Source organism: Capra hircus, chromosome 14 (genome assembly GCF_001704415.2).
Source record: "Capra hircus breed San Clemente chromosome 14, ASM170441v1, whole genome shotgun sequence".
Lineage (NCBI taxonomy): Eukaryota > Metazoa > Chordata > Mammalia > Artiodactyla > Bovidae > Capra > Capra hircus.
In genome coordinates this window covers 43,726,599-43,798,687 of record NC_030821.1, presented here as the reverse complement: position 1 = coordinate 43,798,687, position 72,089 = coordinate 43,726,599, and the positions used below count along the sequence as shown (strand labels likewise).

At 38.0% G+C, this 72,089-nt stretch overlaps 1 protein-coding gene across 2 annotated transcripts; it reads left to right on the top strand.

Annotated features, from left to right (window-relative positions):
• Positions 12,291–63,733, top strand: CRISPLD1 (cysteine rich secretory protein LCCL domain containing 1). 2 transcript variants are annotated; one of them, XM_005689106.2, is made up of 15 exons: positions 12,291–12,706; positions 13,648–13,967; positions 42,510–42,628; positions 42,980–43,112; positions 44,228–44,343; positions 45,122–45,222; positions 47,169–47,309; positions 47,486–47,546; positions 47,651–47,717; positions 47,898–48,028; positions 50,145–50,188; positions 50,283–50,355; positions 54,112–54,187; positions 59,482–59,612; positions 62,625–63,733. In XM_005689106.2, exons 2-15 carry the CDS (start codon positions 13,710–13,712, stop codon positions 62,674–62,676), a joined length of 1,503 nt encoding a protein of 500 aa, XP_005689163.1. In that variant the 5' UTR covers positions 12,291–12,706; positions 13,648–13,709; the 3' UTR covers positions 62,677–63,733. The 2 variants fall into 2 exon arrangements, with proteins under 2 accessions (XP_005689163.1, XP_013824813.1); XM_013969359.1 differs by lacking the exons at positions 12,291–12,706; positions 13,648–13,967; positions 42,510–42,628; positions 44,228–44,343 and having other exon boundaries at positions 43,045–43,112; positions 62,625–63,730.

Here is a 72,089-nt window from a genome sequence, read left to right as displayed (position 1 = left end):
CTGGTTTGATAAAGCAAAGGCAATTTGCTGAACATGTGGGAGCAGTGCTCCATTTTGTTAATAGATGGTCTGTGAGCTGAATTGTTACTAACAGATAAGCTATTAATTTAAAATAGAAATTGAATCTGTCTTATGGGATTTGCAAAAGTAATGGTTTTTCTTGCATATGCCTTTCCAGATGTTCTTCTTATAACTACAGGCGATGTTAATTTTCAAATATTGCAAATGTATAATTAAAGTTGCAGTTTCACCTCACATTTAAAGTATTAAATCTTGAATAAACTTGGAAAGACTCTGCTTTGGCAAAAGGAGAAACGTGTCTTGAATTCTTCTGATTCCTCCTTCAGCCGTCTTGCCTGCCATCTGGAGAACTGCCATTCTTCACCTCTCAAAATATGCACACCTACTTCTTCCCTCCTGGCACAAGCATGACCCTACTTTTCAGAACATAACTTCCTTTATATAATATTGTTGAGGGCAGAAAGCCTTTGTATTTCATTTTCCATTTTCCAAGACCAAGAAACATGCCTTACTTTGGATTTGAGCCTGTATGCTTCCTGTTGTTCATTCTTCATTCAAGTGAATGTACTTTTTTTCCATCATTAGACCCTTCCAAACTCAAGAAGCCCCCTCAGGATTGAACCAATCTTCCAAAGTTGTTTTTCTATCATGTACAAAACCATGATATTTTAAAAATATATAACATTATTATTTCTTAACATATAACATTACCGGGAGTTGACTAAAACAGAAATTTATCTAGCAAATTTTTAAATCAAGAAATTATTTAGAGAAGTGATACAATTCTTCAAAGAAGGAGCAGTCTTTCATTTTAGACAATTGTAGAACATCATGATACAATCTTTCATCCTTGTTTACTTTTTGGTTAGATATGCAGATGCCACTACTTATACGTATTTGCTATTTTATTAAGACTCAGAAGTCAGCATTTTGTCCAGGCTCCCAAAAATGTTCTCAAATATTAAAAGTCACAAATAAGCAAGATTTAGAAACTTCAAAACAAAATGCTTGGCACACATGTTCTCTATTAGTTTGCTACTTCTTAACTCCTGTTCCCTACTTCCAATTTTTGCGTTTTCTAAAGATTCTTTACTTGCACTGAAAAGAGGATGGAGCAGAGGGGTGGGTAGGGGCAGGAGCGGTCCCAGAGAGATGGATATCATGGTAAGCACATCAGCTTTGAGGAAAAGATTTACCATCAAATACTGTGCAGGTCACTTTATCCTGCATATCAGTAATCTGTATTTCACAGCGTTATTATAATGTTGATATATTACATGTAAAAGTATGTATCTGTCAGTCTCTTTCTCTGATAGTTTTGTGAAGCATTCAACAATGAAATCCAGAGGGATATAGAAATACTTATTGGGTGTTCAGGGATCTGACAAGTTGGTTCTGGTCTTGGCTGGCCTCAGCTGAACTAGGCTGGACTCCAGGGTTTAAAATTGCTTCATATCTACCTACAAAAGCAACGGTTACCCAGACATACTCTCCTCATGGAAGAAGGCAGAAACTCCAAGAAGGTGCCTCCAAAAGTCTTAGCTTTTACTCTTATTCTTTTGAGCAAAGCAAGTCTCATGGCCAAGATCAAAGTCAACGGCAAGAGAAAAATTTGTGAGCAAACATAGTTGACGCTTGAACAACTTGGGAGTTAAAGCCCCCCCCAACTTCAGTCCATGCAGTCAAAACTCCTTGTGTAAATTTCCAGTCAGCCCTTCCAGTCCAGATTCAACCCCTCCAATTGGGTGGTACTATAATACTTACTTATTGAAAATTTTCTATGTGTAAGTGGACCCGCACAGCTCAAACTCGTGTTGTTCAGGGTCAACTGTAATTCAATCTAACATTAGCTGGAATATGCGTGGTTTTCAAGGAAAACTTTAAAAAGTAAGAACCCATTTGTATTTTTGCACCTACACTCTAGAAAGTATATATTAAATTTAATTCTGCTTATTATAAGCATCTTTTGAATATAGTTTGCTATGTATTTCTTTTATACAAAAGTGTTTATATTTTAAAGATCCAAATATCTGGATCACCAGGGTAATTAGCCCTTCCATTTTAAGGATAGTGTCTTCTCAAATCTAAAAAGCATGTTCTTACATTTAACCTCGGCTTTTTTTCCATGTTTTAGGGTTTATCTAAGAGTATAGCTAGATCACTTCTATTGCCATTTAGTCACTAAGATGTGTCCAACTCTTTTGCGACCCCAAGAACTGTAGTCCATCAGGCTCCTCTGTCCGTGAAGAATTTCCCAGGCAAGAATACTAGAGGTGGGTTGCCATTTCCTTCTCCAGGGGATCTTCCCAACCCAGGGATTGAAACCCGTGTCTCCTGCATTGGCAGGTGGATTCTTTAACACTGAGCCACCAGGAAAGACCACTTCTATATAAGGACAATTAGAACAATGTCATGAGAGAGTTAGGATTTGAGGTGAAAACTTGGAAGGAAGGGGCAGAAAGATACATGCAGGAATTGAGGATAATATTATAATTTGGGGAAGAATTTGGGTCAAGGGCACAAAGAAAGAAACGTTCAGGAGGCAATGCAATGTCAAGAGTGGATACCTCAGTTAAGCGAACAGCATGAGGCAAGACAGAGCAGAAGGAAAAGGCACCTCCATGAATAATGCAGTTACACGGTATTGAGGTTATGAATGTTTCGGATCTGTTTGTGAAAGCTGTTTATTTAAGTATATTTCCTTTTAAAAGAATTATTGGAGTACAGTTGCTTTCCAATGCTGTGTTAGTTTCTGCTGCCAACAAAGCGAATCAGATATATGTATACATACATTCCCTTTTTTTAATTTCCTCTCCATCTAGGTCACCACAGAGCACTGACTAGTGTTCCCTGTGCTGTATAGTAGGTTCTCATTAGTTATCTTTTTTATAGTATATATATGGGCTTCCCCAGTGACTCAGCAGTAAGGAAGCCACCTGCAATGCAGGAGCTGCAGAAGACTCGGTTTTGATCCCCAGTCCAGAAAGATCTCCTGGAGGAGGACATGGCAACCCACTAGAGTATTCTTGCCTGGAGTATCCCGTGGACATAGGATCCTGGTGGGCTACAGTCCATAGAATCGCAAAGAGTTGGACATGACTAAAGTGACTTAGCACACACAGTATATATATGTCAATCCCAATCTCCCAATGCGTCCCACACCGACCCCCCTTTCCTCCCTTACTGTCCATATGTTTCCTATTTGTCCATGTGATAGGGACAGAGTAAAGGGACAAATAAGTGACTAAATAGTTAGTCTCACTAGGGGGCTGTAAGTAGAGAAAACATGGGAGACCCCTGAAAGTTAATGTTTACTCAAGAAAGCAGGTTTGCTTCACCACAAAACCAAACAGGCATGCTGAGCAACGAACCACGCTACAGAACAAGAGACATGCCCCCCAAAATAAAACAATGGTGACGTGAAACCCGTGTCCTGCCCAGTGAGCTCAGGAAGTTCATGATTCCTAGGACATGTTATCTGCACACACAAAAAACAACCATCTACAGACCTAGCTTGACCACACAGGGACAAGAAAACTCCCCTGCCCAGCCTGGAGGAGGAACAGACGATGGAAGCATGATGTTTACTCAAGAAAACAAAGAAATTCTCCTCCTCCCCACTTTTCCTTTGATTATAAAACTGTAGCCCAGTAAGTTCTTGGGTCATGGCACCCCTCACTCGCCTGCTTATAAGCTTCACAAGCAGCCTCGTCTAATAAATCACTTCTTATCTATCACTTTGTCTCTTGCTGAATTCTTTCCATGCTGAGACAGAAAGGTCTCTGGTACCAGACTCTTTGGAGCCCCAGAAACAACATCCAAATAGTTTCACATGTGCTTCGTTTATTGTTTATAAAGTTATTATTTATAAATTATTTGGTAGTTGTTTCATTTTCTTTTAATTCCAAAGCATTTCTAAAATCTCTGTTAATTCTTATTAACAGAGATTATGTACTTATTATAGGAGAATACCTAGAGGTAACATATAACAGGTAAAAAGCAGTGACTTTTCTTCCATTATTGCAGTGTTTCTCTATAACTTATCTAACTAAAGTTAAATTTTCTTTAATCTCTCTCATTAGCTAGTGAAATAATGTTTAACATTCAATGACTACTTACACATATACATGTATGTATGTAATTTTTGTATTTTATAATTATATAAAAATAATTTAAGTGTAGATGATATAAATTTTCAGGAAAAACATCAGGGATTTTCATTTTTTTCACTTTTGTTAAATGTGCTTCTTTAAAATCACCATTAAAAGTGGGCTGTGAGGCTTTTGTCAACTATTTCTTCATGGGTTAGTTAATGTTGAGGAAGTTTTCATCTTCCTTTTATTAGGATGAAAAGCCTGTCTCTGACATTAATGCTGTAGATGAAAGAGTACATATTTTTCCTTTTATAATGCGTGCCTTTCAACAGCCCCTCCAGGTAAACCTGAAAGGCAACCTCTAACCCAGGCACATTGTGAAGCACTTCTGCAGATCTAGAAAGAAAAGTGATCATCAGAAGATGAAGCTGCAGCCAGAGTTCTCATGTCACCCTGAATGTACTTCAGAGATACTTCTCCAATTTAAAAAGAGTTTAGTTTTACCTACTGGTGGCTCAGCAGTAAAGAATCCACCCACAAACGCAAGAGATGCAAGTTCAGTTCCTAGGTTGGGCGGATCCTCTGGTGATGGAAATGGCAACACATTTCAGTATTCTTGCCTGGGAAACTGCATGGACAGAGGAACCTGGCCATGGGGTCTTAAAAGAGTTGGACACGACTTAGCAACTAGACAACAATTACAACAACTGTTATGGATATTCTGATTTAAAGAAATTAAAATGCAGTGTTTCAACCACGATGGACAGTTAAATCTTTTCGGTTTTGCATCTACAGTTCCTGCTATGATCTGCAAGTTGCAGATGCTAACAATATACAGGTGCCAGACTGTCATAAAGAGGCTGACAGAATATAAGCCATCAACAGATAAAAGTGACAAAGTAGAACATCAATAACGTAGTGCGATGTTCTGAAAAATACTGTTTGACAAATGTTTGACTTCTTTTTTACTTTAGGAAACATCACTTTCCTATGAATTTAAAAATGATAAATTGAAAAGAATAAGTGGTTTAGAAGTGGATTGCATTCTTTTTAAAAAAATGTTCACACAAAAATTTTGTCAATAAATGGTACAGGGCTGTACTCAAACTCTTCCACTGAAAAATGGTTAATGGCAATGGGTCTGGAGATATTGTAGAAAACACTTATGCCATGCCTGGTTTTCATTTTTAAATTAATTTTAATTGCCTGTCTGCTTCTGAGATCATTTATGACATAAATGGCAATTTTTTTTTCAATATTAGGTACTTTCCCTCAAAAGCAAAATTCCTAGGTGAAGTTCATCTCTAGCATGATGTGGAGTTTTGGTTATTTTGTGATTTTTTTTTGCTCCTGTCCACAAGCTTGTACATCTAGGCACATGGGTGCACTTTTCTGGGCAATATGGAATATTCCAAAAGTCCAAACTCAATTGTTCATTTAACATATATTATCATGTTATATGTATATATTATATGTATATGTTAGTATAAGTAATACAAAAGTCAAATAAACATGATCTCTTTTCTCAAGGAGCTTTTAGCATTGTTGGAGAGATAAGGAAATATATGAATAGTTATAATTTATATAATTGAAATTGATAAGATTCAGAGGAAAATAGAAGAGAGAAAATAAGTCTTTGTGGAGAAGAATGATTTGAGTGTGAATTTTCAGAAAAGACTTTAACAAGTGAGAACTATGCCAAGAAACGTACAAAAGCATATACAGAAGTTACTGAACATTTTATTTTTCAAATGCATAGAGGTAGTATTGGTGGTAGTAGATAACTTAAAAATGAATCACTGCATTTAGTGATTGCAGAGCAAACTTGAAATGGATGACAAAAAAATAGATCTGCAAATCTAAAAAGAAGCTTAAAATAATTACTTTCCTAACATCAGGAGACAGATTAAGGACTTTTCAGGTTATGGCATCAACATGGATCTCAGCATTTATATTTCTAAATAATCTGATTAAAGCATCATAACTCTGGATTAAAGAACAACGACATTTATCTATCTCTTAATTCTGAAATTTATATTCTTTCCAGAACAAATTCGTAGAGTTTTATAGTGATGCTTATAAGATATGCAGGCTTTTAATTTAATCACTCAAATATTTCTTTAAAAATTCAATTACTTTCTTGTCATAACATAAAAAGCCATTCCAGATGGAACAAAGATCTGATTGCAAAATGTAAAACAATAAAGCTAGAAGATAACATAGAAGATTTTTCTTTATCATTTTGAGATAAGCAAATATTTATCCTATAGGTCACACATATCACTAACCATAAAGGAAAAGATTGAAAAATTGGACTTCATTAAAATTAGGACATTCTACTTATCAAGAGTGTCCTAATTTTAATGAAGTCCAATTTTTCAATCTTTTCCTTTATGGTTAGTGATATGTGTGACCTATAGGATAAACATTTGCATTCTACTCATCAAGGGTGGAGAAGGCAATGGCAACCCACTCTGGTACTCTTGCCTGGAAGATCCCATGGACGAAGGAGCCTGGTAGGCTGCAATCCATGGAAGGGTAAGAGTCAGTCACGACCGAGTGACTTCACTTTAGGAAATGGCAACCCACTCCTGTGTTCTTGCCTGGAGAATTTCAGGGATGGGGGAGCCTGGTGGGCTGCCATCTATGGGGTCACACAGAGTTGGACACGACTGAAGCAATTTAGCAGCAGTAGCACTCATCAAGAGACATGATTAAGAAAGTGAAAATGCAAAAAGTGAAAGTAATTAGAAAATTAAGATATTTTTAAAAGGAAATACAACAGTTACAAAAGATTGCTACTAATCAATAAGAAAAAGGTATATAATTCAATTTATCTACTCAAGTTTTACATAGGTATATGTTAGTACCCAGAAGTTCTACTCTGAGCTATACAGCCAATAAAAAAAAAGTGTGAATATATGTTCAAAAACGCATGTACAGCAATGTCTTTAGCAGAATTATTTTAATAGTCTAAACTGGACTATTAACATTCAGCAACAGAATGGGTTTAAAAAATGTAGAATGCTCATCAAAAAAAGAAAAAGAACAAAGTGTTGCTACATACAACAAAATGGATAAATCTTGTAGACATACTGAATAAAAGAAAAAAGACACAAAAGAAGCCAGACAATAAAATTGTCTACTATATGATTCCATGCACGTAAAGATGCAAAAAACAGGCAAAACTAATTTTGAATAAGAGATTAGAATATTACTTACCTTTGGAGAGAATGCACCAGGAAAAGGCATTTGAGTGGTTTTCACGTTGTGTGTTCTGTTCAGTCGCTCAGTTGTGTCCGATTCTTTGCGATCCTATGAACTGCAGCATGCCAGGCCTCCCTGTCTATCACCAACTCCTGGAGTCCACCCAAACCCAAGTCCATTGAGTCAGTGAGGCCATCCAACCATCTCATCCTCTGTCATCCCCTTCTCCTCCTGCCCTCAATCTTTCCCAGCATCAGGGTCTTTTCAAATGAGTCTGTAAAATTTCCTTGAGCTGTACACTAAACATTTTTTCACTTCAATGCATGTATGTTACTTTTAAAAACTAAGGTTTAAATAATTATTTTCACATTTGTAGTTAGAGTAGAAAGATGTATATGTAACTTTCTTGAGGTGGAGACAAGTTGCTACTTTGGATAAAAATGGGAACTGTGTCCTAAACAGAACAGGATCCTTTATAAGCTGTGAGATGAAAATCCACTGAGCATTGCCAGAGACATTACAGATTGTTTTCATCATGTTTATGACCAGTTATTTCAATCTTCTACTTAAAAATTAATCTCCTACATGGCACAATACTTTGATTAAAGCCCATGGAGTTTATAAAATAGCAACAATAAATCCTCTACTTTAGTTCTTATAATAACAATAATATTTAACTCTTCTTGAGCACTCTCTATGCATCTGTTTCAAGTGCTTCCATGTATTAATTCATTTTAATATACAAAGTGACAAAGTGAGATAGCTACTGTTATTTCTTCCCTTAAAGGGAAAAGGATCCAGGGCTGGTAGAGGCCAAGTAGCATAAACAAGTTCCAAGGACCCAGTGACACTTCAGGTATCTAATTCAGGTACCTAAATCAGGTATCTTAATTTTAAATTGTGTGTGTGTACGTGTGTGGTAGTTGCTCAGTCATGTCTAACTCTTTGTGACCCCATGGATGTTAGCCTGCCAGGCTCCTCGGTCCATGGAATTCTCCAGGCAAGAATACTGGAGTGGGTAGCCATTTCCTTCTCCAGGGGATCTTCCTGACTCAGGGATTAAATCCAGGTCTCCTGCATTGCAGGCAGATTCTTTACCATTTGAGCCACTAGGGAAGCCAGATTTAAAATTACATGTTTTAAAACATTGACTATATTGATTCCATCTCCCAAAACACACCACAAATTCTATTCCTACATCTCCCCAGCAGAGGATGGACTTACTAACAATATGGTGATGAAACAGCCAGTGTGCCTGTTTGAGATTGAGGTTTGGGGCCATGAAACTATGCAGTGGGTTTAATACCTAGGGATGAACATATACCCAATTTTGAAACATGGGGATAGAAAAGCCATAGACGAATACACTTAAGATAATTCCTAAGTATGCAGGTGAGCAGAACATAATAGCAGCAGCACAGAGAAAAGACAACACTGTCAAAGGAAGGTATCCTCTTCGTAGAAATAGATTTGTTAGAATGCTCTGAGCTGCAAGTAACTGAATTCCCAAGTTGGTGTGGCTTAAACAATACATTTCCTGTCTTGCAGGGTTAGTAAAATGGAGGCTACGTATTCAATGACTGCTCAGTGGCAGGGAGATCAGGCACTGTCTGTCTTTCTGCTCAGCCAAGATGATAAGCCTGTCTTTAGGCTTGTCCCTCTTTGTATGACAACAGGTGCATATTTATATTTCACAAACTCATACATTAGCACCTGAGGGACATTTTCTCTTTTTGTATCTCTTTTTAATTACAAAATAAAACCCTTACCAACCTTTGTCTTCACCCAAGCAGATTTCTTCCTTCCTTTTAGGATCTAGGGTTGTAAGTCATATATAGACTAAGTCAATTACTGGTAGCTAAGTTATGACCAACCTAGACAGCATATTCAAAAGCAGAGACATTACTTTGCCGACTAAGGTCTGTCTAGTCAAGGCTACGGTTTTTCCTGTGGTCATGTATAGATGTGAGAGTTGGACTGTGAAGAAGGCTGAGCGCCGAAGAATTGATGCTGTTGAACTGTGGTGTTGGAGAAGACTCTTGAGAGTCCCTTGGACTGCAAGGAGATCCAACCAGTCCATTCTGAAGGAGATCAACCCTGGGATTTCTTTGGAAGGAATGATGCTCAAGCTGAAACTCCAGTACTTTGGCCACCTCATGCGAAGAGTTGACTCATTGGAAAAGACTCTGATGCTGGGAGGGATTGGGGGCAGGAGGAGAAGGGGACGACCGAGGATGAGATGGCTGGATGGCATCACGGACTCAATGGATGTGAGTCTGAGTGAACTCCAGGAGTTGGTGATGGACAGGGAGGCCTGGCGTGCTGCGATTCATGGGGTTGCAAAGAGTCAGACACGACTGAGCGACTGAACTGAACTGAAGTCAGCTACTGGTAGAGTGTGAGGGTTGCCTTTCACTAGTCAACATTCATCTTCTGAGGATAGTGTGACAGAATGTGAGCAAATGAACACCCCCAGTAAATTGGCAGCTATGGGCTTGGAAGAAAAGGGGTGGAAGGCTGGTTTTGGGTTAGGCGACCACAGTGTCTGCCATGAGAAAGTAGCAACGCTAAAAACAACCGTGGCTTTACAAGTATCAGTCTTAGCCGCAAAGCAAAGTGCACCTTATACATGAATTCTCTGACATTTTCTTTAATCTCCACACGGATTTCCCAACAAAAAATTGAAAAGTGAACAGTATCATTTTAGACTATTCCAGAACATTGTGTTTGATTACTCTTTAAAATGACATTCCCAGCATATACATGAGATATGACATATTATCAGTGTTAATGTTTGATACTGCTAATGTTTAAATCATTCCCTTTATATAAAAATATGACCCACAGGAGCAGATTAGAAGCCAATAGAAGCACTAAGACGAGGAATGCAAACTTTTATTTTTTTGCCTGGAGAAAGTTTGGGAATTAAAATCTTAAAACCAAAGTTAATTTTCTTTAATGTAAGCCTTTAGGTGTGTGATCTGTGTATTTTGTGGAAAGTTTTATGACGGAAACATTCAAGAGTGAATGCATTTAACTTCATTTTTAACATCTTAATTCCGTTTTTCCCAACTTAAATTCTCTTTGAAAATGTTTCAAGTAATGTTATTACTCTTAGCTGTTTTTTATATGATACTCTGTATACTTTTCAACAGGGCTTCCCAGGTGGCTCAAGTGGTAAAGAATCTGCCTGCCAATGCAAGAGACACAGGTTTGATTCCTGTGTAGGGAAGATCTCCTGGAGTAGGAAACGGCAACCTGCTTCAGTATTCTTGCCTGGAAAATTCAATGGAGAGAGGAGCCTGGTGGGCTGCAATCCATGGGGTCGCGAGAGTCAAACACTACTGAGCGACTGGGCACACATACAGACATAATTTCTGGTACATTAAAATTGCAGTATATAAAAGTGTTCTTCATCTGATATGACAAATGAAAATTCTTGTATCACATACTTTGGGGTCTTTCATCAGTATTCAAGAGGGAAAATCAATGTAAAAAGTTATAAATATTTGAAAAGTGCAAGTGTAATAAGTTGCTAAAAATGACACCTTCTATGAAACTGGTTATGTGCATCAATGCTTTTCACCTTCTGTGTTCTTCTGCTAGGCCATATTTCATTTGAGAGGAAGCAAGGTCTCATGTTCACCAGAGGCATAGATTTGAATTTTTTTGGTTTGATGAAGTAATTGCGTGGTGGGATTTGGGAATTACTTTCAGAGTTTTACTTTATTTGATCATATGTTATAGACTGTAGCTCCCCTGGTGGCTTAGGTGGTAAAGAATCTGCACACAACGCGGGAGTGAAGTTGCTCAGTCGTGTCAGAATCTTTGTGACCCCATAGGCTGTAGCCGACCAGGCTCCTCTGTCCACGGAATTCTCCACGCAAAAATAATGGAGTAGGTTGCCATTTCATTCTCTAGGGGATATTCCCAATCCAGGGATTTAACCTGGGTCTCTGGAATTACAGGAAGATTCTTCACCATCTGAGCCAGGAGGAAAGCCCACAGAGGGAAAGTAAAGGTAAATAAATTAAAAAAAAACGCTTAATAAAAAATGTACTTGTAGAAGTAGCACCACATTAATTATGGTGAGCCTTTATGAACTTAAAATTAGTAATTTTCCTACTTCGAATTTTACCATGAACATCTAGGAGACTGACTCTCATTTCACTATCACTTCTAGGTTTGGGTATTGAATTCCTGTCAAGGTAGCTCTGATAAATTGAGGCTACTCTTTGTATCAACTCCAAAAATGTTTACATCATTAGAAGGAAAAAAAAAGGGGGGGCTGCTGTCACTTTAGGAAGCGAATGCAACATATTTTAAGGATGAAGTGGGGCTCTCAACTGTCAGCCAACCCTGAGTCACAGATCATCCGTCACTCTATGAAATCCTTGTCCCATTTGTTCATCATCAATGCTCTAACGCAGAAAAAAAAAAAAAACAACAAAACTTTCTAATTCTAGACAACTGGTCTTGGTAATGGAAGTGATTCCCTGGAGAAAATAAAAGGACAAGACTTCCGTTCCCCTACCCTACGCTCCCCTGCCCCAGTTACCTTTCCCAGTTTCCAAAGTGTTAACCCCACTTCACCGGCTACGCGCGCTCTCTGGGACAGCTCCTTGTTTAGCATCGAATCTGCAAGGAACTAGGAGACGGCTCTCTCGAAAGTTGGCGGAACTGCGAGGGGGCGTTGGGAGTTTGATCCTCCTTGCACATGGCCTCTCACGGGGTCCAGACCTTCCACTCTGGTCCCTGAAGCCAAAGCTACCGCCACAAAGGCGAGGCGTCCTGACGGCGCTGGGCCGGGGGGCGGGGTGCGGGGATGGTGGGTGGTGAGAAGCCGGGCGGCCTCTCCTCGCTCCCGCCGCGGGCACGCGTCCAGGGCTGGGCAGAGGTGGGGGTGGGCGAGCAGGGGCGCTCACGTCACGTGCGCGCGCGCGGGGACCGCAATAAATGCCCCGGCGCTCACGGGAGCGGCGGAAGCGCTCTGCGCCTAGCTCTGCGCGCCGCGGCTGCACCGAGCGGGAGCGCGGGGTCGCCTGCAGCCTTCGCCGCCCAGCCTGACCCGAGTCCCCGCCCCTCTCACTCCTGCAGCTTCTGCTCCGAGACGCTCGGGCGCCCACCCTGCAGAGCTAACCAGGCCGCTGCCGTTCCACCCCAGCCTCGGCCTCCCAACTTCGCCGTGCTTTGCCCAGCTCCGGCTTTCAGGTCCGAGGGGAGCCGCCGAGGCCGAGGATAGCAATCCCACTGCAGGCAGCGCCGGAGGACGTGCGACGCCCGGGTCGTCCCGAACCGGGCCGTCTGTGTGCAGGCTGCAGGCGGCTGGGGAGGCCGGCCGTCTGGTTCGGCTGATCCATCTTAGGGAACTTCACACTGGAGAGGTAAATCGTCAAGCTCCCACCCTCTTCTATCTACTTTTTTCTTCTTAAACTCTACTTAAAAAAAAAAAAAAATCCACTTGCAGAGAACGGTCGATCACGGAGGGGTGGGTGTGTACTCGGAAAGCAGCCACGATGGAGAACTCTGGGCGCTCCTGCTTCTCAGTGAGTTTGTGAGTTTCACCTCCTTTGGTTTGGGTGAACGGTGTGCGCCTGCGGCGTGTGGCCGGAGAGGCTCCGAAACCGCCCGTGGGCTGTTGTCTTCATCGGGTGCGGGCTACAGGTTAGGCACAAGCTTTCTAGGAAATAATGATTTTTTTCTTCTTGACCTGTGCCTGTATGAGAAGATACTTCCCCCAGTGACCTTAACTGTTCACTTGCATTAATTCACTGGTCCCTTTAGAAGTCTCCGTGGGCATATGTATGCGTAAAATTGTGTACTTCTTTAAAGCATTCGCCCTCGATTTCATAGTTTTGTTGACATTCTGAATGTTTGAACCAGAGATGGGGCGGTGAGATAAAATAATACCTTGAAACAGAGAGAGAAACCCGGACCTCTGGATTGCCTGATAAAACATTCTAGGCTAAAGCATTCTAGGATCCTTTGCAGGCTCTGTGCCATAAATAGCCATTGAAAGATTTGTAATTCAGAAATCTCTTTCAAGCTTTAATTCTTCTGGGTTGCTTTTGCCATTTGTTTTTAGCATCATGTACATTATCTTGGAACATGCAGTTCTTTGTTTTGTGGAAAAGGTGCACTGTGAAAAGTCCTCTGGAGTAAAAATGGATTGGAGAAAATTCATTTCAAAATTTATTCCGTTTCCTGGAATTATGTAAACAAATCAAACTGGCTCCATCCCTTTGTGACTGTTGTATCATTTTTATTGTTAGAAAATTAATGTGTGCCAGGATTTTCACCCTAATTGCGCTACATGTCCTTATAGCCAAAAGGAGTGGAAGAGCCGGTGTTGGAGATTTTCCCGGGGAAATCCTGAGAGCATTCATTATGAAGTGTACCGTGCGGGAGTGGTTCAGAGTAACCACAGTGCTCCTCATGGCCCGAGCGATTCCAGCCATGGTGGTTCCTAATGCCACCTTATTGGAAAAACTTTTGGAAAAGTACATGGATGAGGATGGTGTGTGGTGGATAGCCAAGCAAAGAGGGAAAAGGGCCATCACAGACAATGACATGCAGAGTATCTTGGATCTTCATAATAAGTTGCGAAGTCAGGTATATCCTACAGCTTCTAATATGGAGTATATGGTAAGAACATTTTTCAAATGGTATGTACATAGAAATGTTTAATGATGCTTTTAGCTTCTGTGGTTAAAATCCATCCTGCTGGTATTTAATATTTTAACATTTGTCCTGTATAAAACTTTTAAAAAGATTTTCTTCAAGAGTATTTTCTTCTGCATATTCCTTTTTTCATTTTTTAAAGTTTTATTGGACTATAGTTGCTTTATAATGTTGTTAGTTTCTGCTGTATAGCAAAGTGAATCACTTATATATGTAGCTGTTCTTTTTTAGATTCTTTTCTCATATAGGTCATTACAGAGTATTGAGTCAAGTTCTCTGGTACCACTGTTTTTTTATCCATCTTTGATTAAAATCCATCTTTGCAATTTTCCAATCTTGTTACTGCACACAAGCAGTGGTCTAGCCCTGTATATTTGTTTTTTTTGACTATGCCACAAGGCTTATGGGATCTTGGCTCCCTGACCAGGGATTAAACCTAGGCCCTGGACAGAAAAAGCATAGAGTTCTAACCACTGGACCACCAGGGAATTCCCAGGTCCTATATATTCTTCTTGGAGAAGGCAATGGCAACCCACTCCAGTACTCTTGCCTGGAAAATCCCATGGACGGAGGAGCCTGGTAAGCTGCAGTCCGTGGGGTCGCTAAGAGTCGGACACGACTGAGCGACTTCCCTTTCACTTTTCACTTTCATGCACTGGAGAAGGAAATGGCAACCCACTCCAGTGTTCTTGCCTGGAGAATCCCAGGGACGGGGGAGCCTGGTGGGCTGCCGTCTATGGGGTTGCACAGAGTTGGACACGACTGAAGTGACTTAGCAGCAGCAGCAGTGTATATTCTTCTACATATTCTATCAGTGTTCCTTTCATTTTAAGAGCTCTTTAAATTTCAGAGTAAAATAAATACCTTCAGATGTAATGTTCTAACTAAGTCTTTAAATTCTGCTCTTAGGAAAAAGATTCCTGTCCCCAAAATGCTGAGCAGTTGATTTATTTGCTTTTAACTGACTTAGTAGAAAAATTGTTTCCTAATTCCTAATTGATGGAATCTTCTTATGAATGGTGGACCTGAAAAAAATCAAGGATGAATAATTTGAAGACACTTTCCAGATGACTGATGTGTGTGTATACACACACACACACACACATATGTGTATGTAGACAGATAATAGATAGATAGGTATAGGGTCTCCCAGGTGGTGCAGTGGTAAAGAACCCACCTGCTAATGTAGGAAACACAGAGTCACAAGTTTGATCCCTGGGTCGGGAAGATCCCCTGGCTGAGGAAATGGTAACCCACCCCATTATTCTTGCCTGGAAAATCCCATGGACAGAGGAGCCTGGTAGAGCTACACCATGTGGTCACAGAGTCAGATGTGACTGGCATGCACTCATGTTCATAAAGTATATATATATATATAAGTAGTTTCTAATGGGCCATTGTTTCTTAGAAGTATGCAAATGACATGTTGTAAAGTATACATTTCTGTGGTTGTTTTATGTTAAGGAATACTTTGGCAATAACTTTTTACCCTCTGAATTTATTTGTGAACTTCAAAGTGTGAAAATACGTTTGGGTAAAGGATTCAATAAAAATACGTGATATACTTAATAACCTTATATGAATTCTGAGAGTAAATCAGTAAGTTTGAGAAACAAAATTACTTTTTAAAGACTGTTAAATATTACTTTTTCAAGACTGTAACTCATTAATATTAGGATACTTCATACCCTAAATACATAGAAAATTTTTCAAAAATCTTTCTACTTATTAGGAATGCACTAGCAAAGACCAATAATCTTCATTGATGACAGCAAACTTAATGAACATTAATGCTAACATTTCTCCTTTGGACACATTGCAGGGTCCCGTCAATTTTAATATATTCTAGCTTTTCCTTTTTTTTCCACTTACATTAGTTTGGATAGATATTCTCTATTTAAGTAACTTTGATGAAACATAGAAATTCTAAGTTCACATTATATATTACAAAATATTTCCTTATATTATTTTAACTTTTTCTAGAAAAATATTTTACCCTAAAGAATGTAGGTAGTACGCAAGAGAAGTCATCAGAGATAAGGAATCAGTCCCAACCATCAGGCTGTAGGGGTTTAAATTCTGGCACTGATACCCACTTCTGGCTTCTCAAGTGGCTCTAGGAGAAAAGGACCCTCCCCCAAATGTAGAAGATATAAGAGACACGGGTTTGATCCCTGGGTTGGGAAGATCCCCTGGAGAAGGACATGGCAACCCATTCCAGTATTCTTGCCTGGAGAATCCCGTGGACAGAGGAGCCTGGCGGGCTATGGTCCATAGGGTTACACAGAGTCAGACACGACTGAAGCAACTGAGCATGCACGCACGCACCCACTAGCTGTGTGACTTTGGGCAAATCCTAAATTGCCCTCTACTTCAGTTTCCTCGTGTCTAACACGTGCTCTTACCTCAGAGGGGTGTTGTGAGGATTATGTAAGAAATGAGATGGCCTGTGTAAACTTTAGCTTATTATCAACCATGTTGCAATTACAAGGTCCCTGTAAGTATCATTAAGACATAAAACCAATATTATATTTCCTTAATACCATTTAAATAGCCCATCTGAAATTTGTTTGCTCTTTTCAAAATTCTGTGCCATGCATGATATGACATCAGTAATGTCTCCATTTTCTGACTATTTTAAAACGTTTGTTCAAAGTACAGGATTCTCTGACTTCTTCATCTGTGAGCTTTCAAACAGAAAGAGCCAGTTAATTATGGAGTTTTCCCAAGTAGGCCACCCTATGCTTATTCCATGTTGATAGGTACTCAGTTGCATTTTATTCAAAATAAGGAAGAACTTGGGAGTTCAAACCCGCAAAAAGAAATCTGAGAATATTTGTAGGTGTTTTAAGTAATATGGAAGTAATGAAAGAACAGTTCTGTGATTCGTTTTCTATGTCTGACTTCCAAAGAAAATAAGTGCCTATAGTATGATGTCTGGTCTAGAATGTTTATATGCATTTCTTTTCAATTTCATTGCTTTCATTCTATCCTTGAAATGTAGATTCAGAAACCAGCCAAGGTTTATGTTGTGTTGCCCTTAGATACTGTGAACACAAGAACTATGTCTTGGCTAATAACTTGGCTGCAGAGGAGTTTGTTTCCCGATGGTAACACAGGAACACATTTTCTAGAATACACAAAGAAGGGGAAGTCTAAAAGAACGATACTGCTTTATTTGAAACACTGTTGATTTATATTTTATATAGTAATAATGTAAGTACAGATGTTGATCGACCCATGGAAAGAAAATTGGTTCAAATAGTTGACTGAAGTGTATTTTTGAGGGAGAATGGATACATGTACATTATATGACTGAGTCCCTTCACTGTTCACCTGAGCTATCACAGCATTGTTAATTGGCTATGAAGTGAAGTGAAAGTCGCTCAGTCGTGTCTGGCTCTTTGCAACCCCATGGACTGTGCAGTCCATCGAATTCTCCAGGCCAGAATACTGGAGTGGGTAGCCTTTCCGTTCTCCAGGGGATCTTCCCAACCCAGGAATGGAACCCGGGTCTCCCACATTGCTGGTGGATTCTTTACCAACTGAGCTATCGGGGATATCCCAATAAAAAATAAAAAGATTAAAAAAAATTCTTTCAGGGGACTTTCCTGATGGACCAGTGGCTAGGACTTCATGCTTCCAATGCAGGGGCCTGGGTTCAATCTCTGGTCAAGGAACTAGATCCCGCATACCTCAATTAAAGATTCTACATGCTGCAACCAAATAAATATTTTTAAAAAAGTATATTTTGATAAAATGAAAAGCTAAAGAGCCACTTCCTATAGAATCTGCAGTGCCATGTGTTAAGTGCGCCGCTTTTGGCCACTTACACTCCCCTTCTCCAGGAGATCTTCCCGATGCAAGAATGCAGCCTGGGTCTTCTGCGTGGCAGTCAGATGCTTTACCAGCTGAGCTAACACAGAAATCCTATACCCTGTTATACTGCATTGAAAGTTCGAATAGCCAGTTACCTTATGTACATTTGGTGCTTAATTTAGTCTGTTTTTTCTGTTTGAATACTGCAGCGAAGCCACATCCATGTTTATTAACATCATAACCCTGCCCCCGCTCTAAGGCTCATTAATTAATAGGGTTAAAAATGACCTCCAGAAGGTCACGTCTTCACTGGAAGAGCTTATAGGCTGGTTGATAAGAAAGAATAGATACATTTGAACATTTTCAAGTAGGCAGGGACACGAAATTCTTCGTTCACATGTGTGATTGATGCCAGGGGATCACAGAATATTGGAATATTCCTACAGGAGTTAATCAATGGGGAAGATGACGTGTATGTTGCTTCTGGCAGATGGTCAGGACCACAAGCTGTGGCCAAGAGTGAAGGGCATGTCTCAGCTGGAAGAGGAACCAACATGTGGAATCTAAAAAGCAAAGATACAGAGTAGCTTATTTACAAAACAGAAACACACTCAGAGACCTAGAGAATGAACTTACTGGTTGCCAGTGGGGAAGGCTGGTGGGGAGGGATACCTAGGGAGTTTGGGATCACATGTACACCCTGCTATATTTAAAATGGATAACACACAAGGACCTACTGTATAGCATAAGGAACTCTGCTCAGTGTTATGTGGCAGCCTGGATGGAAGGGGAATTTGGGGGGAGAATGGATACATGTATATGTCTGGCTGAGTCCCTATGGGGTCCACTGAAACTATAACAAAATTGTTAATTGGCTGTATTCTAATGAAGTTAAAAAAAAAAAAAAAGAGGAATCGACAAAGTGGAGTGGCTGACTGTTTTTGTAGGAAACCAGAAGCAGAGTAGGTTGATGAAAAGCAAAGCCCTGTGGTAGAATCAGGGAAAGGAGAAATGCATTATTAATTATAGAAACCAGTAACCTAAGCAGAGGGATTACCAGTGTTTAATTCAGGGTACATTGAAAAACTGAAGCTTTTAGGTCATCAAATGAAGCTGTTACTGAAGAGGCCGTGGATATTTGAGAAGGAAACATTGCCTTTAGACCTGTGTTGTCTCTGCTGCTTCCTGGCATGTGAAGTCTGACAGCAATGATTTGGGGCATTGTTTTTGTCATTGGTAGACTTGGTATAGGGATAGCAATTCTATACCAGCCCATGGACTATATATTCCTATGTATATAGATTTAGGAATATATAGCCTATGGGCTGCAGTGAGATAAGAGATTTGATCCTGTTGAGTACACTGTTATTTTTCTTCAAGCCTTTCCTTTTTGTGGGTTTTAGCCCCATCACTTGGTTCTTTTATTTTTATTTTTATTTTTGGTTATTTCTTCATCATGTTGTTGTTCAGTCGCTAAGACATGTCTGACTTTTTGTGACCCTATGGACTGCAGCACAAGAGGCTTCCCTATCCTCCTCTATTTCCTGGAGTTTGCTGAAGTTCATGTCCATTAAGTCGGTGATGCCGCCTAAGCATCTCATCCTCTGCCACCCTCCTCTCCTTTTGCTTTTGGTCTTTTCCAGCATCAGGGTCTTTTCCAAGGGTCTTGCTCATCTCTTCAAACTTTACTTTTGGCCCCCATGGTTTTACTTTTGGTTTTCTCCCTTCCTGGGGAATTTTATCTACTCCTTTGACTTTAAGTACCTTCTGTCTGTTGATGGCTCCGTGGTGACACTCCATCTGACAGTCTTCTTTGAGCATTGTTTTCATGTTTCCTACTGCCCACTGGGTCATCTCTTGAATCTTAAAGTAATATTGTAATATTGCTTCAAGTTTAAGATGTCTAAAAAGAAAATGAGCTGCTTTTGTTCCACTCTTGCCCATGGTCCTCCTTCCCTCCCTGCATTCTTTCTCAGTGAATGTCATAGACATCGGCCACGTCCTGTCCAAACAAAAACAGATCGTCAGGGACATCTTCAACTCTTGCCTTGCTTTCATTCCCTCTGTCCACTTCCATGTAATATGTACACACAAATACAAATACACAGTTACTCGCCAGAGTCTTAGATTCTGTCTTAGAAATGTTTGAATCCATCTCTTCTATTTCATCAAAACCTATGTTCTTTGTCTCCCCAAGATGGGCATCACAGCTTCCCCAGCAGAAGATTATACCATCTAGTCTTAGGTTATTTCTACTTTAATCTACCGTTCTCACTGCAACACAATGTGTCTTTTCCCTCAAACAAATCTCTGGTGCTTACTTAACTGTCCAAAGCTTCTGTTAACTTCTGGCTGCTCACAAGTTAAAGCCCATCTTGAAGAACTTACAGAAGGAGGCAGGTCTAGTCCAGTAAGCCCCATAGCCCTCAATTCCCTTTGCTGCTGTTGTTCAGATTCATGTCCATTGAGTCGGTGCTGCCATCCAACCATTGCGTCTTCTGTCGTCCCCTTCTCCTCCTCCCTGCAATCTTTCCCGGCATCAGGGTCTTTTCCAGTGATTGGGCTCTTTGCCGCAGGTGGCCAGAGTATTGGAGCTTCAGCTTCAGCATCAGTCCTTCCAATGAACATTCAGGGTTGATTTCCTTTAGGATTGACTAGTTTAATCTCCTTGCTGTCCAAGGGACCCTCAAGAGTCTTCTTCAGCACCACAGTTTGAAAGCTCAACTCCCTTGCATATAATTGAATCTGTGTTCACATTAAGCTACTGTTCTTTCTTTTTTATTTATTTAAAATTCATTTGGCTGTGCTGGGTCTTCCTTGCTGTGAGTGTGCTGTGCTTAATTACTCAGTTGTTTCTGACTCTGTGACCCCATGGACTGTAGCCCACCAGGCTCCTCTGTCCATGGGATTCTCCAGGCAAGAAAACTGGAGTGCGTTGCCATGCCCTCCCCCAGGGGATCTTCCCGACCCAGGGATCGAACCCGCATCTCTTACGTCTCCTGCATCAGCAGGTGGATTCTTTACCACTAGCGCCACCTGGGAAGCCAAAGTAATTTATTTAAGCCTGTTTATAGTATTGAAGTTTTGTTACAATTAAATATATACATGTCCATTTTCCTTTCAAGACTGAATTTCCTGGAAGGATAAGGATTTTCTTACCTTTATAACCATATGTCTGATGCACAGATGTACTCAGTAAATATTAATATTTGTTGATTGAATACTGTTGAATGTTCAGTAAATATGTGTTGAATAAAGGCATGGATGGAAAATAGATAAAATTATATGAGATAAATATAAAGGACAAGAAAGAGGAATTAAAATAAGAAAAGTTCTATAAGTAGGATGTCATCAACACCAGAGATAGATGGAAATATCAGAGATGAAGAATAAATCAAGTAATTCAGAATTATTTTTTCTGTTTTTAAAAATATTCATGGTGTACTAAAAATTGTCCTATAATATAGAGCTGCTGAACAGTGGTAAAGACATTCAGATGCTCTGGAATTTAAATAATAAATTAATGCATATTTATCTCTTGTAAGAACTCTTTGATAAGTCTCTTAAATTATAGATTGGCTAAAATCCAAAACAGCTCACTGTGATAGAAAGTGTATCTAAGTCTAGAATGTCCTTTAGCAACATTAGGCCATATTCCCTAAAAATTTTATATGTGTCCTTTGTCTTTGTAAATGCTCAGTCGTGTCCGACTCTGCGACCCTGTGGACTGTAGCCTGCCTAGCTCCTCTGTCCATGAGGATTCTCCAGGCAAGAATACTGGACTGGGTTGCTGTTTCCTTCTCCAGGGCATCTTCCTGACCCAAAGATCATGTCTCACAATGACAATTATACAAGCTATTTTCCAGTATTATAACTATTTCCATGTCAGTCACAGAACAGTTGACAGACACTCTGCTGGGAGGGTTGATGGCTGTACCTGCTTGCTGTTACTTCACATACGATGAGACTAGGGACAGAAGTTTTGCACAGCATTTTTCTGAATGTAGAACAAAATACATCTAGCTACCTGTCCTTCCACTGGGCAACCAGAGGCTCCAAGCCAACATCCAGTCATACTTGTAGTCCATGGTACATGTTTTGATACAAACAATGGCTTAGTACCAGATTGTCACTTAAATTCTTTATATAGCCATGCTTAACACTGGAAATGAAGTGATTTTTTTTTCTGTGCAGATTTTTCTTCTATACAGCAGATAACTACAGAAACTGGTCAAGGGACAATGTAGCCCCCATCCCAGGGTGATGTTAGTCAGGGCTACTAGCTGTAGTCCTGAGTCCAAGCCTAAAAAAAGTTAATTTTAGCTTGTGAGTTGCTCTCACAAAGCAACTCTTACAAATGTACATTTTCTGACATTATCTGCCACCAATGACATATATCATTGTCACTGAATAAAATAATATATGGATATTGTATTATCCATATAATACCCTGATGATGGGAAAAATGAAGGCAGGAGGAGAAGGGGACGACAGAGGATAAGATGGTTGGATGGCATCACTGACTCAATGGACATGAGTTTGAGCAAGCTCCGGGAGTTAGTGATGGACAGGGAGGCCTGGCAAGCTGCAGTCCATGGGGTCGCAGAGTCAGACACAACTGAGCGACTGAAATACACTGACACAATATCCAGAATAAATGCAATTAATAAATTGATGGCCTCATAACTCATTTACCTAGAGCTTAATGTTGACAAATTTCTTACCTTGCTAAAAGTGGCAGGAATTCACTGCAAGTGAGGTTTTATTTCAAGTGTTGATTCCTAAAATGATTATTTTTCTATGTACTGGCACTTGCCTGGTAGTTTTCAAAGTTAAATATTTACATCTTTTAAGGGCATGCAGTGTAATCTATATGCACTTGAAGGTTCATGAAATATCTGACTCAATATTAGTCTTATTTAAAGTTTTTAAAGTTTCTTTCTTCTTGATTTACAACAACACTTAATTTTCTTAAACAGTTTTTATTTTACTTTACTAATATTATTTCGATATAATAAAGCTTTTTTTTGTTTGTTTTGGTTAATTTGTCTACAGAATGGAAAAGTTTTTAAACCTTAATTTGGATACATAGCATTTTTTTTTTTAGCATTGCCATTTCAAATTAATGTAATTTTCTTTTTGAAAGTTGCACTTGTAAATGGCAATACCTGTAGGAAGAGAGTGACATTACAGCTCGGTTCTGTTGAATTTGTTAGCTACCTTATAATTCTGGGAGATTAAAGATTCCTCATTAAATGAAAGCAGCAGATCTAGGATCTTAGAAAGGCAAGACATGAGAAACAGTTCATCAGGAGAGTGCAATACCCAGAGCCAGAAAAGTGTCACAGAATTTTTAAATTGTTAATGTTGTTTATTCCTTCATTTGACAAGTATTAGTTTACCAAATGCCGGGCACCGTTGAGGGCCCAGCTGTAAATACAACAAACATTCTAACTTGCCTAGAATAGGTGTAAAAACCCTAACTCTCCCAACTCAGCAAGTGGCCTGTGTGGCTAACATGAGTGTGAAAGTCATGTAGAAAAAAGAGGTCCCAGCTTTCACTGAGGAGAACAGATACACGTCACTAGTCGTTGTAAAGACTCCCTCTGAGTCCAAGTGACAAGAAGTCATTTGAGCAGAGGAATATCATGATCTTATTAATACTTACACTACTCAGAATCAACTTGAATTTGTTGAGAATAGACTTTACATGGTGGGAGGTGGGGCCATAGTATGGGCAGGGATTCAAGGCTATTGCAGTGACCAGTCCAGTAGTTGATGGTGGCTAGGAGTGGGATGGTAGCCTTGAAGGTGATGAGAAGTGTATAGTGTGAATCCACACTAAATCTCATTTGTAGTCATGACATCAACTTTGATAAGTTCAAGGAAACCTTGCTGCAAGACTTGTGCAATTGGCTTGGCCAGCCAGGCAGCCAAGTTCCTTCATCTAGTGCAATGTCTAAATCCACCCGAGCCTGGACTGCAGTTTTTGAACACTGGTGGTACTTTCCATCCTGGTTTGAATATCAGTGGGGGAAAAAAAAAGGAAAGAAAAAGAAAATCAATGGGGAAATTTCAACTTGTCCTGACTTCTGGAATGGTTATAGAGATTCTGGAAATCCGCAGGTTACCCATTTCCATTTTACCCACCCAATTCCAAGAATGGAGAAGAGATGGAAACAAACTTTGTCTCCTCACTTCCCAGGGTACCAATGCTTGCTGTTTCCCCATGTGGTCTGCCCTCACTTGCACTCTACTCTCCCATTCCCTCTAAAAGCAAGACGAAGTGAGAACCTTAGCAGAAAGAGACAGTGACCTAGTTCCTGCTGTTCATTAAACACCCATTGCACCATCGTGGGGTATCTCACTGGGATTTGATTCCATCTTGGAGGTAATATAGACATATTTTGGATGCTCAGTACAGCTGAAAAGATTTTGCCTGAGAAACTGGAAAGTATTGGAGTTACCATTTTTTAAGATATGGAAGAATGTGGCTTGAGCAGCTTTTGGTAGAGAAAGCTAGAGCTCAGTTTTGGATAAATTAAACTTGAGATTTCCCTTAAATATCCAAGTGAACTTTTCATGTGTGCAACTCGATGTATGTGGTCTAATCTGGACCATAAAGTTAGGATTCATCAGAATTTAGATGATGATAAAGCCACAGGAGAGAAGTCATCAGGGGAACGAGTATAGAAGGAAGCTGTGCTTGGTTGCTCAGTTGTGTGACTCTTTGCAACCCCATGAGTTGCAACTTGGCAGGTACCTCTGTCCATGAGGATTCTCTAGGCAAGAATACTGGAATGTGTTGCCATGCCCTCCTACAGGGCATCTTCCCAGCCCAGGGATCGAACCCAGGTCTCACGCCCTGCAGGCGGATTCTTTACCGTCTGAGCCACCGTAGAAGGAAGAGATAGTCACAAAGTGATCCCATGACATACTTAACAGTGTAGAGTTAGGGAAGGAGAGGAGGAACATCAAATGGAGTTGAGAATTAGGGAAAAAACAGTGAAGTAAGATGTCCTGAAGTCAAATGAAGAAAGGCAGGAAGGATGATCAACTCTGTTAAATGTTGCTTATAAAGATCAAGTAAGATGAGGACCCTTGAATTCTGAGATATAAAGGCTATACCGGAGGTCTCATAAAACAGTTTGGGTTTCATCCTAGTAGTCCAAGGATGGTTCAGGGAAGAATGGATGGGAGACACGATCAAGCTTGTTCACCCACTCATTCATCAAACATGAACTATCTCCTCTGGGTCAGGTGATATCTGCAGCCTTAACTCTTTTTTAATCCAAAGTTTTCAGCTTAGTTTTAGAAGATGTAAGTCAGTTTGGGAACATATCCCAAATTTATAATTATAGTTGGTAGGGAAATGCAGTTTCTTTGCTTAATTGTTTCTTGGTTACCTTTACTGGGTGCCTCCATTAAAAGCAACATGGTCATTTATAATCATTTATAATAACAATTATGAATAACATTTAGTTCAAGAACATTCTTTGCTATTGTTCACCTGTGTTCTCTCACATACTTATCTTGGGAATTTATGCAACTGAGTAATTATACAGGATTTAAAACTTAAATTCTCATCTTTTTAATGATTTTTACTAACTGAATTTAAGTTTATAAAACTAGCATTTTATGGTTTTCTGTGTTGTCGTGTATAATATATAAATTGTTGTTAAGTCACGTAAGTTGTGTCTAACTCTTTTTGAGGACCCCATGAACACAATATATGCTTATGTTACATAGAGTATATAGTTCATTGGAAGAAAGTGTGAAAATTCAAGTGGTAATGAATTGTCTGGTGAAGGTGTAACAGTAAGTATGTTTAAGTAACCCTTTCTTTATTTTCCTAAGTATCTGTTGCTGTCCTAATTTCAAGAAGGTACAGAAAGGCATTCGTAATTGAGTAAAACAATTTTTTATTCTAATTGATAAATTTGTGATTTACAAAAAATTTAATTCAACAAATACTGATTGAGCATTTTTGTACCAGGCACTGTTTTTGAAAAAGTTCAACAAGTTAATGAAAATAAGCAAAGTGAGATGATGGAGCATGGCAGATGTGGGGGCTTCCGAGGTGGCGCTAGTGGTAAAGAACCCACCTGCCAATGCAGGAGACATAGAAGACATAGGTTTGATCCCTGGGTCAGGAAGCTCCCCTGGAGGAGGACATGGCAACACACTCTAGTATTCTTGCCTGGAGAATCACATGGATAGAGGAGTCTGGCAGGCTACAGTCCGTAGGGTCGCACGGAATTGGACATGACTGAAGTGACTTAGCATGCATGCATGATAGAGGTGGAGCTAACATACTGAGTAGTTGGGGAAGACCTCTCTAAATTAATGACTTTTGAGCTGAGAGCTAAATTAGAATAGTGAGTCAACTAAACAAAGCTATAGAGATCTAGGCAACAGGAATATCAGGTAAAAGGTCTTTAAGTCAGAAATGAAGTGAGAGTCTTCAGGGACCACAAAGAAGGCTAGGACTGACCTTTGGTCTTATTTCCAGTTTTATATAATTACTCTGTGCCTTGGGGAGTGGGTTGCAGGAGGATTCATAGTGAAAGCACAAAGAGATAGGTAGGAAGCCATTGGTATATTCTAATGAGAGATGATGATGGCTGGGGCCAGGGTGACGGTGGTAAACATGGAGGGAGGTGGGTGGTTTCAAGTCTGTTTAAATAGCATTGCTGATGGGTTTTTGATAAATTTAATATGAAGGGTGAAAGATAAGGAGGACTTTTTAAAGATTTTTACTTAAGCATAAAAGTGAAAGTGAAAGTTCCTCAGTCGTGTCCCACTCTTTGTGACCCCCTGGACTACATTTGTCCATGGAATTCTCTAGGCCAAAATTTTGGAGTGGGTACCCTTTCCCTTCTCCTGGAGATCTTGCCAACCCAGGGATGGAACCCAGGTCTCCTACATTGCAGGCAGATTCTTTACCAGCTGAGCCACAAGGGAAGCCCAAGAATGCTGGAGTGGGCAGCCTATCCCTTCTCCATGGATCTTCTCAACCCGAAATTGAACCGGGGTCTCCTGCATTACAGGTGGATTCTTTACCAACTTAGCTATCAGGGAAGCCCAATATGCTTACTTAAGCATATTGTTGGATAACAAGCATTTACTGAGACAGGAAGAGAAACAAGAGAAGGTAAGGATGAAATCAGGGGTTTCCTTTAGACAAAGCTTATTTTGCATTGCCTTGTTATCCTCAGCTGAGTTTAATGGTCAGTGGAGAAGTGGGGCTTGAGATAAAAGTGTGGAAATGATGTATGGATGCTGTTAAGAACCATCTTAACTGACTGGATAAAACCATCCAAGAAGATTTTTATGGATGAAGGTTGAATGCTTTAAATTGAGCCATGGCCCAGCAATATGTAGAGGTTGAGCAGAAAGGAGAAATAAGCAAAGAAAGCTAAGAACGATTTGAGGAATGGAATTAGCTAGCACTACATGGGTATATGGCAATGTTTTTGGTTTTGTTTTTTAAAGAGTGTGCTTGGAAGTTGGTGGAAATACACAAATTGTAAAAGCGCTTGACATGAGAGGGAGAAAATATAAATGCAGAGTCAGTTTTTTCCTTCTGACAGGAAGGGTTGAGGCTGTAGGTACATTTGGTGTATTTAGTGGAAAAAGAGAATTTTCATATGAATAATTCTGTTTTTCCCAGTGAAGTATGGAGCAAGATTGTCAGCTGAGATTGAGAGCGCAGGAATGGAGTGTGGTGTGAGGATGGGATATTATGAAAAGGTATTTTTGGGGTTATTACATAAAGATCTCTGTGGAGTCAAATGCATGAGATGTTTTGAGGTACTTTGTATTCATTTATTTCACTATGCTTTAAGTTACAAAATCTGATAGGGAAGTTTACTACAGTATGTATTCCCATCATATGTGGAGTGGGGTGCCATTGCCTTCTCCCCTATCATATGTAGTAGTCAAGAATTTCCAAAAAGCAGGAAGATTTAAGGTAATAATTTCTCTGGTTTGCCATAGGTCACACCACTCTTTACAGCCATTGCATGTGGTGTCACCTGCTTGACCTCTGAGGGCATTTGACTAGGCAGCTCCTAGAGACGTGAATGAGATTAAAGTCATGTTAGCCAAGGTGGGAGAAGGAGGTTGATTTTAAAACTGTTCAGATATTCTGTAATACAAATCAAGTACAGATACAGACCACATAATGTGTTTGAGGTTCAAATTGCAGACTGGAGGTTAAATACAACTAATTGTATGGGAACTCCAAAAAATAAATTATGGGAATGACCCAGATATGTGACTTGGATTAGTGGGTTATTAAACTGGTGAGTTTAATATAAGAACCTAGAACTATAAGCCAATGAATCTTACTTTTTCTTTTCTCTTTTTCTTTTAATTGATTAACAGAATATCAATAAAATACAATTAAATTAACTAAGTCAACTTTTTCTTGATAGCTTATTACGAAAAAGGCAACAGATTTTCTTTATTAGAAGCTCATCAACCACAAAGGCAAAATATGAACATGGATATTATCTAATAGGCTAGACAGGTTTTATGTTTTAAGTGTTTAATCAAAGAAAATTTTCAATCACCAGAAAATTAAGGGTAGCAAAAATGTTTTTCATGAAAAAGCAGCTAGGTATGATTTGGGGAATAGAAATCAGGTGCTTTAGTCCAGGGTCACTCAAGCTTTACTGTGCATATAAATTCCCTGGGAATCTTGTTAACATGCAGATTATGACTCAGGAGGTCTGGGTGGCCCCCAATATTCTGCATTCCTGCCAAGCTCCCAGGTGATGTGGCTGCCACTGTGGCGGTCCCACAGCCACTGGGAATGGAACTCTGAGTAGAAAGCTTGAGGCTGTCCAGAGGAAGTGGAGTCTAAAAAGAGACATTAAAAATTGACGCTAGGATCCAGATCCTTTTTCACCTCAACTCTCACATTCACTTTCTCTTTTTTCTAAGGGAGCAACTCTTAATTATTAGTGCAGGAAGATAGAAATCACTCCCTTTCATGAAGTGCTTAGAAACCAAAAAGACAGAGAAGCTTAAACAATAACATTTCCCAAGACCCACTGTTTAAATCTGTCTACTTGGAGGAGTGGTGGAAAATGGAATCTCAAAATTAGTTAATGGCACAGTTCTGTGGGATAGTGAAAACAGAGGTGCAGTCAATGACAGGATAAACTCAGAAAGCCACATGAATGAGAAGGAAGAAAGTAGAATTCAGAAGTGAGCAAGAACAGAGGTGAGGGGTCGGGGTAGAGATGGTGGTATAGAAAAGGTCAGCTAGAACAGATAATGAGCTATTAGATAAGACCCAAGAATGAGCATGGGAGTTACTTTTTATAACTCTCCCCTTTGTGTTGCTGTTGCAACTCAAACAGTTCAGGTAACTTTATCTAAACAGGAGACAATCCAATAAAGGTGCTAGGAATAAAATATGACACTGTTTCTTGTGTTTGTTCAAGACATGGCAAATCCAAATCTGAAATATTGAATGATTGACTGAGGGGCTCAAAAAAACCTATAGTGAGATCAGGTGTTGTGCGGAGACAGGAAACTAAAGCCAAAAAAGAAAGAGGTGGGGGAGGGGAGGCTTTTGAATGAAGATGAAGTAAGAACCTCAGAACTCCTGTCTAGAAAGAAAAGGCTGAGAGAAGAGTTTTGTTACTTGAGTTCGGTGAATGCAGTGAATACATCTAAACAAATGAAAAGCAGTGCTCTTTCATAAAATCATCTGCATCGGTATTCCATATGCCCTGGGCTTTTTAGGCTGTAGGCATCTTGCCAAGCCGTTGCTTTTGCAGATGCTGGAATGACTTATGTGCATCTTGTTTTTTCTCCAGTGAATTTCTCCCCTTCCTTCAGGTCTCACCTAAAGACTAATCTGCTTCTTTTGTCTAAACCCACCTGTCCAAAGTTAGGTACCCTCTAACCCCAGTTCCTTGGCTTCTACAGCATTTCATACCTGTCCCTGCCTCTGTTATTTACATCCTTCTCTTTCTCTTGCCTTAACCTTCCTTTGTGGGAAGGAACTGTGCTTTAGTAGTTTCTGCATTTCCTCAGCTGAGAGGCTGACACGTACTCTGACCTCCATTTATGTTAATTGGAAGGGGGAAAAATGGAATGAATAAAAAAGTAAAAAGATGACAAGATTCTCAGCAGTGATTCTAAAATGGGATTCTAAAAAGGATTTGATTAATTCTATTTCAACAAGGAAATGCTGTTAGTTTTAAAATGCTGTCTAGGTTGGTCATAACTTTTCTTCCAAGGAGTAAGCATCTTTTAATTTCATGGCTACAGTCATCATCTGCAGTGATTTTGGAATATTAACAGATCAAGACTTAGAAAACTGATAGATGGTATTGTACTTTCTCAATTACTAAAGGATTTCCTTAAATACTGAGGTCTCTTAAATATAGTCTTAAAGATTAAGTGAAAGAGGAGAGTGAAAAAGTTGACTTAAAGCTCATCATTCAGAAAATGAAGATCATGGCATCTGGTCCTGTCACTTCATGGGAAGTAGATGGGGAAACAGTGGAAAGAGTGTCAGACTTTATTTTTTTGGGCTCCAGAATCACTGCAGATGGTAACTGCAGCCATGAAATTAAAAGATGCTTACTCCTTGGAAGAAAAGTCATGGCCAACTTAGAGAGTATTCAAAAGCAGGACATTACTTTGCCGACTAAGGTCCATCTAGTCAAGGCTATGGTTTTTGCAGTAGTCACGTATGGATGTGAGAGTTGGACTGTGAAGAAAGCTGAGCGCCGAAGAATTGATGCTTCTGAACTGTGGTGTTGGAGAAGACTCTTGAGAGTCCCCTGGACAGCAAGGAGATCCAACCTGTCCATTCTGAAGGAGATCAGCCCTGGGATTTCTTTGGAGGGAATGATGCTAAAGCTGAAACTCCAGTACTTTGGCCACCTCATGCGAAGAGTTGACTCATTGGAAAAGACTCTGATGCTGGGAGGGATTGGGGGCAGGAGGAGAAGGGGACAACAGAGGATGAGATGGCTGGATGGCATCACGGACTCGATAGACATGAATCTGAGTGAACTCCGGGAGTTGGTGATGGACAGGAAGGCCTGGTGTGCTGCAATTCATGGGATCGCAAAGAGTCGGACACGACTGAGCGACTGAACTGAACTGAACTGAACTGAACTGAAAGATTAACAACTTCTTTCCTAAATGGCAACAAAAACAATGAAAGCATTATAGCCTTGAATTTATCACAAAGTCAGTAAATAGATATGGCCTTTACAAAAATAATCCATGTTCAACTATTCAAAAATTTATCGTTAGCCTAGCCTAGGTATGTCAGGAGTTGGGCTTCCCTGGTGGCTCAGTGATAAAGAATCCACCTGCCAATGTAGAAGAGACAAGTTTGCTCACTGGATGGGAAGATCCCCTGGAGAAAGAAATGGCAGTCCACTCTAATTCTTGCCTGGGAAATCCCATTACAGAGGAGCCTAGAGGGCTACAGTACAGAGGATTGCAAAAAGACTTAGCTAATAGCTAAGACACGACTTAGCTAATAAACAACAGCAGCATCATGAATACCCTTTCACCTGATTTTATAGCACACTAGTATGTTTGATGCAGGGTATTAGGTTCCGTATTTGTGATCCAAGTTATTGCCCAGGCCAGGCCAGCTGAGGCTAGAGAAAATCAATGAGTACGTATTGGTAATATATTGTATGTCAAGTTTTATATTAGGCGACATGGAAAACACAGAAAAGGTATGAGACAGTTTTTGATTTAAAATTCTGCTTTGAGAATTAAAATCCAAAGTAGAAGCAGATGTCAGAGAACACATAGTGATTGTTGTCTTTAATGAGACAATTAAGAGAAGGGTGAGGATAAATAGAATACGTATTGTGGTTAAAATGACTTCCGAGAGGAGAGAGACTGTTAACAGGACTTTGGAGAAAGGATAAAGTTTAAGTAACCAAGGAGGGGAGGAAAGAAAGAACAGTCTCATAGGGGAAAATTTCTGATGGCTTCAGTGGCCGAGAAATATGAATGGACAGGTACTAGAACCTTGCTTCTTGAAGTATGGTTATTCACTGTATGCTTCTGTTAGAAATGTCATAACTTGGATTTCTCTCCTGACCTACTGGGTCAGAATCTGAATTTTAATAAGATCTCCTGAAGATGTACAGGCATTTTAATGTTCCAGTAGAGTCAGCTCAGGTTGAGGAGGGGTGGATGGTAAGTGAGGTAGGTAAGTAAGTTATAGCCAGATTTGGGAGGGCCTAGGCAACCTGGAGAATCCCAGGGACGGGGGAGTCTGATGGTCTGCCGTCTATGGGGTTGCACAGTCGGACACGACTGAAGCGACTTAGCAGCAGCAGCAGGCAGGCAAGGAGATGAAATGCGAATGAGCAGACATTCTGGAGAAAGGTAAGGATTTTGTTGATTTCACGGCTCTGCAGCATCACGAGGACAATTTGCCTTACATCATGCTGTTCAGTCTGTCTGTATAATGTCAAAACAGTGGGTGTAACTAAAATGATCTTGTGAGTTCACCCGCACATGAAATTTTCATTCCAAAAATTATTTTAGTTTTAGTAAACTGAAGAGGCAGTTTCCTCAATCATTAAGTCGCTCCTTTGCTAAGACTTCCAAGGCTTTGTTTTGAAGTAGATTTTAGGTAAAACACTGCCACATCTGCCTCACATCTCTGTCATTTCCAGGAGACCCTCATATGTGCCTTGCCCTCGGGTGATCCTGCTATTTTCTCAGTACCTGGCAAAGCCTCTCTGTCCAGAAATACAGGTGTTCCCTTTGAAATCTGAGCCTCGTGCATTTTCCCTGTGACTACAAAGTCTTTTCAAAGCAGGTGAAGCACAGGAGTTAAAACACCTGAGATAATTTCCGAGTTGTAAGGAATGTACTGTTTTCCAGTGCTTTTTGTACCAGATGACTTTGTCACAAAAACCTCATAGGCTCTTTCAGCATAGATTGAATGATTGATTGATCTCCTTGATGTCTGGCTCTTCATTATAGTTCTGATAATACCACCATCAGGGTGTAAAGAAGGTGGCTAAGATTTTACAATGAGGCATTATTTTTGGAATTTGAAGCTGAAGCATTGTGAACTGTCAACTATGTTACTTCCATTGAGAAACAAGTTCTTTCCTAGAGCTCCAGTTAATTGCTGTTGAGCAAATCACCTTGACAGCTTATTCCATCAGATTTGGGGATTGCACTTTCTGATGTAAATAGAAAACACAACAGTGGTTTGAGAGGGATTTCTGTTTTGACATATGATGGATATTTATAAATCTGTTTTTCCAGAAGGGCTGGCATGATAAGAATTATCTTTTAAAGGTGGTGTTTAGAAAGAGATTGGAGAAGGCAATGGCAACCCACTCCAGTACTCTTGCCTGGAAAATCCCATGGACGGAGGAGCCTGGTAGGCTGCAGTCCATGGGGTCGCTAAGAGTCGGGCACGACTGAACAACTTCACTTTCACTTTTCACTTTCATGCATTGGAGAAGGAAATGGCAACCCACTCCAGTATTCTTGCCTGGAGAATCCCAGGGACAGAGGAGCCTAGTGGGCTGCCATTTATGGGGTCGCACAGAGTCGGACACAACTGAAGCGACTTAGCAGCAGCAGCAGCAGCAGAAGGAGATAGTTCTGTATGTTTTTGATTTTCTTCAACTGCTTGTACATTCACGAGCTGGGTAGAAAATCCTGATCATCCTTTTAGCTGTGTAGAAAAATTGCATGTGTAAGTCTGTGCCTTACTTCGAAGATTTATCATTGGGTTTTCAGGACTAAGCTTGAAGAGATACCTGGTGTTAACTGTTTATTGAGAATAACTTCTTGTCTTACTCAGATACTCTGAAGTTTTACTGGGAAGTTTTATTGAAGGTTTTCAGTTTTATTTCTCTGTTTGGCACAGTATTAAAACTTTATCCAATAGCGATGATTCAGAAACAGTTCTCTAGAATCATAATTAGGCTTCTCTGGAGGCTCACATGGTAGAGAATCCGCCTACAATGTAGGAGACCCATGTTTGATCCCTGGGTTGGGCAGATCCCCTGGAGAAGGGCATGGAAACCCACTATAGTATTCTTGCTTGTAGAATCCCAGGGAGAGAGGAGCCTGGTGAGCTTCTGTGGGATCACAAAGAGTCAGACCTGACTGAGTAACTAACACTTTGGCTTTGCAGTCTTGAAATTCACAAATCAACTGTTGCTTCTTAGTTAAGAAATAGCTCTATTGTCATCAGAACACTGGAGTGGGCTGCCATTTCCTTCCCCAATGCATGAAAAGTGAAAATGAAGTCGCTCAGCCATGTCCAACTCTTCGTGACCCCATGGACTGCAGCCTACCAGGCTTCCCCTCCATGGGATTTTCCAGGCAAGAGTACTAGAGTGGGGTGCCATTGCCTTCTCCATCGATATGCAGATATATACATCTAAAAAAGACAGATGTTCATGGAATTCATTTTCAAATTTTATAGTTTCATTGTAATTTATAGTTTTTGGTAGGAATATAAGACCAGAGGTTTCAGCCAAGGTCTAGATGTCCAGTGTAACTGCATTTTCAAAACACTATTGTGCTTTGATGTTGTTACTTTGCCAGGCAGCAGTGCATATTTTAAAAGTCCAGTAAGATAGTCAAGGACCGTTTTTTCTTTTGCATTTATCTTGAAAACCCATGGATTTTCCAGGCAAGAATGTCTTCAAAAAGACTTACGTCTTTTCATGTCTCAGCATATCTTCGAAAAGACTTATCATCGCTTAAGCCACTTAGATGGGGTTTTCTGGAATGGTAGAAAATCTTGCAGTCATATTTCTCCCTGTTTAGAATGACATTAAACAGTTGCTAAATTATGTGAGACTTTCCAGTCAGTAGATTATTTCTATGTGCATTTAAAGGTGTCAGATCATGCTGGTCAATTTCCTATTAAAATTTATTTGTTTACTCATAATATTTTTTTCATTGGTGATTCTAAACTATTGAGTTGGCCAAAAAGTTTGTTCAGATTTTTTTCTGTAGCATCTTATGAAAAACCCTGAACAAACTTTTTGGCCAGCCCAATCAGTATCATTTAGAATACTTCCTTCGGTAGACTAAGTATCACGATACCTTCACCAGGAAGTGTCATCAGTATCTTTGTGGATAAAGAGACATATGTCATCTCCATCCCTACCACTCATCCTTTTTTAAAAACATTAATTTATTTATTTTAATTGGAGGCTAATTACAGTATTGTGGTAGTTTTCGCCATACATTGACGTGAATCAGCCACAGGTGTACATGTGTCTCCCATCCTGAACCCCCTTCCCTCCTCCCTCCCCACCCCATCCTTCATGGTTATCCTGGTATACCTGCTTTGAGTGCCCTGTTTCATGCATCAGACTTGGACTGGTGATCTATTTCACATATGGTAATATATGTTTCAATGCTCTTCTCTGAAATCATCCCACCCTCACCTTCTCCAACAAAGTCCAAAAGTCTGTTCTTTATATCTGTATCTCTTCTGCTGTCTTGCATATAGGGTCATCATTGCTATCTTTCTAAATTCCATATATATGCATTAATATCCTGTATTGGTGTTTTTCTTTCTGACTTACTTCACTCTGTATAATAGGCTCTAGTTTCATCCACCTCATTACAACTGATTCAAATGTGTTCTTTTTAATAGCTGAGTAATACTCCATTGTGTATATGTACCACAGCTTTCTTATCTGTTCGTCTGCTGATGGACATCTAGATTGCTTCCATGTCCTAGCTATTATAAACAGTGCTGCAATGAACAGTGGGGTACACGTGTCTCTTTCAATTCTGGTTTCCTTGGCCTACCACTCATCTTTGAGGATTTATGTGTGAGGAGTCTAAGTACAGAAATCAAGCAAACAATGTCACAAAACTTTACTCCATGCACTTAAATACAATCTTTAGTACTAATAATTAACTAAAAAATTCAAATTAATGTTTGACTTTTATTTGAAAAATAGTCTACTGTTCTCTTTAGTTTTTGTACTAACAATTTTGAAGCCTCAATTATAAGAAAACGCTTATAGGCAGATTCCTAGTGACTAATTAACATTGCGTTCAACTCTGGTTTAATGTACTGCAACAATAATTTTGACACTGCAAAATGACAGTGATTTCCAGGACAAGAATTTTAAGGTTACGTAAATGGGCTTCCCAGGTGGCTCAGTGGTAAAGAATCTGCATGTCAATCATGGAGATGCTGGTTTGATACCTGAGTTGGGAAGATCTGCTAAAAAAGGAAATGGCTACTCACTCCAGTATTCTTGCCTGGAGAATCACATGGACAGACGAGCCTGGTGGTCTATAGCCCATGGGGTTGTAAAAGTTGGACACAACTTAGTGACTATAAATGTACAATAGTAAAGAAAATATATTTGAAAATCTTTTGGAAGAAAAACTGTGACCAACCTAGATAGCATATTAAAAAGCAGAGACATTACTTTGCTGACAAAGGTCCATCTAGTCAATGCTGTGGTTTTTCCAGTAGTCATATATGGATGTGAGAGTTGGACTATATAAAGAAAGCTGAGTGACGAAGATTTGATGCTTTTGAACTGTAGTGTTGGAGAAGACTCTTGAGAGTCCCTTGGACTGCAAGGAGATCAAACCAGTCAATCCTAAAGGAAATCAGACCGAGTATTCATTGGAAGGACTGATGCTGAAGCTGAAACTTCAGTACTTTGGCCACTTGATGCAAAGAATTGACTCATTGGAAAAGACCCTGATGCTGGGAAAGATTGAAGGCAGGAGGAGAAGGGGGCGACAGAGGATGAGATGGTTGGAGGAGAAGGGGCGACAGAGGATGAGATAGTTGGATGACATTACTGACTCGATGAACATGAGTTTGAGCAAGCTCTGGGAGTTGTTGATGCACAGGGAAGCCTGGCGTGCTGCAGTCCATGGCGTCGCAAAGAGTCCAACCCAGCTGAGCAACTGAACTGAATCCTTTTTAAGAGAGAGCTATTCTTAGTATCAGAGAGAAAGAGTTATGTTACTAATGATTGTCTTTGCCTCATGTATAGGGATGCAACCTCTGGTAAGCCAGCAATATTAACTCTATTAAAAACTCCACTCCTCAACGATTTGCAGCTATCATTGACTGTTATTATAATAGCATAACAGGTATTCTGGTAGGAGTATGAATTGTGTATGCTCACCACAATTCACAAAGAAGAGCAGTCAATGGAATTTTCTGTATATGTCTAGATAGCTACATAATTTTCAGATTTTACAACACACTGTTTTAGTGCTAAAGTGAAGTAAAGTGAAAGTCGCTCAGTTGTATCAGACTCTTTGCAGCCCCATGGAGCCTGCCAGGCTCCTCTGTCCATGGAATTCTCCAGGCAAGAATCATGGAGTGGGTAGTCATTTCCTTCTCCAGGGGATCTTTGCAACCCAGGGATTGAACTCAGGTTTCCCACATTGCAGGCAAATTCTTTACTGTCTGAGCCACCAAGGAAGCCCTTTCAGTGCTAAAACTACTATGAATTTCAAGGTTTACTTTTAAAAGTCCTTTGTCAAGGTTTAAGGTTTCTCATATACATAACACACAGGAAATGATAGAGCCATTATGTTCAACTGGTTGAAAAATGACCCCGGAGACAAAGTATGTTAATAATATTCTAAATGTTTCTTTTAGTAATAAAACTTAAATTGAAGACTTTACTATGTTCTCAGAAGGAACAGTTTATTCATGTAGCTGGAAAATAGAGTGGTTTTTATTTCTGCACACCTCAAGTAGCCGTTCTATAAAGAAATGGTAATTTTAAGTGTGGCTTGGCTTTAAATTAGTCCTGGGTGAATAGTTCAGAGAGAAAAAATGAAGCTGGTTAGGCCATCTTGATTTAATTTACAATCCTGAATTTAAATAGAAATGTATAGAGAGTAACCTGCATTTAAATGGGATGGGTATGAATTATTGCCTGTCTTCAAACCTGAAATATTATGTTGTAGCATAAAAATATATATTCTGTGCTGTTGTCATGTTATATGATAGTATTTGTTCCAGGACAGCTATATTTTCAGTGATTTTTTTTTTTTAAAGAATGTTCTTGATTCCTATTATTGAACTTATCCTAAATAGCAGGGCTTGATTAGATTCTTCAACTGATTACTTTCAAAATTGTCACTAATATTTATTAAATATTAATAGCAAATTTTAGCTGCATGCTCTTTGCCTCAGTTCTTGCATTAAAATAATGTTTGTCCCTGTTTTAGCATTATCATAGTTAATTTGATATGTTCCACTCCCTATTTTATTATTTTTAGTGAGTGTGATTTATTTTTAATTTTGGCCACATCCTGCAGCATGTGGGGTCTTAGTTTCCCAACCAGGGATCAAACCCACATGCCCTGCATTGGATGGTGGTATCTTACTACTGGACCACCAGGGATGTCCCCCACCCCCATTTTTAGGGATTGAATAGAAGAGAAGTCATGCTGTAAAAACAACTTGTCCATAATATATAGTCAACAATTGAATTTTAGTCCTTAAAGGAACCTGAATTGTCTTCTATCTCAACTGACATATTTTACAAATAAGAAAACATAGCCTGAAGCATTTGAATGATATGTTGTAGATTTTATTCCAGTTTCTACACAACAGATATGTAAACAAACTTTGGATATACAACATATTTGTGAACTTGGAAATAGTTGTGTATCTTCTCTAGAAAGAATCCATCAATTTTGTAGGAAAAACTGATGTCTAAGGTTGTAGAATTGTGTGTAACATAAGAGTAAATTGACCTTGAATAAGGGCCTTAAGAACTCCCTTAGCTGGGTGGTTCTTCTTTTGGGGCTGTTACTCGTGTAGTGACCTGGACAGGCAAACTTACAAGTCCCATGTCTGGGCTAGGAAAACACAAACAGTAGGGACTCCTCTTGCATCTCTCTGTCTGTTTCTGTGTGGTCTCTCCGTCTTATTTTTTTAGCTACCTCTTCTGGGTAGCTGAAATCCTAATTTGTTGACTCAGGTCTTTTAAGATGTGTGTCTTAAAAGAGAAAGAATCAGATAGAGGCTTTATTTCCTAACCTAGCTGGGGAAATCTCACAATGCTATTCTGTTTGTTAGAAGGGAGCCACTATCTAACTCAACTTGAAGGAAAGGGGAGGGAATTCAACTCCACCCTTCGTGGGAAGAGTGTTTTAAAACCATTCCAATGGTTTCAAGGCCTTTTTTTTTTTTTTTTTTCCTTCTCCACTTAGGAATGTTTGTGTTTTTCTTCTGGTACCTGGCTGCTCTTTGTGAGGTTGCTTTGTTGCTAGATTAGAAACCTATGGATAAATATATTTTCACTGTGGTGGTGGTGTTTAGGTGCTAAGTCGTGTCCAATTCTTTTGCGACCACGTGGACTGTAGCCCACCAGGCTTCTCTGTCCAAGGGATTTTCCAGGCAAGAATACCTGAGTGGGTTGCCATTTCCTCCTCCAGGGGATCTTCCTGACCCAGGGGTTGAACGAGTCTCTGCATTGGCAGGTGGATTCTTTACCACTGAGCCATGAGTATGACTAAGATATTATGCAAGAACCTGATTTTCAAGATTGAAGACAAAAATTTGTTTGTCTCTTAAGGACAACCTACTAATCAGCAAGAAGTAAGCTTGCTTTTGAGAGATGACTGTCTCTCTGACCACCTGGATACAAAAGGAAATCAGCATCTTGCTCATTTTTTAGGACTTCAGCCAAATTCTTTGTTTCTTACCTAATTTGTTTGGGTAAATAATGACAGTAATTTGAATTATGCCTTTGCATCTTACATAATATGTAATTATAAAATTAGGTCTAATTTAAGTAATGAATTTAATAAATAGTATGTTCACATTGGCAAAGTGTTTACCCGATGCTTATTGATAGTATATGTTTCTGATGTCTATGCCACAAAACCAGTCGTCTTGAACATTAAATATTAATTCAAAGTGAAATTCAAGTTTTTATGAAATCCAGATACTTTTATGCTGTTAATTTTTTTAGTGGCATGTAAATAGTCTTTTTTGTGTGTGTTTTTGGTAGATAATAAAGATGTCTAAGTCTAAGTCACTTCAGTTGTGTCCGACTCTGTGTGACCCCATAGACGGCAGCCCACCAGGCTCCCCCATCCCTGGGATTCTCCAGGCAAGAACACTGGAGTGGGTTGCCATTTCCTTCTCCAGTGCATAAAAGTGAAAAGTGAAAGTGGAGTCGTCTAGTTATGTCCGATTCTTCGCGACCCCATGGACTGCAGCCCACCTGGCTCCTCTGTCCATGGAATCTTCCAGTATTCTCCTAATTTTGTATACTTTTTCTTTTTCTGGCTTTGAAAGCATGATTTTATGTATTTCAGATCCACAGTTGAATTAGCAAGAATGTTTGTTGCAAGATTATATAGATACTATACATAGAATGAAGAAACTTTCCTTCTTCACACATACTTTTTTTTTCCTTTTGTTTTGTTTTCTAGTATCTTGTACTTTTGACCTATAAGCATGGTTAGGTTTCTTCCATCCTTTAAAAGGAAATTCCCTGGTGGCTCAGATGGTAAAGAATCTGCCTGCAATGCAGGAGACCCAGGTTCAATCACTGGGTGGGAAGATTGCCTGGGAAAGGGAATAGCAAACTACTCCAGTATTCTTGCCAAGAGAATTCCAAGGACAGAGGAGCCTGGCAGGCTACAGTTCATGGGGTTGCAAAGAGTGGGACATGACTGAGTGACTAACACTTTCATGTGAATTCTCAGCTCTCTGGCCAAGGATCAGACCCATCTCCTCTGCATTGCAAGGTGGATTCTTTTTTTTTTTTTTAATTTCCCAACAAAATTATTTTTTATTCTTTGTTCCTATATGAACCTCCAACAATTCTTAAACACTGAACCAGCAGGGAAATCCCTTAAGTTGCTCTTAATAATGAATTAGTACCGAGCTGACCTCATCTTCTTCGACTTCTCTGTAACATTTTAGCTTAATTGCCCACCCTCTACTCCTGGAATCTCTTGTCCTGTGCCTTTTATTATTTAATCCTCTTTCAGTTTTCCCTTAGCCTTTTTGACTCCACTTTTCCTTGTTCATTTTACTTAAACTTTTTTTTTCTTAACTCTTCAATTTTGATAACCCCAGAGTTTTCTTTACATTTTTTCTCATTCTGTATCATCTTCCTGAAGGAATAACTTCATGTCTTTGGAGTATATTTCTTTCCCCAGAACCCCAATCGTCTATCTCCACTCTCCACTTGACATATATACTGTGTGTATCACAGACACCTCACCCATCAGCCTTGAAATAAGCACTGAAGTGCAGAGACATACACTTCTATTACAACAATCTATTTCTCTTTCTGTTTCTCTTTCTCACAGTTTGGTAATCTCATCAGTCTTCACCTTTTTTTTTTTCTTTGCCTCACCGCCTGCCCTTAGTCATCCATCAACTTCTAGGAATTTAAATTCCTAAACATTATTTCAGTCTGTCTGCTTTTCTCCAGTTTCACTGCTTTCACCTTAGGTTGTGTCCTCATTTTCTAGTTCCAGGCCTATTTTTCTATCCTCCTAACATGCCCAGAATCCTATAATTGTGCCAGTATTGAACCCAGTATTGGAAAATTCTTTGTTTCTACCACCCCATTCACTATGCTGCCTGATTTTCAAATTAACAAACTGAATATTAAACTCGGGACATATGAAATTATTTTAGTAATGATTTTGTAATTGTAAATGTTTCTTTATCAAGTATTTTTAAAGTGTGAGTTAGTCACTCGTTGAATTTTTTGCGTACAAAAATATATTTCTATTTTATGGAATTCAGATTCATTAACCATTCATTTATTCAGCCAACATTTACTGACCAGCTTGTCCATATGACAGACATAGATAATAAGCTGAAGTTACAAACATGAGTTAAACAACTGTCCCCAAGCAACTCGCAGTCCCTGACAGAGACATACAGATGAATGCTAGCATCTCAGTGCCGCGCTGAGTCTCTTCAGTCGTGTCCAGCTCTTTGCGACCCCATGGACTATAGCCCACCTGGTCCTACTGTCCCTGGGCTTCTCCAGGCAGGAATACTGGAGTGGGTTGCCATTCCCTTCTCCAGGGCATCTTCCCGACCCTGGGATTGAACCCATGTCTCTTAAGTCTCCTGCGTCGGCGGGCGGGTTGTTTACTATTAGTGCCACATGGCAAAGAGCGTAACAAAGCTCCAGAGTCCAAAGGAGGAAATGGCTTACGTTTAAGAGAAATGAACATATGTCAAGAATGTATTACATAAAGTTGGACCATGATAAGAGTAAAGATCTGTCTGACAAATAATTGGGACAAGGATGTGTTCTGCAGAGGAAATAGTGCTAACAAAGGCAAGGAATAACAGGTTTTATGACAGGGGATATTGCGAGCGAGGATTTGGACTTCATGTGTACTGGGATTTGTTCAATGGGATTAGACAGAGGAATCACTTAAGTGTATTTGTGTCTACTTAGGCAATTCTTAACACTTATAGAGCAGATTGGAGAGATGTGGGATGGATGAAAGGAGATTCATTAGGAAGCTAGCGCAAAAATCTAGGTGAGAGATGGCGAGAACCCAGATTAAGATGCTGTCTTTGCATAGAAGTCAGAAAGAAGAAAACGTAACTGACTAACTGTATACTCTAAAGAAATGTCCAAACTCTCTATATACATTATCCTTTCCTGTCTATTTTGTTTTTGTTTTGAATCGTAGACCTGGGATGTAGAACTGGAACGGTCTGCAGAATCCTGGGCTGAAACTTGTTTGTGGGAACATGGACCTGCAAGCTTGCTCCCATCAATTGGACAGAATTTGGGAGCCCACTGGGGAAGGTAGCTTAAAATATAACTTTTTGTTTCTGAAAACAGAAGAGTTTGAAATGAAATACTTACTAATGCATCATTGTAAGTTTTCAGAGGTTTAGTGCCTAAAAGGAAAACAAGCAGTCACACCAAGACAAATAAGAAAAAAATAAATATTATAGCAGAATGATCAGCAGTATCCTAGACGTGTTTTTGTTCCAAGTAATTGATATTTTAGTGACGTAATGGGCAAAAGTGTTTAATAGGAATAAATTCCACAGAACTGCCTCTCTGCCACATTTTATCAGTGCTTTCAGCAATGTTTAGTTTTATATTTTCTCCAGCCTTACTTGATCTTTGTGGTTATTTTCTTTCAAAAAGATACAGGCCCCCAACCTTTCATGTGCAAGCATGGTATGATGAAGTCAGAGACTTTAGCTACCCTTATGAACATGAGTGTAACCCGTATTGTCCATTCAGATGCTCTGGTCCTGTATGTACTCATTATACACAGGTATGTCTAGGGTATCTTATACCTTATTCCTCTGAATTTGTGTAAACTAACAAAGTTTTCTTTGTTTTTTTGTTGGAGAACTTATAGAGTACTGAGCATTTGTCTTCCTTATATCATTTAGTATGGCTATTACAAATCTATAGATGCATGTAGAATAGGCTTATAAATTTTTATAAACAATAATAGAGAAATGTATAGACATTTCCTTAAACATATTATTTCAGTGATTTTACATTTAAAATACTTTATTTAATATAGCCCTGATAAATGCAGATGGGAGGAAATTTACCATCTTTATATTCAGATGTCATTATTTTTTATTTTCCAAAAATAAAAATATGGTTTTATTTACCATGACATTCAGTATGTTTGATGCATGCAGCATTTATCTTTTTACAAAAATTCTCAGTGTTCCCATTGGATATGTCCTAAACTACTAAATCAACCAATTAATGGCAGATTTGACTAGATAAAACTCATCACAGATCTGAGTTTCTAGACTTTCTATGACCAATTAATACTGAATATAAAGCATGCTTCTGTATACCTTAGCATGTCCAAGATTAAGATCAGCAGGAGGTTCCCTAATAGGCAGTGACGCATTAAAATGTGAGAAATTTGAACACCTAAACTTTTGCTCCAGTACTTTCTGATTTAAGATGAGAATTTCTCTTCATTTCTTTGGTAGGTTTTTTCATAAAAAAAATTAATATGCCATTTAGGCTTGTGAAGGTGTGTAACATTTGAGATTTTTATGTTTTATATATGAAAACTGGAGAAGGGAATGGCTACCCACTCTAATATTCTTGCAGAGAATCCCCATGGACAGAGGAACCTGGTGGGGTACAGTCCATGGGGTCACAAAGAGTCGGGCTCGACTAAGCACCTAACACTTTCACTTTCAGAGTTATTATGTATCTGTCTCTCTTTTTTAAGTTAAATTAAGGACTTCCCAAAATCTCTAGAAAAATATCCTTTTGGACATTGCCTCATTTAATTTTGAATGGTAACAGCTGGTTCTCAAGTTCACTTCTATACATTTTCTCTCAGATATGTTGTTGTCTTATTTCATCTCAACCTGCTTTCTCTGAGCCTTTTTTTCCCCTCTGATGTAGGTGGTGTGGGCAACAAGTAGCAGAATAGGCTGTGCCATTAATTTGTGCCATAACATGAACATCTGGGGGCAAATATGGCCCAAAGCTGTTTACCTGGTGTGCAATTATTCCCCAAAGTGAGTAGATGAAACATTGCTTTTATATATAAATATTTCTTAACAATGTAGATATAACTTTATATTCTTGACTTTTTTTCTCATTTTCAGTGTATGTTATGAAGTAAAGTGCACTGGTTTTACTCACTTTACTTTATATGGTAACAATTATGGTTGCCTGATGCATAAAATTGGTGCTTAAAGGGAATGTGAAAATTGAAACTATGATCTTTGTAAAGATAAGAATCATATTTTTAGGCCTTCAGTTTTATTTATTGCACTATTATATTGTGTAAATATTTAATAATTTGGGTTTATTAGATATGGGAAACTATAGACTGAGAAATGTATTTTCATCTGTGTAAAGACCCTTCAAATAATTACATTGAAAATACTATACAACTAAACTTCAGTCAAATGTAAGTCAAAAATCTCTTTTTATTAAGACAAATGGAATATAGATGAATATCCCATAGCAGAGGTTAGTGTTTTGCAGAAGTTTGGTTTTGTAATTCTTAACAATACATATAGCACATTATTTAGAATATTTTCAAAAGAATGGGATAGCAATGTATGTTTAAACTTAGTAACAATGAGATGTTACTTCATATTTGTCAGAAATACTATTGTTAAAAAGAATACAAATAAAAAATGTTGGTGAGGATGTAGAGAAAAGAGGACCCTTGTACACTGGTGCTGGGAATGTAAATTAGTGCCGCCACTGTGGAAAACAGTATAAAGATTTCTCAAAAATAGGAAAAATAAACTACCATTTAATGGAGTGAATTATCTTTTTAAGGGGAAACTGGTGGGGCCATGCCCCCTACAAACATGGCCGGCCCTGTTCTGCTTGCCCACCGAGTTTTGGAGGCGGCTGTAGAGAAAATCTGTGCTACAAAGGTATGTACTGTTGTAATAGTCAGTTTGATTTATATTTTAATCCAACTTCCACATTAATTTGTGTTTAAAAAGCCAAAAAGCACATTTAATTATTACATGAAAAGCTTTCAGAACTCTATTTCAAATATTCTGAAGAAATCATTTAACATATTTTAAGAATATTTATAACATTAATAAATCTATTACACTAATTTATATTTAAAGGAAAGTTGCATGATTGCTTCAGATGACCACTTAATTCTACTTTGAAATTATCCCAGAGTGATGAGTATATTTACAGTCTTAAAAACCATCTTGATATAGTGTTGGCCAGAATTATTCCCATGAATGTCAATTTTTTTGAAGAATTTAGTAATTTAACACAATTTATTTTAAGTGCTCTAAAAATTTTTGCCTAAATACCTATCCGTGACTCTTATTGAACCATGCCCAATGAATTATACTAATTCTCTGCTTCTTACTGCAAAAGTATATAATTTCTCATGCCAAAATAACAATATATATGCATATATATATACATAAAATATATTATAAAACTGTTGTAAAAAGTGCTGTCTCACATACATTGGATGTCCTCAAAAGTAAATGTAAAGTAAATGCATGGTGTCTTATTTGTAGCACATGAAGATAAAACTTACCTGACAAACCTTTGTGAAGGTCATCCTCTTATTGGGTATCCAAGTGAACATTTTACTCTCTTGTACTACTTTATTCTTAATGATGACTAAATGAAGATTAATGCAGACCAAGTGTATTAGAAAATATGTGTAAATGAAGCCACTTTTCAGGACTCAGAGAGAGATCTTTTTTCCCTTAATGATTGGGTGCTCATTAGGTATAATAAGTAGACAAGAAGTAACCATATATTTCACTCTGTTATATGAGCCATTTTTATTTATTTATTTATTTTAAATTTTAAAATCTTTAATTCTTACATGCGTTCCCAAACATGAACCCGCCTCCCACCTCCCTCCCCACAACATCTCTCTGGGTCATCCCCATGCACCAGCCCCAAGCATGCTGCACCCTGCGTCAGACATAGACTGGCGATTCAATTCTTACATGATAGTATACATGTTAGAATGCCATTCTCCCAAATCATCCCACCCTCTGCCTCTCCCTCTGAGTCCAAAAGTCTGTTATTCCTAAAAATATTTTCCTTTGTGTGCGAGTCTGTTTTCCGTCCGTTCTACCCCTAAACCTCCAACCTGCTTGCTCCATTGTCAGTGACCACAATGTTTTTTAAAGCTGACTTTCCTCTGAATTCATACTTCTTTTTTTTAGTTTCTGAATTCTTGGACATAGATGAAAATAGCCACATTTTCAAAATGTGCCCATCAATTAAGCCAGCCTGGGAAAAAATATTAAATTCAATGTTTGCATATTTTCCATTGTTAAATTAAAATTTCTGCACATTGAATTTCCTTCTACAATAGAAACTTTTCCATGGAAACTGATATTGTGGTAAATAACAAGGAAATATCAATTCTTCTTAGGCTGAATTTCCTTTCAGGAGACTTTTAAATGTGATCCTTTTGAAAATATTAAGTGTTATCCTCCTAAAAATATGGTTTCATTTGAGAAAAGAAATGAAAATTCACTAAGCCTCAACTTCATTTAGATCACTGTATAGATTTCACAGTGTCATTATGAAAGCAAATCATTGATTTCACTTTAAAATATAAGGAAAGCTTAGAAATTATTCCATTTGATATTAGCCAAATGGTAGCATAAATGAATCAAGGGCTCAAAAGTTTATGCACCTGCTTTATTTACTCCAATGCAGTATGTAAGGTCACTACTGTAAGTCAAAACATGTGCCAATATACCGTATGGATTTTTTTAGTAGTATTAAATGTTATACAGGCATATAACGATGTGTCATTATTGATAATTTGTGCACATTTAAGATGAACTCATATTTCTTAAATCCTTTCCTCTAACAGAAGGATCAGATAGTTACTATCCTCCTCAAGAAGAAGAAACAAATGAAATTGAACGGCAGCAGTCACAAGTCCATGATACCCACATCCGGACAGTAGCAGATGATAGTAACAGAAACGAAGTCATAAGCACACAGCAAATGTGTAAGACCTCCACACTATTTACAAAAATTGTAAAGTTTACATTGCTGACATATTCAACTGTATTTTATTAATCTTGAACATTTTTAGAGTGAGTGGCAAAAACTTGGCGTTAGACTGTATGGTTGAATCAGAGCAGCTGTACATCAACTAAATTATTATTATCTTTTAAATTTTAGCTCAAATTGTTTCTTGTGAAGTAAGATTAAGAGATCAGTGCAAAGGAACAACCTGTAATAGGTAATATGATTGCACTCAAAATTAATTGACAAGATACAAAAATACTTTCATTTTATACAGACATTCAGAGAGGCTAAATTTTGTTTCCCATTTCTTTCATTTAGATATGAATGCCCTGCTGGCTGTCTGGATAGTAAAGCTAAAGTTATCGGCAGTGTACATTATGAAATGGTAAGTATTATAAATTTGAGGATAGACTCCTTTCAAATAATATTTGATTTTTAATGGGAAAATAGTTTATGTATTTATAGATATTTTGCTAAGAAATGTTTAAAGCCATAAATAGTAAAGAGTGGTATCCCATGCAGAATTCTTATTTTCACCATCTTTTCTCTCTTTCTTTTCTCCCAGCAATCTAGTATCTGTAGGGCTGCAATTCATTACGGGATAATAGACAATGATGGTGGTTGGGTGGATATCACTAGACAAGGAAGGAAACATTATTTCATCAAATCCAATAGAAATGGTGTTCAAACAATTGGGTAAGTACCTGAATAATCTTGTGACCAGAGATTTTAAGTTGCAACAATGAGTTACTTTCTTTTAGAACAAAGCACAGAAGAATTTAGTTGATAAAGAGAGAGGATAGAAAGGCTTATTTCAGCTACATAATATCCATGGGCAAAAGAAGGAAAAGTTTCTGAATTCAGTTGAACCCTTTTGCTTATACATGCTAAGTAAGTTGCTTCAGTCGTATCTCTTTGCAGACTCTGTGGACTGTAACCCACCAGGCTCCTCTGTCCATGGAATTCTCCAGGCAGTACTGGAGTGGGTTGCCATTGCCTTTTCGAGGGGCTCTTCCTGACCCAGGGATCAAATCTGTGTCTCCTGCATTGTAAGCGGATTCGTTAACATTGAGCCAACTTATACAGATAATGCTAAAACTCTAAATTTTAAATTTCGTGTCATTAAGAATGTAAAAATTTATAGTTTTTCCCATTATGAAACAATACATTTTTCACCTGTGATAGAAAATGCCCAAGAAGACTAATTGATTTGCATATTCTTCCTTTCTTGTTTAAAGACAATTATTTATTTTATGCAACACTAACTTTGTCAATAAGATAAAATAAGTACTAGATAAAAGAGCATTTTGAAAAGTCTCTAAATACGTAATGTATCATGTCACCTTTCTTCTCCTTAAAATGTAATTTGACTCAGCATAAAAGAATAATTCCCTGGTAGCTCAGTGGTAAAGAATCTGCCTGCCAGTGCTAGAGACACAGGTTCGATTCTTGGGTCAGGAAGGTCCCTTGGAGAAGGAAAACGACAACCCACTCCAGTATTCTTGCCTAGGAAATCCCATGGACAGAGGAACCTGGCAGGCTTTATAGGCCACGAGGTCACAAAGAGTTGGACACAATTTAATGACTGAACAACAACAAAAGCATTGGTTAACTTTTGAAATGTTCGTCACATTAAACATAGTAAATATATTATTCTAAAACAAAATATTTTCATATAGTCTCTGTAGAAAATAGAAAAATGTAGACTTTTGAAATGGAGGATTTGTAGTTTCTTCTGTGTAAAATAATAAACATTGAATCTCATTTTGAGATGCCTTTTCTTAGGAAATATGACATAGTCGCCCTTTCTTTGTAACTATACAATTGCAAAAAACTCCACAGTAGGGAATTCACAATGATTAGAAAGAATTTTTTTATATTAAAGATCCTTAAAAACTGGTGGGATGATGTGGTATATATATATATAGTTTTGTTCAAAGGCTTAATGTGTGTTTTTCAAGCATTAGCAATTATTCTCTTAAGTTATTCACCCAACAGATATTTGTTAATTACCATCAATAAATAATCAATGTTAAGTATTCACTTTAGGAAGGCAAACACCGGGTGTTGCATTAAAGAACATTTATCCTATTACTAAAAAATACAAAAAACAGAAAACAAAAAAGAGAACATTTATCCTATTATTTACTTTTTTCCCTTCAGTTGTTTTTTATTTTTTATTTTAGAAACTCTCTTGAAATTTGCAGAATGTGTCAAATTAAAGTACCATCACAAATAAGCATTACCTTTTGCAATAGATGTTTTTCTGAAAAGCTGGTATAGATAAACCAATTAAAAATTTCATATATAATAGTATGCCTTTTCTTTTATTCCTGCTTTAATAATGCATATAAGGAGTACTAGAGGGAACAAAAAATGAATAATGCACAGTCCTTTAAGGTACTTATTATTTAGCAGTCTTTTTACAGTGCCTTGTATTGACTATTTCGAAAGAATAAATTGGTTCTGTGATGACAGAGCATGAGTATATTGAGAATTTTAATTTTAATAAGAAACAAATATATAGATACAAATGTGTATTATTTCATGCTGTTACCTATAAGTTTTTGAGATTGATAATGAAAAGAGGTCATTCTCTGATATCAAGAATGGTATTGACTTGGTTCATACTTGAAGGTCATATGGGTTTGGCATAAAACAGACGATTAATTCTTATACTACTCCTTGTATAGATATTTAAATAAAAATGTTTAAGATGAAATTAAATTTCACAGACTTAAAAAATTTAAAAATTTATGTTGATGTCAATGCATGTAAGATGATATTGAAATTTTTATATTTTTGTCTTTAGCAAATATCAGTCTGCCAATTCCTTCACAGTCTCTAAAGTAACAGGTGAGCACTGTTTTTTCATCTTATTTTCTTATCACTCTGTTGCATATTATCATTTCTAAAGGATTCACTTCTTTTTTGTGTTTGAATATTTCAGTTCAGGCTGTCACTTGTGAAACAACTGTGGAACAGCTCTGTCCTTTCCATAAGCCTGCTTCGCATTGCCCGAGGTACTGTGTTTTAGATTTTCTTCATTTTTGACCAGTGAATGGGGGACTTTTACCCTGGACAACTGCCTTTGCCTGAGACCCTGGTGTCTCTAGGACTCAGGGGTGTTTGGTCTTGAACTGCTAGCGGTAGGAGCAGTGGACACCACACACTGCACGCACTCCAGGCATTCTTAGTGTCCTTTGTCCAAAAAATGTAGGTTTAAACATTTTTTTTGTCTTTATCTCTATGAAAAATATTTGTTTCCACATTGGAAAAAAAGACCCATATATTCATTCTGACGGCTTTACGGAGGCTTGGCCACCCAGTGAGTGATAAGTTACACACATCAGTCACTTGTCAAGTCATGGCATGACTCTTTCACAGATCCAGATCACATCAGCGCCAAACATCTTTCCTTAAGATTAGATGTAAAAGGAGGTACTGTTTAAATGTATCAGCATTTTTATTCAAGCTTAATGCAAGTTGTAGTCAAAGGAAAGAAATACTAGATCACTGTCTACATTCTCGCAAATGTATATAACAACAAGGTGTTAAAACCGGAGATCGGAACACAAACAAGCAAAAGGCTCCTACATTCTTTCTTTGAACTGAAATTACCTAAATAGAAACTAACTCAGTTTGAACTGTGTTTGACCTGGGTCTTCCACAAACCAAGTGCTAAGTATGGTCAAGGCAGAGCCTGCACAGCCTGGTCCTAAGGGCAGAGCAGGTGGTTTTGTCCCTGTAGGGTGGACAGGGAATGCCCAACAGTTCTCAGATACAAAAACAGTTTTGTTGTCAGTGGGGATACCCTTCCTCCAACAGAAGGCATCTTTTATTAAAATCAACCCTTTAATTCAAAGTTATAAAAACTCAGATTCACATATTACTTTTATTTAAATGGCTCTGGTTTAGATGCTACAGGAAGTATATACATTCTGGAGTCATACAGACTTTAGGAACATGAAATTTAAATAAGAATTGTAGCCATTTCTTAAAAACTGCCTTGCAGAAGACCTGCTTCAATTGGTAAAGATAGTTGCAATTGAAATATTTTTTACAATATTTTTAGGAAAATAACTGATACTTTCATCAAATGATGATTTTCATAGGGTCATTTTGCTGAGCCCTGGAGGAGGGCATGGCAACCCACCATAGTATTCTTGCCTGGAGAATCCTGTGGACAGAGGAGCATAGCGGGCTTCAGTCCATGGGGTTGCAAAGAGTTGGACATGACTGAGTGCATGTGCATGCATTTTGCTGAGACTCTGATGTAGAATGAATTATGGTTTTTTTTCTAGTCTTAGCTCTGATTTTCCTTTAGTTTATGAGTGGGTGTGTGTGAATGAATTCTGAAGAGCCAATCAATTTTAAAAAGTGCCACTTGACAGTTTTTTAATTTCTGGGAGTGGATTTTTTTTTTAATGTCATATGACTGATTGAACACTGATAATTGAACTCTATGTTTAAATCAAAAACCTTTTGGAACCTTTGAAAAAATGAGCTAAGGTATCAGTAAGTGAATAGGATATCTGGAGAAAGAACATTCCATACAGAGGGAAAGATAAGCACAATGACCCAGAAGATAAGATTATTCCATATGTTTGAAGAATAACCATTAAGTCAGTGTGACCGGAGCTAGGTGAGAAAGTGGAAGAGGGGTAGGATATAACGCCAGAGAGGTAATGAGAAGGAAATATTCAGGGCTTATTGGTCATTCTAAGGATCTTGTCATTTATTCTGAATCAGATGGAAAGCCACTAGAATATTTGAAGCAGAGGAATGATATGATTGGACTTGTATTCTTCAGTATAAGTGTGTGGGGATAGCAGATTGGAAGGGGCAAGATTGGAAGCAGAGAGAGTATAGGAGAGCTTATTGTAGTGAGCTGTCAGATGATAGAGTCCAGAGTCACAGTGATCATGGTACTTCAGGATGCTCAGTTTATTTCAATGTACACCCAAAAGAAATTGCTGGTGGGTTGAATATAAGGTTGAGGTAAGGAGGGAGATTAGGCTAGAATAAAGGTTTTGGCTTGTGCAACCAAATCATGGAGTTGACATTTATTGTAGGAAGCCTAAAGAAGGAAGATTTTGGGGACTGGAGGAGATTAGGGATTTGGTTTCAAACATGCTGAATTTGAGATGTTTATTAGGCCTAAGTGGAGATAAAATCAACGTGGATGGTGACTGAAGCCACTAAATTAAAAGATGCTTGCTCCTTGAAAGAACAGCTATGTCAAGCCTAGACAGTATTTTAAAGAGCAGAGACATTACTTTGCCGGCAAAGGTCCATATTGTCAAAGCTATGATTTTTCCAATAGTCATATATGGATGTGAGAGTTGGACCATAAGGAAGGTTGAGCGCTGAAGAATTGATACTTTCAAACTGTGGTGCTGGAGAAGACTCTTGAGAGTCCCTTGGACAGTAAGGAGATTAAACCAGTCAATCCTAAAGGAAATCAACCGTGAATATTCTTTGGAAGAACTGATGCTGAAGCTGAAGCTCCATATTTTGGCCACCTGATGTGAAGAGCTGACTCATTGGAAAAGGCCCTGGTGCTGGGAAAAATTGAAGGCAGGAGGAAAAGGGGGCAACAAAGGATGAGATGGTTGGATGGCAGCACTGACTCAATGGACGTGAGTTTGAGGAAACTCAGAGAGACAGTGATGGACAGAGAAGCCTGGCATGTTGCAGTTCATGGGGTCGCAAAGAATTGGACATGCCTTAGCGAGTGGACAACGACAAAAACAAGTGGAGATATTAAATAACAGGATATATAAATACAGATTTAGAATTAAGAGACGGGACTCCAACTAGAGATGTAAATTTGGAAATCAGCAGTTTATAGATGACAGTGAAATTGTCAAGAAAACTGTGAAACTGGATGAGATACCAAAGATATGATCACAGAGAAAAGAAACTATGAGATATATGTGGCAGACAGTGGTTCAGTTTTTTCAAGTTATATATTTGTTAATTCCTGCACCCACATTAGTTACCAAATTCCTAGATACTGAGAGAACAATACTTCCTGATGTATCTTTCTGCTTTGAATTCACAAATTAGAAAGCTTTCTGGCTAAATTTCTTTTGAAAGAGAGAGAGGAAGAAAAAAAAGAGAGAGAGAAAAGAAACACATTTGTGCCAAAAGCTGGAAGTGGATAAGTAAGTAGAAGTAGTTGTGTCTGCTGTCTGGCTTCTACAATTGACCTATTTCAGAAGGAAAAAAACTATTCAGCTATAAAAAAAGAATTAGAATTTGCCATTTGCAACTACATGGATGGACCCTGAGGGCATTATGCTAAGTTTAATAAGTCATACAGAGAAAGACAAATACAGTATGATATCACTTATATGTGAAATCTAAAAAATACAGTAAACTAGTGAATATAGCAAAAAAAGAAAAAGACTCATAGATACAGAGAAGAAACTAGTGGCTACCAGTGGGGAGAGTGAAGTGTGTGAGTAATACAGAGGCAGGGCATTAAAAGGCACAACCTATTATGTATGAAATGAACTACACGGATGTATTGTATAACACAGTGAATATAACCAATATTTTATAATAACTATAAATGGATATAACCTATAAGAATTGTGTATCACCCTATTCTATACCTATAATGTACTTTATACACCATCGATACTTCAATAAAAAAATGAGTAGGGTTTAGAATTCTGAGTTTACTCTTGTGTATGCATATCTGTGGTTTTACTAATAAAGACTAAAATAACCAGCTACTTGGTATTTGTAAATATGTCTTTATTTTTCAGAGTATACTGTCCTCGTAACTGTATGCAGGCAAATCCACATTATGCTCGTGTAATTGGAACTCGAATTTATTCTGATGTAAGTATCCTAACTTATGTAGGTCTTGGTATTTATATATCTGGGCTTTCCTGGTGGCACAGTGGTAAATAATCCACCTGCCAATGTAGGAGACACAGGTTTGATCCCTCGGTCAGGAAGATCCCCTAGAGTAGGAAATGGCAAGAATACTATTCTTTCCTGGAAAATTCCAAGGACAGAGGAAGGAGCCTGGTGACCTACAGTCCATAGGGTTGCAAAAAGTCAAATAGGACTAAGCCTGCAAGCACTAATTTATCTATCCATGCAAACATACTCACATATATATTTAAATGTATATATTTTCATTTGTATACAAAAAAAAGAACAGACTCTTGTGTTGATATACATATTCTCAAAAGAGTCAGTCATGAACAGCAGTGAAAATAAATATCCATATGCAAATATGCATGCATAATTTATGTTGACTAAATTTTTTTTGCATACTGTATTCTATATCAGAGACTAAAATAGCTTGGATGCATCCTTGAGAAGGATAAAGCATTTTGTTTTCTTTAATCTTCCTTTTGGCTCTTCAGTTTTTGAAGTATAAACTGGATAGTTAAGAGTTTGTCAAATTTGTAAACAGTTTCTCCACTGCCAAATGAGTATTTAAAAAGTAGCATAGTATCAAAAACAGGTGATCGTTAAAAGACACACAAAAACAAACAAGTTGATAGTGTATTGTAATGGATGCCAGCACTGGGATGGACCAGGAAGAGTAGCTGTCATGGCTTCAGTGTGGATAAATGGTGCTTTCCAATCCAGGTTTCAAGTGAGGTGGTAAAGAGTAGTGCCCATTCTAGATGGGGCAGAAGGCTTCTCCAGAGACATGGAGGTGAGAGCAAGTGAGCTGAAAGTGGGCATGGCACGTTTGCCTGGGAAGTCCCATGGACAGAAGAACCTGGTGGGCTGTAGTACATGGGGTCACAAAAGAGTTGGACACGAATTAGCAACTGAACAACAGCAACAAAGCCTGTCTTATTTACATCTTGGCACACATCAAATTGTGTGGGCATGGCAAAATCTCAAATGGTCATAGCAGGTTTGCTTATATATGAGCTGGTGAGAATTAGAGCTAAAAGTGGCTGCAGCCAGTTTAGTGTGGGATGAAGGGAGAGATCCAGCTTTTGAAACATGTACTTGGAGAATCTAAATATTAATCCATGCTGATTAGTTTAGATTTTATGTGGCAGATGGCTTGGGAAGATCCCCTGGAGAAGGGAAAGGCTACTCACTTCAGTATTCTGGCCTGGAGAATTCCATGGATGACAGTCCATAGGGTCGCAGAGTCAGACATGACTGAGTGACTTTCACTTTCACCAATATCTCATTCAAAGAGTTTCAAAAACAAATTTAAGAAGTATATTCTTGATGCACTTATTCAATAGAATACTGTGGGGATATGATTGGGAAAAGAGGCCTGAAATGTGTGTGTTACCCCTGTATTTCCCTTGGTGAATTTATTCATGTTCAGGTTTGTGTGTTTGTTTTTTCCTAGTTTGCCTTTATCCCTGAAATTATTCTCCAAATCTAAGTCTCTCTCCAGCTCCAAGTTTGCAGTCATCTTAGTAGTAGTAGTGAAAGTTGCTCAGTCATTTCCCACTCTTTGCAATCCCATGGAGTAGCCCACTAGGCAACTCTGTCCATGGGGTTCTCTAGGCAAGAATACTGGAGTAGGTTGCCATTCCTTTCTCCAGGGGATCTTCTTGACCCAGGGATTGAATTCTGGTCTCCTGCATTGTGAGCAGGTTCTTTACCATCTGAGCCACCAGGGAAGAATTGCAGTTTTCTTATCTGCAACTTAAATCCTGCTGGTGTCTTAATTCAGTGGTCCTCACTGTTTGTACTTAGCTTCTTATTTCTGTTTGTAAACATCCTTTCTCTGATTTTTCTGTCAAAATCATGGTCATGGTCATTCTTTACATCCTAAATTACTGCCACTTTCTCTGTAAAGAAGCTAAGTATGATGTTGCTTTTCTTTAACCGTATTAGTTTTGTTTTTTCCTTTTATTCAGCAATTAACAGGTTCTCATCGGTATTATAAAGTGGGTTGTCATTTCCTTCTCCAGGGATCTTCCCAACCCAGTGATTGAATCTGTGGCTCCTACATCTTGCTTTAACAGAACTTAGAACATTCAGTGATTCAGCAAACACCTTGGATAGAAAAGTTTGTTAAAAAAATAAATTAATAGATATATATGAATGGAGAAATATAAAATCATCAGACATTTCTAAAGAAATCATTCTTCCTGAATTGTCCCTTTAAGTAAAAGAATTTAATTGTATTCATGTCTAGTGAAAATCTTTCAAAATATCCTATACGGTTTTATTCCTATAAACCATCTATTTGATACAGTTAAGGATTTTGTTAGCTTGAGATTATTTTTATCTTATTTCAGTGAAATGGGGTAAAATATTGTGTATTACTATGCAGAGTAAGTTAGAAATATAAATATTTTTATGTGCTAAGTACAGAATCAACAATTAATGAAATAATCTTCACATTCTCCCTGCAAAATACATTATCTCTTTAAAGATACAAGATATGGACAAATGAGAAACGATCTCCCAACTTCTCTCCCTTCCCCATCTTTCTCTCTCTCTCTTTCCATTTATAGAGTTACAACTTGTACACCCTCTTTCTTTGAGCTTTTATTTCTCATTTGTTAGAGATGAAGTGAATTTCTGCATTCGTTAAAAATGTTCCACTGATTTCACAGAGAAATTTTTTTTCTTTTTGTGATATATTAGTTCTTAAAAAGTGTCACCAGGAAAAGAAAATCTCTCTGACCTTTGAACTCAAATTGGAATGCCTGCTGACTGCAGAGTTATGGGCAAAACAATAGTTTCAAACCATATTAAGTGCTTGGATTTAGTGAATGTTATATCTAAGCACTTTTATTGCCTTGGGAAAAATGCTGATAATACCCTTTTAACAGAACAGGATAAGTACTGAAATGTGTACAGAGTTACTTTTAATTCCATCTGTTATGAACCCTATTGGACATAAATATTAATTCAGTGAGGGACTTTAAATGGTGAATAAGATGATTCCTCAGAGTAAGGATTCAAGGTTTTAGATGTATGGTATTTTGTGATATAGCGAAAACACGAAAAGGATTAAACAGCTTGGCATTCGGTCTCTCTGATCTAATAAATACTGACTGATGCCGCAGAGTTCAGAGCACAGTAATAAAGCAAGGTCACGTAAGATGCACATGCCTATGTGAACTTAAAAAAGCACATTAAGTCACTCATATGTGCATAGAGATAAGAAAAGAGCACACCAGTGGGTTCAGAAAAGACCCTTGGGGCTATGGCATAGATTGCTTTATACTGAAACAGTTCAAGTGTTTCATTTTTGTGGGATTTCCCCAGGCTCTACTCAGCTATTGACAAATTTTGGTAGAACATTTGGATGAAAGCAGATATTAAAATCTACAGAAGACTTATTTGGTCAAAAGAAAAGCACTGACTTCTAGAATTAAGTTGTATAAAAAATGAAAGTGTTTGTTGGGCCTGAAACAATTCTCTCCTTTATAGAAATTTCATCCAATTCTGATTATATAACTGGTAGAATGCGAATATAGAACTTTCCTAGTACTTCATGTCAGAACGTTCAAATCAGAGTGATAGACCTTGCACATCTAGGTAGAAGCTATGACTGTTACTTCATATTTTTCTTCTTGGGGTTATTCTTTTGGGCAGGTTTTCTCTGCATAGATTTTATTATCTAATAGGAAAAGCAACCCCATTTTTAATACATGCTTATATGTTGGAAAAGGGACTATCAAGATATCCATACCTATGTGTGAGTTGTTTAAAGTCAAAACTGAATATAAATGGGGTGCAGATAATCCAGCCTGGGAACATTTGGTCAGTGACTGGAGTGGGGACTAGCAAAGGCTCAATTTTTAAAAAAATATTTACTGATTGATTTGGCTACGTCAGTTCCTAGTTGTGGCACGTGGGACTCCTCTCTGCAGTACTCAGATTCTCTAGCTGTGATGCAGACTCAGTAGTTGTGGAGCGTAGGTTTAGTTGCCCTGTGACATGTAGGATCTTAGCTCCCAGACTAGGGATAGAATCTGTGTCTCCCAACACTGCAAGGTGGATTCTTAAACACTGGACCACCAGACAAGTCCCAAAGGCTGAAATTTAAGAATAATAAATAGGCCCTTGACGAGAAAAAAGGAGCTAATTTGCATTTTATTGCTTGGACAATAGTATTAAAAGTTTGCAGTTTCGACGGTTAGCTGGTGAAGGGATCTTACCCATTCAGCCACCCTAGAGATTGGCCTTCAGATCTCCACTTGCTCAGCATTGGCTTTTTTTTTATTTTCTGCTTTAACCTGAAATAATTTTGTTGATATTTGAATTTCTTTCAATAGGACATTTGCTTTAAACCACAAGATATCTCCAACTGGATTTGTTGTTGTTCAGTCACTAAGTTGTGTCCCACTCTTTGTGACCCTATGGACTCCAGGCTCCCCTGTCCTTCATTACCTCCCGGAGTTTGCTTAGGTTCATCCATTGAGTTGATGGTGCCATCCAACAATCTCATCCTCTTGTCACCCCTTTCTCTTGCCTTCAATCTTTCCCAGCATCAGGGTCTTTTGCAGTGAGTCGGCTCTTCAAATTCAGGTGGATGAAGTATTGGAGGTTCAGCTTCAGCTTCAGCATCAGTCCTTCCAATGAATCTTCAGGGTTGATTTCCAAATCTATCTGGATTGTCAAAGTACAAAATACCTTCCCTCTCCCCACCCCCAACCAAAACAAACAAACAAAACCCCAAACCCACAACTTAGCTTCAAAAAAGTTTTAAATAAATGAGACTCTAAATATTTACATATGGGTCAAGAAATAAATCACACTATTTACAAAAATACACAAACCAAGTCTTAGATCAAAATTGGCTTTAACTTTGTGAATTTGATTGAGCTTCCCTGGTGGCTCAGATGTTAAAGGATCTGCCTACTGTGCAGGAAGACCTGGGTTCAATTCCTGGGTCAGGAAGACCCTCTGGAGAAGGGAATGGCTCCCCACTCCATGGGTAGGACAGAGGATCCTGGTGGGCTACAGTTCATGGGGTCACAAAGAGTCGGACATGACTCATCAACTAACTCTTTGTGACTTTTGAAAGATTCCTTTATGCACAAAGCATCATCCTATAGTTGCTCACTGGTAATCCATAGAGAGATGGATGTCAGTGACCTTGTGTACAATTGAAGAGAAGACTGGACAAATTCAGCAGGCATTTCCTAATGATGGTGGGTTTTTCCTTGCTTCCTCAGCTGTCCAGTATCTGCAGAGCCGCTGTACATGCTGGCGTGGTTCAGAATCAGGGGGGTTATGTTGATGTGATGCCTGTGGACAAAAGAAAGACTTACATTGCTTCTTTTCAGAATGGAATCTTCTCCGAAAGGTAAATTAACATATGTGTACATATATATTTATAAACATACATATATAATATATATATACATTTATATATCATCTCTCCCTTTCTGCTGGCTTTACAGCCAAGCTGCGTGGCTTTGAGGTTTCGTGTTTAAGCCAGTATGCTTCCTTTGCAGGCTGTAGAATTGTTGGTCTTCCAGGGATGGGAGGAGCCGTAGTACCAGAGGTGCCTGTCTCCTGCAGGCTTATAGAAATCAACATGAAAATCGGATTACAAGTCAGAACCATTCTTTTGTTAACTGATCTTATAAAAAAGAAATTTCTTTCATCCTCTTTTGGATTTTCTAGATTAGTATTTATATGTAATTCTTTCTAGGTGAGCAAGGCACTGAATATTTCTCTAATCCAGTTATCTGACAAAGTATTTGACAAAAACAATGAGTCCAATTTTCTCTGGAACCAAATTCTCTGTTTGATTGGAAGTTGGATGCCTAGTATGGTATAAATGAACCCTTTCAGGTTATCTTATATTTGGCTCATTGGTATTACATATTTCAGTGGTTTGAGAAAAATGCATGTAACTTACTTTATCAAGTAATAATAAAAGTTAAGAGAAAAAACAAAAACCCTGTAGTGATTTTTCAAATCATTGGTATTTATGGAAGTAGAATTAAGTCTGTGCATTTTGTATAGATACAGGAAAATTCCTAACTTTTAAACATTTACTGAATTCTTCAACGGTTTGTTTGCACATATGGTAAAGTTTTTCTAAAGAACACCAAAGGACGTGCCATGCAGGTTATCTGGATTGCCTTCACATAAGCATCTGGGTGCCATTCTTCATCAAATGACAGCTTTGTATTTACCATCTAGTTTCCAATGAGACTGTATCATCAAGAGGCTATTGTTAAGAAGTTGACTTCTCAACAACCTGGCTTATCTGGCTCTCCCTAGAGTACTAACTTACTGTTTCTTAAATCAGAACAAAATTGAAATTGTATTGCCATCATACTTCCTAATATTTTTAACATTTATGGTTTCAATAAAAAACTTCATGAGGAAATTTAATGGTCAAACATGGAATATCCTAAGAATTTCTTCAATAAAATGTTAACAGGCTCATTCCCTACACCCTTCCCCTGTCTGTCATCCTCTTTCTATTTTATATATCATATCGTATACATATATATATTTATTTATTTTATATATATATATATATGTTATATAAAGTACATTAGGGCTTCCCTGGTGGCTCAGATGGCAAAGCATATGCCTGCAATGTGGGTGACCCAGGTTTGATCCCTGGGTAGGGAAGATCCCCTGGAGAAGGGAATGGCCACCCACTCCAGTATTCTTGCCTGGAGAATCCCATGGATAGAGGAGCCTGGTGGGTGATAGTCCTTGAGGTCACAAAGAGTTGGACATGACTGAGTGACTTTCACTTCACTTCAAAGGAGATTGAGTTAAAGAGAATGATAATGCAGTTTTATATGCTAAATTGAGTAATGTGATCTCATTCACCTATCATATTTTAAAAATTTATTTAGAAACAATAAGATAGATGATATCCTAAGAAAACTGAGACTATTTTTGAACACCTACCATGAATTTTCCAGATGCTGTTGGCCCTTTAAGTATATGAACTTGGCTGTACCAGTACCCTTATAAAGTTGGTTTTACAAACTCTGATTTACAGATATGTTAATTGAGGCTCAGAGAGGTTAAATGATTTGCCCCAGGTCATATAACTAATAAGTCTCAGAAATCAGATTCATCACTAGTTCTGTAAGTTCAGAAATAACACATTTTTCCAGTTTATCAGTTTGTACAAAGATGCTTTCTAGGGCATTTTGTCAATTTGTTTCCTACAAATAAAAATGCCCTTCAATTAGCCATATGCTTGTATGCAAAATCTGCTGTGTGTGTGTGTTATTGTGTAATGTGGTGTGTGCACAGTTCTAACATTCTTTTCTTCATTTTAAAATTCTCCCCTTTTGTAGTACATGAATACATATATTAAAAAATTGCATTTTGTATCCCCATAGCATTTATTGTATTTATCTCTAAAAGCTTTTTTGTATTGTTTAGAAAATAACCTTTTATGCAAAAGTATAGACTTCAAAAGTTTACATTTGATTAGAATAAATGATGATTAATGGTTTTAACTTGAGGCATTTAAGCAAAACATACCGTGATTAATGTTGTCAGAGAGCATATAAATAATTTATTAAAGAGTAAAAGGAATGATTCTGCATTGCTTTGAAGTTCTGTTTTAAAATATTTCTGAAAAGAGATTGAGTGATTTGTGTTTGTGTTCGTGTTTCCATTTTGGTGAAGAAATACTTAGAACCTTCCAGACTTGACCATTTCCTAAGATTTGTTTTAAACCATATATGTTTAAAATATTAATAAGTATGCCAGCTACATAGGGCTTCCCAGGTGGCTCAGTGGTAAAGAATCTGCCTGCCTAATGCAGGAGACACAGGAAATGCGGGTTTGATCCTTGTGTTGGGAAGAACCTCAGGAGATGGGAATGGTAGCCCACTCTAGTATTCTTGCCTGGGAAATCCCGTGACAGATGAGCCTGGCGGGCTCTAGTCCATGGGGTCCCGAAGAATCAAACACAACTGAGTGGCTAAACACCAACACCACAAACTTTCAACCATGCCAGTTGTAAACCTGGATCTTAGTATTTCCCTAGTAGAATGGCTTAAGAACTGCTTAACTCTACTTTATTGGAACTAAAGGTGGTAATGTATGAAAATGTGACCTGGAATCTTTAAAGTTTAATATAAAGTACCAATATTACTTCTGTGCACCTTAAATTTCTTTAGTAAACTTGTAGCCAGCATATGATTTAAAGAATTATGTCATCCCCACTCAAGCTTTCCAAGAACTATAAATTCTAGCAGTTTTGAGAAAGACGACCATCTGGATTCACAGAGCTGTTTTATTGACTGTCATAAGAAAGCATGATTTGTTTGAAGGATTATGCATGGAGATGACATCAATGTACTTTGTGTATTTTTTTTTGCAGTTTACAGAATCCTCCAGGAGGAAAGGCATTCAGAGTATTTGCTGTTGTGTGAAACGGAACAGTTGGAAGAGGATTGTAAAGACTGTTCCAAATACCACGTTTCTTAAGTTTGTATAAAACTGTAACATTACTGTACAGAAGATATCAGCTATTTTCAGTCCCCCAAAAGGGCCAAATGCATATAAATCTTGATAGACTACATCTGTAAAATAAAACATGGGACATTATTAGCTTTGGGAAAAATAATGAATATGTAATGGTTTTAGAAATCCTGTGTTAAATATTGCTATATTTTCTTAGCAGTTATTTCTACAGTATTACATAGTCATAATTATTTTACATTTCATATATTATGTTATATGGTGCTTTGTATATGCCACTAGTAAGATGAAACTGAACATTGAATGTGAATGGTCCTCAGAAGATCACCTGGTGCATTTAAAAGCAAAAATAAAAATAGTAACTCTAAGGATGAAAAAGATTTTAATTTACCAGGTTCAGTGCTATGATTACCTACTTCATATAATATCAAATAATTTTCAATGAAATACCTGTATAGTTTTTCTCTTCTATTAAGTTTAGGTATATAGAATATTAAATCCTGATGTTGCACTTATTTTATATAAAATAATTTCTTAATATCCAAGTGAATCTGTTATAATGTTTGATTCCTTGGGAATGACCTTAATAGTAAATGGAATTATGTCAGAGTAGTGGTACGAAGTCATTTCTAGTGATCCTATGATAGATTAGGATTAAGCATGGGCCGCCAGAGCCTTCTATGTATTGTTCAAACTGAGGTCACACATTTATAGTGTTATCCTGGCAAATACTCCTGCAGGCCAGGAAGTATAATAGCAAAAAATTTAACAAAGATGAACTAATGTATTGTATCACCATTGCCACTGATTTTCTTACTGGCAAATGGCCTTGTGAATAAATGTTGCCATATTATTGTATCTGTAATGGTGATATATTTGTTTGTATGGAAAATGTATTGTGCTTTAAGACTAAAAAACTGTAAAATGTTAATTTTGTTAATTTTTTTCTGCTGGTGAATCTACTCTTTCCCTGTAAACATATTAAAATTAATCATGTTTCAAAGTATTTTCTTTAGTCTGTTTTGTATCCTTATTTTGATTTAGAAACTATCTTCAGTTGGCAAAATTATGTGAATCTTTTAAATTTAGGTTATTGACATTAATCTAAGCAACACCCCTCATACCAGCTGTCCTCAAAGTCACTGTGATTATTTAGGTATTTGTGAAAGAGAAGACAGACAATCGTATATTATATATTTAGAAGCATTATATCACGGGAAAATTTTGGAAAAAAATATTAAAGGATTATAAGTCAAAAGGAAAGAATTCAAAAGATACAAAGTATTTACAAAAAATTGACAACAAATACTTCAAATATTTTTAGAAAGGAAATGAGTAGGTGTTTAAGAACAGATAAAAGAGAGAGAAATTACATGCAGGGATCAGAGAAAGCAAGAGAGCTAAATAATACCAAAAATGGAAAGAAAAGAAGGGCTCATATAAATAGCTGCTGAAGAGCGAATGATGAAGAAACTTACATCATGATCAGTTATCAAATATTGGCTGTGAATTGGTTCAAAATATAGGTAATCAGAAAGTATCCATTTATTGAGAATTTTAAAGCAAATTTTATAGGATCATCTTTTATATGAAAGACACATACACCTTCTTAAATACAAATTGTCAACTTCAGTCAGATTCAGCTTCTGTTCCTCATTCCTTTCCCCAAGCAGGGACACTGCATTAATTCTGTCAGTGTAAAAATTTTTATATTTGACTCTGGTTTAGCTACTCATCAGTTTTCTGTGCCATTGCAGTGTTTCCACGAGGAGCCTTTTCATTTGGTTCCTCTCCATTCTTTCTCAGTACATCATTAATTTTTTACTGTAATTTCTCTCTTCCATAGACTCCATTATTTAAGAAAACCAAGTCATCTTATAAAAGCATTTAATCCCCTTCATAGTCTTGCTCCCTGTCTATCTGTGCTCTTCTACACGGTGTGGCCTGGAGTAAGTTATACCCCTTTTTATGCTTTCCTGATAGCTCAGTTGGTAAAGAATCCACCTGCAATGCAGGAGATCCTGGTTCAATTCCGGGGTAGGGAAGATCTGCTGGAGAAGGGATAGGCTACTCACTCCTGGATTCTCGCGTAGAGAATTACATGGACTATATAGTCCATGAGGTTGCAAAGAATCACACATGACTGAGTGACTTTCACTTCACTTTCATGCTTCAATTACTTCACCTGAAAAATTGGACAAATAATACCTCACAGGGATTGCTCTAAGAATTAATTGAGATGTCATGTATAACCTACTTAAAAGAACATTAAACAATATGTGGTCAATATTTTAGTTGACTAACATATGTTAGCAATACATTAGTTTTTATCACTAGTATTTTTATAATAATATTTGTTGTTATTTAGCTTGGTGAAACTATGCATCTGTCATAATATAGTACTGATCCTTCAGCCCTTAACTAAATGTGAAATACTCCAGGAATTTTTCTGCAGCTGTCTTGGTAAGAATAAAATAATGCTGTCTAATAGGCCTTTTTAATTTAACCATATTAATTTTAAAATTTTGCCTCGTATTTAGCTCTTTAAATTTTAGGATAATCTCCTGAAAATGGTGATACTCTTAACCTGTCTCTCTACTCTTGAAACAGTATATGTCCTTTATAAACAGTCAGTATTAATGAATATTTCAACAATTCCAAATTTAATTCTTGATTATGTAAGTAGACATTGTGCATGTTAGCTGAGAAGCAGATAAAATATTAAAGCTAATTAAAATAGTTTATTGATAAAACATTCTAAATGTGGACTTAAAACAGAGGTAATGCTTATACAGTAGTATTAATATTATTTTAGCTTTCAAAGTTTACCAGACCACATGTTAACTATTACTTTAATATTCTTCATCTAATACAAAACATTTGTGCATTTCAAGTGGAATAAAATAGTCAACACTTTTTTCTCCTAAATATGTTGATAAATTATATGTTTTATGTTTTTCTATTTCACTATTATAATTTGAAGTCTTAACTTTAGCATTTCTACAATGTTCTTAGAAGAAATATAAACTCTTTTGAAGAACATGGTGAACTAAGCAAAGAAATACATCTATAATTTTTACAAATACACCAACTTCTGATTTGGGGTTTCAGCTAATTTATTGAGCACAGAATTACACTGTTTATGTTGATTCAAAACCCTTATCTGATGTGGTATTTCATCCCTGGCACCATAATATTTAGGAGCTGAAAAAATAGCTTAGTGAAATTATCTGAACCTTCTTCACTAATTCGTTGGAATTAAAGGCTAAATTATATGCTTGAGATTTTTAAAAGACAAACTTTTTAGAAATCTACTATTTTGCTTAGCAGTTAGATATTCTCATTTCTTCTTATTCTCCAATCCCTGCCATAGTCTGCAAAATAATCAGAGTGTAAAACAATGCTGATAAGCAAATATCTTTGTACTAGATCATTAAATTGTGAAAACTAATTTTTCAGCAACTGCTGAAAATATATTCTAATTGAAACTTTAATTGTCAACTATATTTATGACTATACTGATGAAGATGAAAACAGAGGGCCTACCCAAGACTACATCTGATAAGCTCACTTTTAGAAAGAGAAATGCATGTAAGATGAAATAAAATCAGGAATACATATTTAAAACTGTATGGGTCGATGTAAATTAACTTTAAAAATGTTAAGTCCCAGCCTGACTGAGATCTTTTGTGGTTGTTCAGTTGCTGAGTTGTGTCCGACTCTTTGCAACTCAATGGACTACATGCAGCATGCCAGGCTCCTCTGACTTCCACTATCTCCCAGAGCTTGCTCAAATTCCTGTCCACTGATGCTATCTAATCACCTCACTCTCTGCCACCCCCTTCTCCTCCAGCCTTCAATCTTTCCCAGCATCAGGATCTTTTCCAATGAGTCAATTCTTCGTATCAGGTGGCCAAAGTGTTGGAGATACAGGTTCAGCATCAGTCCTTCCATTCAGGGTTAATTTCCTTTAGGATTGATTGGTTTGATCTTCCTGTCCAAGGGACTCTCAAGAGTCTTCTCCAGCACCACAGTTTGAAAGCATCAATTCTTCAGTGCTCAACCTTCTTTATGGTCCAACTCTGTCATCCATACATCACTACTGGAAAACCATAGCTTTTACTATAAAGACCTTTGTCAGCAAAGTGATGTCTCTGCTTTTTAATATGCTGTCTAACTTCATCATAGCTATTCTTCCAAGTAGCAAATATGTTGTAATTTCATGGCTATGGTCACTTATGCTAAAACAAATATTTTTTTTCAGTCATATGAGAACAACTTCGTTAGTAACAATACAATGAAAAACAGAAATAAATAAAAGAACAAAAAATAGCACCCCTCCCTGCCTAGCCCCCGGGAAACTTTCTGCTTTCATTCATTCCAGGGGAAGAAATAAAATGTATTGAGCTCTAATAGTGTGTTAGAAACACTGCTTTACATTTCATATATATTATTTGATTCAGACAACAAACCTGTGAGGCAAGATTACTTTTCCAAATTTATGTATTAGAATGCAGATTCTAAAAGATTATATAACTTATCTCCATGAGAACTCTCTAAAGTTACAAGGACTTTATTTCAGATATTAATGAACTAGATTCAATCATTTTAAATCAAATTTATTGAGGTGTAGTTTAAGAAAATGTTTGCACTTATTGACAGCTTCCCAGGTGGTGCTAGTGGTAAAGAACCTGTCTGCCATTGCAGGAGATGTAAGAGGCATGGGTTCAATCCATGGGTCGAGAAGATCCCTCTGGAGGAAGAAATGGCAAAACACTCAAGTATATATCTTTTTCTTTTCTTTATCTTTTTTTTAATTGAAGGATAATTGCTTTACAGAATTTTGTTGTTTTCTGTCAAACTTCAATATGAATCAGCCATAGGTATACATATATCCCCTCCCTTTTGAACCTCCCTCCCATCTCCCTCCCCATCCCACCCATCTAGGTCGATACAGAGCCCCTGTTTGAGTTTCCTGAGCCATACAGCAAATTCCCATTGGCTATCTATTTTACATATGGTAATGTAAGTTTCCATGTTACTCTTTCTATACTTCTTGCCCTCTCCCCATGTCCATATGTCTATTCTCTATGTCTGTTTCTCCCTTGCCACCCTTTAAATAAATTCTTCAGTGCCATTTTTCTAGATTCTGTATATGTGCATTAGAATACAATATTTATCTTTTTCTGACTCACTTCACTCTATATAATAAATTCTAGGTTCATCCACCTCATCAGAACTGACTCAAATGTGTTTCTTTTTATGGCTGAGTAATATTCCATTGTGTATATGTACCACAACTTCTTTATCCATTCATCTGTTGATGGACATCTAGGTTGGTTCCATCTTCTAGCTATTGTAAATAATGCTGCAATGAACAATGGGATACATGTGTCTTTTTCAACCCTGGTTTCCTCAGGGTATATGCCTAGGAGTGAGATTGCTGGGTCATATAGAGGTTTTATTCCTAGCATTTTTTCACAGAACTAGAACAAAAAATTTCAAAATTCATGTGGAAACACAAAGGACCCCGAATAGCCACAGCAGTCTTGAGAAAGAAGAATGGAGCTGGAGGAATCAACCTTCCTGACTTCAGATTATACTACAAAGCTACAGTCATCAAGACAGTATGGTACTGGCACAAAAACAGAAATATAGACCAACAGAACAAGATAGAAAGCCCAGAAGTAAACCTATGCATTTATGGGTATCTTATTTTTGACAAAAGAGGCAAGAATATACAATGAGGCAATGACAGCCTCTTCAATAAATGGTGCTGGGAAAACTGGACAGCTACACATAAAAGAATGAAATTAGAACACTTCCTAAAACCACACACAAAGATAAATTCAAAATGGATTAAAGACCTAAATATAAGACCAGAAACTGTAAAACTCTTAGAGGAAAACATAGATAGAACACTCGATGATGTAAATCAAAGCAAGATCCTCTATGACCCACCTCCTAGAGTAATGGAAATAAAAACAAAAGTAAACAAGTGGGACCTGATTAAACTTAAAAGCTTTTGCACAGCAGAGGAAACTATAAGCAAGGTGAAAAGACAACCCTCAGAATGGGAGAAAATAATAGCAAATAAAACAACTGACAAAAAGAAAAAAAAAAAAAAGAAACAACTGACAAAAGATTAATTTCCAAAATAAACAAGCAGCTCATACAACTCAATACCAGGAAAACAAACAACCCAATCAAAAAGTGGGGAAAAGAACTAAACAGACATTTCTCCAAAGAAGATATACAAATGGCCAACAAACACATGAAAAGATGCTCAAAATCGCTCATTATTAGAGAAATGCAAATCAAAACCACAATGAGATATCACTTCACACCGGTCAGAATGGCCATCATCAAAATGTCTACAAACAATAAATGCTGGAGAGGGTGTGGAGAAAAAGGAACACTCTTGCACTGTTGGTGGGAATGTAAATTGATACAGCCACTATGGTAGACAGTATGCAGATTCCTTAAAAAACTTGGAATAAAACCACTCTACTATTCTTGCCTAGAGAATGCCATGGAGAGAGGAGCCTGGTGGGCTACAGTCCATGGAGCCACAAAACATCGGACACGACTGTTGCGACTTAACATGCATTTATTATATACTTTGATGAATTGTATTAGTTTTCTAATCCTGCTGTAATGAAGTACCACAAAATGAGTGGTTTAAGCAAAAGAAATTTGTTGCTGAAACTTAGTCACAGTTCTGAAGACTAGAAGTCCCAGATCAAGGTTCTGGCAGGGCCATGTTCCCTCTGAATGCTCCAGGGAATGAATGACTTGTTCCATGTCTTGCTTCTATCTTCTGTTCGTTTGATGACACTCTTGTGCATTTCCTTGGCATGTAGCATAAACCCAATATACACATGACATCTCCTTTGTGTGTGCATGTGTCCAAATTTCCCTTTTTATAAGTACAGAAGTCATCAACAATGACCTCATCTTAACTGATGACATCAGCAATGACTATTTCCAAATAAGGTACCACATTCCTAGTACTGAGGATTAAGATTTAAATGTGAATTTTGGAGGACACAATTAAACTACAGAAGTGTTGACAAATGTATACACTTGCATTTACTACCATCATAAGTAGATATAAAACATTTCCATACCCCCCTGCCAATTTTGTGGTGCTTATTCCCAGTCAGTCTGCCAAATGCCCCCAGATTCAGCAATCATTGTTGTGCTTTTTATCAAGAATAGATTTAACTTCTCTAGGGTTTCATATAACTATAATTATCTATGTAGTATATACTACTTCATGTCTGGCTCCTTTTGCTCTGCATAATGTTTATAAGATTTATTCATGTTGCTACATTCATCAGAAGTTTTTCACTTTTAATCATTGAATAGTACTCTATTGTATGAATATCCATCAATTCATTCATCCATTCATCTACTGCAGATGAATATTCCATGTTTCAGGTAACAAATAACACTCAGGTACAAGACTTTGCCTATACACATATTTTAATTTCTCTTAGATACACAGGTAGCAAAATTTCTGGGTTACATAACAAATATGTGTTTAAATGATTTCTGTCCCAATTTTTTCACAGTGGTTGTACCATTTTACCATCCCACTAGTAATGTAGGAGAGCTCTTGGTTGCTCTGCTTGTTTGGCAAACTTGATTATATTTAATCTTTCTAATTTTATCTGTTCAACACACATGTAATCCTCTCTCATTTATTGTGGTTTTATTTTGCATTTACCTGATGAATGATGTTGAGATTTTTTTCATGTGCCATTTATATATCTACTCAGTGAAGTGTCTATTCAAAAATTTTGCCCATTGAAAAATTAGATTGGTTATCTTTTTATGACTGAATTATAGCAAGTTTTTTATATATCCTGGATACAAGGCTTTTGTCATATACATACAAGGATATGTATCTTAAAGTATATATATATGTGTGTGTATATAGATACACACATATATATTTTTTTTACTTTTTGAATGGTGTTTTGTGGAAAGCAGAAAATATAAATTTGATGGAGTCCAACTTACTCTTTTGGTTTTTGTGTTTTATTACAGATGTTCTCCAAAAGTCCTTATTTTGCTTTAATTTTTAAAATTATTTTCACTGGATATAAAATTATGCATTCACAATTGTTTGCCTTTATCATTTTAAAGATGTCATGTCATTGACTGCTTCTGGCTTAACATATTTTCTGAGGAGATTTTTGTGGTCACTTCTCTGCATAACGGTTCTTTTTTCTTTGGTACCTTTTAAGATTTTTCTGTTTATCACTATGCAGAGACTGTTTAGTCACTAAGATCTAACCTTTCTCGGGTCTCTGTTAAGTGCTTCCACTGATAATGCAAGGAATAGCCACTCTGGTTGATCAGAGCTTGTTTCCTGGGTCCTGGGGAGCTCTGGAAATGGTTTCATTATTCTCTCATGGCTCTTTTTGAGTCAGGCTAGTATTAAGCAAACACTCCAGAAGTTCCATGAAAATTTGTGAATCTGGGCCACTCTTTCCATCCCGTTATCTTCCTGGGGTAGATAGCAGTTCCTTCAACTGCACTCTGGAAGAGGAGAGAGGGATGTCTTTGCAGTCAGACTCAAGGCGCGGTGCTGTGAAGGCACACACACAGCCTGTTTGAGTCAGGCTTCCCAGGTAGTTTTCATCAGTCAACTTCCTGGTGCTGCTTGGGATCCAAAGGAATTCCCCAGAGGCCTGGCTAAAAGTCCCTGCCTGTGGCCTGCTGCTGCTGACAAGTGCTCAGTCGTGTCCGACTCTGTAACCTCATGGACTGTAGCCAGCCAGGTTCCTCTGTCCACACTTCAGTTCAGTTCAGTCGCTCAGTTGTGTCAGACTCTTCAGGACCCCATGGACTGCAGTACGCCAGGCCTCACTGTCCATCACCAACTCCCGGAGTTTATCCAGACTCATGTACACTGAGTCGGTGATGCCATCCAACCATCTCATCCTCTGTCGTCCCCTTCTCCTCCCGCCTTCAATCTTTCCCAGCATCAGGGCCTTTTCAAATGAGTCAGTTCTTCGAATCAGGTGGCCAAAGTATTGAGGTTTCAGCTTCAACATCAGTCCTTCCAATGAACACTCAGGACTGATCTCCTTTAGGATGGACTGGTTGGATCTACATACTAACCCATACCCATGAGGTGTGGATTTGCGATGGAGGTGCTTCCCTGATGGTTCAGAGGATAAAGCATCTGCTTGCAACGCAGGAGACCCGGCTTTGATCCCTGGGTCAGAAAAATCTCCTGGAGAAGGAAATGGCAACCCACTCCGGTACTCTTGCTTAGAAAATCCCATGGACAGAGGAGCCTGGTGGCTACCGTCCATAGGGTCACAATCAGTCGGACATGATTGAGCAA

Coding starts and splice junctions, on each gene's coding strand:
- CRISPLD1 (XM_005689106.2), top strand. CDS start 13,710: ATGAAGTGTACCGTGCGGGAGTGGTTCAGAGTAACCACAGTGCTCCTC. Junction 42,629..42,979: donor TTGGGAGCCCACTGGGGAAG/GTAGCTTAAAAT, acceptor TCTTTCAAAAAG/ATACAGGCCCCCAACCTTTC. Junction 59,613..62,624: donor AATGGAATCTTCTCCGAAAG/GTAAATTAACAT, acceptor TTTTTTTTGCAG/TTTACAGAATCCTCCAGGAG.